General features: G+C 38.9%; 7 protein-coding genes across 11 annotated transcripts in view; 6 read left to right on the top strand and 1 right to left on the bottom strand.

Annotated features, from left to right (window-relative positions):
• LOC120732679 (B-cell receptor CD22-like) overlaps positions 1 to 17,760 on the top strand; it is a 19,139-nt gene extending 1,379 nt beyond the window's left edge. Inside the window, exons 1-10 of one of the 3 annotated variants that reach the window (XM_040030451.1) lie at positions 9,325 to 10,731; positions 11,228 to 11,305; positions 11,602 to 11,943; positions 12,099 to 12,410; positions 13,003 to 13,266; positions 13,895 to 14,158; positions 15,121 to 15,426; positions 15,782 to 15,854; positions 16,291 to 16,384; positions 16,490 to 17,760. In XM_040030451.1, the coding sequence (XP_039886385.1) occupies positions 11,260 to 11,305; positions 11,602 to 11,943; positions 12,099 to 12,410; positions 13,003 to 13,266; positions 13,895 to 14,158; positions 15,121 to 15,426; positions 15,782 to 15,854; positions 16,291 to 16,384; positions 16,490 to 16,921 (2,133 nt within the window). In that variant the 5' untranslated portion in view covers positions 9,325 to 10,731; positions 11,228 to 11,259 and the 3' untranslated portion in view covers positions 16,922 to 17,760. Of the gene's footprint in view, positions 1 to 9,315; positions 10,732 to 11,227; positions 11,306 to 11,601; positions 11,944 to 12,098; positions 12,411 to 13,002; positions 13,267 to 13,894; positions 14,159 to 15,120; positions 15,427 to 15,781; positions 15,855 to 16,290; positions 16,385 to 16,489 lie in introns of those variants that run through there. The other 2 variants (XM_040030453.1, XM_040030452.1) reach the window with 2 other exon arrangements.
• Positions 17,761 to 27,290: 9,530 nt separating this feature from the next.
• On the top strand, positions 27,291 to 30,022 carry LOC120733044 (myelin-associated glycoprotein-like). The gene is made up of 3 exons (XM_040031040.1): positions 27,291 to 28,185; positions 28,804 to 29,160; positions 29,685 to 30,022. The coding sequence occupies exons 1-3, from the start codon at positions 28,143 to 28,145 to the stop codon at positions 30,020 to 30,022; spliced, it is 738 nt and encodes a 245-aa protein (XP_039886974.1). The 5' UTR covers positions 27,291 to 28,142.
• A 34-nt stretch (positions 30,023 to 30,056) lies between these two features.
• On the top strand, positions 30,057 to 36,690 carry LOC120732677. Its single transcript, XM_040030449.1, has 5 exons — positions 30,057 to 30,344; positions 34,926 to 35,207; positions 35,353 to 35,437; positions 35,562 to 35,618; positions 35,892 to 36,690. The coding sequence occupies exons 1-5, from the start codon at positions 30,287 to 30,289 to the stop codon at positions 36,148 to 36,150; spliced, it is 741 nt and encodes a 246-aa protein (XP_039886383.1). The 5' UTR covers positions 30,057 to 30,286; the 3' UTR covers positions 36,151 to 36,690.
• A 669-nt stretch (positions 36,691 to 37,359) lies between these two features.
• LOC120733175 (free fatty acid receptor 3-like) lies at positions 37,360 to 39,387 on the top strand. Its single transcript, XM_040031253.1, has one exon. The coding sequence runs from the start codon at positions 38,361 to 38,363 to the stop codon at positions 39,267 to 39,269; it is 909 nt and encodes a 302-aa protein (XP_039887187.1). The 5' UTR covers positions 37,360 to 38,360; the 3' UTR covers positions 39,270 to 39,387.
• Positions 39,388 to 49,288: 9,901 nt separating this feature from the next.
• Positions 49,289 to 54,072, top strand: LOC120732676 (free fatty acid receptor 2-like). Of its 3 annotated transcripts, none has more exons than XM_040030445.1 (2): positions 49,289 to 49,522; positions 52,895 to 54,072. In XM_040030445.1, coding segments are annotated over exons 1-2 (924 nt in total). In that variant the 5' UTR covers positions 49,289 to 49,520; the 3' UTR covers positions 53,817 to 54,072. The 3 variants fall into 3 exon arrangements, with proteins under 3 accessions (XP_039886379.1, XP_039886380.1, XP_039886381.1); XM_040030446.1 differs by lacking the exon at positions 49,289 to 49,522 and adding an exon at positions 52,358 to 52,460; XM_040030447.1 differs by lacking the exon at positions 49,289 to 49,522 and adding an exon at positions 52,540 to 52,578.
• Positions 54,073 to 58,752: 4,680 nt separating this feature from the next.
• Positions 58,753 to 59,646, top strand: LOC120733043 (free fatty acid receptor 2-like). Its single transcript, XM_040031039.1, has one exon. The coding sequence runs from the start codon at positions 58,753 to 58,755 to the stop codon at positions 59,644 to 59,646; it is 894 nt and encodes a 297-aa protein (XP_039886973.1).
• Positions 59,647 to 59,964: 318 nt separating this feature from the next.
• lim2.5 (lens intrinsic membrane protein 2.5) lies at positions 59,965 to 66,780 on the bottom strand. Its single transcript, XM_040030444.1, has 4 exons — positions 66,199 to 66,780; positions 60,920 to 61,069; positions 60,655 to 60,789; positions 59,965 to 60,100 (listed from the first exon to the last, which is right to left on the bottom strand). Exons 1-4 carry the CDS (start codon positions 66,587 to 66,589, stop codon positions 60,039 to 60,041), a joined length of 738 nt encoding a protein of 245 aa, XP_039886378.1. The 5' UTR covers positions 66,590 to 66,780; the 3' UTR covers positions 59,965 to 60,038.
• Positions 66,781 to 71,181: the final 4,401 nt, after the last annotated feature.

Genomic DNA, 71,181 nt, shown 5'->3' with positions numbered 1-71,181 from the left:
CACAAAATGATTAGTCAGTTACAGTTATTTTATCAGTATGCCATAACAATGTCTGAGTTTTATAAAATATAATGAAAGCTTTTAAAGTTTGAATTTAATGATTATTTAATGATTTATGTCTTTTTTGTTAGCTCTGCTTTTTAGCTTTAGGATGTCTTCAAAACTGACAATAAAACAAAACTACATTTAGTGAGTCATGTTGGACAGTTGTTTTTATTTTAAACAGCAGTTTTTCATTTACATCCTATGATAACATTTTCTCACATTATCATATTTCTAAATTAACACATGAGCTTGTCAGAGCTTTCAGATTCACTCTAAAGGTCGAACAAGAAAGTAGAATTGCAGAAACGTTTTACTTTTGACATTTGGCTTTCTGGTCTGTAATAGGATGATCTATTAATAGTTCCGTTAAAATGCAAAAGGAGTTGTGATGTGTGATTTACATAATATTACATTTAACAAATTATCATTGTACTGATTTTTAGATTCACCCAAAGATGTACAAATTTCAGTCAGTCCCTCTTGTCCAGTACCAGAGAACAGCAATATGACTCTGACCTGCAGCAGTAATGCCAACCCAGCAGTAGAAAACTACACCTGGTACAGAGCTGATGGAGACCAGGAGACTTTTATTAGGACAGGAATCAGCTTAAATATTAAAGTGTCCAGAGACAAAATAAGATTTTTCTGCAAAGCTGAAAATGAGATCGGGGTTGGACGTTCTAACCTGACTCACCTTGATGTTCAGTGTATGTATCACACAATTAAAATATTTTAAGGTTTAAGCATAACTTGAGCAGCTATAATATATGCATGGTATCATTATTCATTGCAGATTGTGAAACACAGTGTGGATTTTACAGTGGAGTCCTTCCTTGGGTCCTTGCTGGTGTGTTTTTCAGTGTCAGCGTGATCTGTGCAGCTTTCCTTTGGTATGTTTTAAAACTGGTTGTTGATTAAAACTAAAAGTCCTGCAGATGTTTCCATAAAATATTTTTCAATAATTGTTTTGTATTCTTCTAGCAAAGTACAAAAGAATGTGAAGCCACAAGAAGAGGACAGAACTTACATGTCACTGAATCGTAGAAATGTCGGCTCTTCAGAGTATGATGTCATTAACACAACTCCAAAGTGACCTTCACTGATCCTTCAGGATATATCTAATTTTGTTTTATTTTGTGTTTCCAGAGAAATAATTCTCAGTCACACTTCTCTTTATTAAATGCATTTAATAGCCACTGAGCGCTTATTCATCAGTTTTTTAAAGGGTGCTGGAGTTGCTCAGTTTAGTGGGATTGAGCAAATCCAGCAGAAAATGCTTCCTAAAGCTTTGATACTGACTATAATCCTGTTTGTTGATAATGTAAATTTATATTAAACTTAACAGCTTATAGTGTTTTTCTTTGGGGTTTTTTTTTTTTTTTGATAATATGTTCATTTTGCTTTTGATGTGAAAAAGCTGGGGCAGGGACATGATTATCAGTAGGTCACATAAGCTTTTAACAGCACTGTTTAGAAAATAGAGACATTAGTGATCTACACGACTGCTCTTTTCTACGTTTACGAGAAAGATCTTGAATAGTTAAGATGCCTTGTCAGACCAGCCACATATTAGTTTCCTGTAAATTTGCCCTGTTATCAGTATTTATGTTTCTCACACATGATTGTTTGATTATTTCCTCCTCAACCAAGTTTATTGCACTAAATGTTTAGAGTAAGATATCCTGTCACCCGAATGCCATTCATGCACAACTGAACCTTGTACCACCAATATTACCACAGCAAATGAATAAATTGAACAGCTCAACAGTTTTTATTTTATACCATGTTAAATGTTTTCCATGGGTAACCAGGAAATACAACTTTTAGCTGGTGTGTGTTTGTGTGTGAATTCTACTGAAAAAGTTCTTATTTCCCCTTCTAGATATTGTAATGCCTGAAATTGTCAGAGTGCATTAAACAGTTTTTAATATGGACACTAGTTGCTGTCACACTGTCTCTTTTGCAACTAAGGTTTCAACTTCCTGCTCTGATATCTGCCCCTCCTCCACCTCCTCCCCTGACAGCTGTAAGACTGACTCTCCTTCCACAGCGTGGAGTAAAATCCTTTCTGCCAAAACCTACCCTCTGCTTCCTGAAGTACGGACACTGGTTGAACATATGAGGTCTCATATTTTCAAATATGAAGTCTCTCAAATTGAAAAAAACTATTGGCTTAACCCTTTGAGGTCCTCACCAAGAAAAAAGCAATGGAAAGTTTTTTTTGTTTACATTTCTTATTGATTTAATACAGTTGAAAAAAATCAAATAAAGGGCCAAATTATAATTAAATTAATAATAAAATCTATCCAGGGCATTGGATACAGTTTATTTCTAGTAGCATGCCAGTGAACATTGCTGTTTTCATTCCATCAAAGGAAAGTATTATATCAAACAACAAAATACATAGTTTTTTCATCTGCAAATGTGAAAAATGTGCTACAGCACAAAGTACTCACATTCAGGCCACTTCTGATTGAAAGCTACTGTGCAACATCAGTTTTGTTTAACTGTTAACTTGGTTCAAACACAGCCAGGTGGAACCCTTTTGAGAGCCATCGGTTTCTGGTCGAGTAGAGCACAGTCCCTCTTGTGGACCAGGTTCAAGTCAAGGATGTATCAGAAAAGTGGAATATGCCATCTCCTTAACTTGTAACTTATAACTTGTCTTATACAGGTGTAATAGCATATCAGAAAGTTTAATTCCTCCCACTTACTAATTATATACAGGGATGAGTGATGGGCATGGAATGGTGATCTTTGCATTGGACACTTTGCTCCACCGTTTGACCGATGAAAGAGGCATGAACCCACAGGCATTGTTTAGGAGGTTGACACATTTCTTGTCAAACCATTTCACTGCAATCTGACCTTCATCAGACCTGTAATAACAGGCTCCTTGGCCCTTCTTCATCAGGTCTTTGTCTGCCATCAGGGGAGCTCCACCAGTGCAGTTTGGTCATACAGTACCAATGCACCTGACACCCAAGGAGGTGTGCAAGTTCTGGACCAAGCTGAAACTTGTGAAGAACTGAGGTTCTTTTATGGGTTTGCAAAGTGTTTTTTACAACTTTGGCCCCTTAGAGGTAGCTTCTGTTCCTTTTCACTCAGGGGAGCATTGAAGAATGTAGACCCCGCCTTGATACAGCAGTCGTGGATGATGCCAGATGAACTTGCTTGGCAGAACAATTTAAAGCCCCACTCATCTGGTTTGTTGGCAATATACTGGTGGAGAGTGCCAACCCTTGTGGCTTCATATGAAACCAAGACCTCAAACACGCTGTGTGTTGAAGGTGGGTGGTATCATGAAATGGTAAATGGCCCGTATTTGTATAGCGCTTTACTTAGTCCCTAAGGACCCCAAAGCGCTTTACACATCCAGTCATCCACCCATTCACACACAGGTGATGGCAAGCTACATTGTAACCACAGCCACCCTGGGGCGCACTGACAGAGGCGAGGCTGCCGGACACTGGCGCCACCGGGCCCTCTGACCACCACCAGGAGGTAACGGGTGAAGTGCCCAAGGAGACAACGACCAAAACTGTCCAAGTCGGGGCTCGAACCGGCAACCTTCAAATTACAAGGCAATCGCCCAACTCTTGAGCCACGATCGCCCACGTGAGTATCATGCCACAGGACCATGTGATTTTTAGCCATATAATTGCCAGCATTCAACACTATAATCCCCCAACAGCTCACTCAAAAACTGGTCCAGCTGGGGCTCAACACCTCACTGTGCAACTGGCTGTTGGATTTCCTCACCGGAAGACCTCAAGCAGTACGGGTCGGCAGTAATACATCCAGCACCATCATTTTAAACACGGGGGCCCCGCAGGGATGTGTGCTGAGCCCCCTCCTCTTCACTCTGCTGACCCATGACTGCACTCCATCATATAGCTCCAACCTCTTCATCAAGTTTGCGGACGACACAACGGTGGTGGGTCTCATTAGCAACAGGGATGAGACCGACTACAGAAGTGAGGTGAGACGCCTGGCCACGTGGTGTGTTGACAACAATCTCTCTCTGAATGTGGAGAAGACGAAGGAGATTGTTGTGGACTTCAGGAGAATGCACACCCAACATGCTCCTCTGACCATTGACGGAGCGTCTGTGGAGAGAGTGAGCAGCACCAAGTTCTTGGGTGTGCACATCACAGAGGATCTCTCCTGGACGTACAACACCACAGCACTGGCCAAGAAATCACAGCAGCGTCTCTTCTTTCTCCGCAAACTAAGAAGAGCAGGAGCACCAGCCCCCATCATGTACACTTTCTACAGAGGCACCATCGAGAGCATCCTGTCGAGCTGCATCACTGTGTGGTTTGGAGCCTGCAATGCGTCCTGTCATAGAACCCTCCAACGCATAGTGAGAGCTGCAGAGAGGATCATTGGTGTCTCTCTCCCCTCCCTCCAGGACATTTACAGCACCCGTCTCACTAAAAAAGCCCTTTGCATAGCGGCTGATCCCACGCACCCAATGCAAAGCTTCTTCAAGCTGCTGCCGTCAGGGAGGAGACTGCGGAGTCTCCAGGCCAGGACCAGCAGACTGAAGGACAGCTTCATCCATCAGGCTGTCAGGAAGCTTAACTCCCTCCCGATTCTGCCCCCTCTCCCCTCTTCTCCTCGATGGTCTCACTGAACTCTGTCACATACACACACACACACACACACTCTCTGACTCACTCACTGGCCTGCACCAGTTACCAGTCACTTTGTGGAGCATTGGACTGCCATTACCTCATAAGACTTTGTTGTTATACTATCTCTTACCGTATATCACTAAATCTCCATTTGCACTATTTGCCTATTTGCACTACTCTGCCTGGTTTACACTCAATGTCATTTACCCTTACCTGAATATTGTATATTGTATATTGTATATTGCATAGCTTTCTTGTTAAATTGTATTGTATTTATTTAAATTTTTACTTTTTAATTATTTTATTTGCATTTTTTAATCACTCTCTTATATTTAAATGTTCATTTGCTATTTCATCTAGGGTTTGAGAGTAACGAAATTTCTATTCTCTGTATGTCCTGTACATGTGGCAGAATTGACAAATAAAGTTGACTTTGACTTTGACTTTGATAATTGTTTAGCGTCCATATAGTACTTGTTCAACATGAAATTATAATTTTGAAAACTTAGTAATATTAATTTACCAGCTACTGTAATTTGGTTAAAAGGTAATCAGTTGTGATATTTGTGATTTCCACATGTTATTCTTGATTTTTACAATATTTACTAATATTAACTCAGAAAGTTACAAAAATGACTTACTGAGGAAATTATTTCAGCATATTCTTGCTGTGCTAACACTTAATGTGATTTATCAATAGCAATGATAAACAAAATGGGTCTAGTGGTCTGATTTTATGGCAAATAATCAATTTTAATAACGTTTAGGTTATGTTAGCATTAGCACTATAAAGGGACAAATCAACCGTTTGGTTGACCACTTTTTAAAAAAATTATTCAACATTCAATTTCACTGTTTTTAATGCTGTCAAGTGATATCCATCTTTTTAGTAAGTCCTCTAACACTATCATACATCAAAAAATTATATCTTCCTACCTAAGTTTCATCAAAAACACTCAAAATATGTTGTTTTTGTTTCTGACTTCCTGGTTGGGAGAGGTATAAGAAGAGCCAACAGTTTTTATTCACAGTGCCTTCTGGTGGATTTTTTTGGCATTACAGATGTAAACTAATTGGTAGAAAAGACTGAACAAGGTAGGTCAATTTCAGTGAAAGCCTCAGTTAGATATAGGGCCTGAAAATGTGCTCTACCAATTGGTTGACCGGAACGCTAAAGGGTTAAAAAATGGCAACTTTGACACTTGCCAAAGAGCTCATCCATTGACATCACTCCCTTGCTGATCAGTGGCATGTAAGCTATTGATGTCACATTTTCTTGATTATTTTCACTTGTATCCCCATCGGAATAGGCAATAAAAAAGGAACTGATACCCAGAGGTGTGGACTCGAGTCACATGACTTGGACTCGAGTCAGACTCGAGTCATTAATTTTATGACTTTAGACTTGACTTGAAAAAATGTTCTAAGACTTGTGACTTGACTTGGACTTTTACACCAATGACCTGGGACTTGAATTGGACTTGAACCGGTTTACTTGAAAAGACTTGATATTTTACCCCAAATATAAAATTTAACATGCATATTATATAGAGATTGAAAATGTGACGTCATTCACGGGTAGAACCGCAAAGGATTCTGGGAACTCGTGGCAAGAGGTACTAGCGCACGCAGGCTTTCAATTGAAATCAGTTATACAGCGATAAAAAGAAACACAAAAATGTCAAGAAGCTGTTGTAGTATTAACTGCAATAGCCGGTCGCATGACAGCCACGGGAAGCCGACGGGTAAAGAGATCGGTTGTTATCGGATTATGTCGTTGAAGAGAAATTGTTCGAGCCATGTTTCCGAAGTAACAAAGAGGCGACTGGATTGCAGCCATTCAAAGACCAAATATAACGTCCCAGAACACTCCAGCTCACAGGTTAGTCTGCTCCAAAGCATTTCCACAATGGTCAGTCTGCTGTTGTAGTTAATGCGTCATTTTCATAACATAATTGGTGATATAGGTTACAAGCAAGTCTGGCGCTGAACAGAAATTGTTGCGCTATGCTCCTTTGTTTATTGTGCATAAATAGTGAATTGTCCTGACACAATATTGTGTTTCGCTTCTGTTATTATGGTACATTGACAAAAACATATACTTTTATTCACAGGATAAAACAGGTTTTTTGTATCACTAATTGCCCAGTACGATTACAGCATACAATATTATTGTCACTGCTACATTTCTGTAATGCTACCAGAAATTATTTCCACTGCTAATTAATTACCATTGAGCTCAAAGGTTAACGAATGTGTATTTATGACAACGATTTGTGAGACTGGTAAACTTATGATACGTACGATGGTCTTTACTTTCTACACGGTGCATTTCAAGGTCCTGTACCCATCCGTCGGTAAACTGTACCTGGGCTTGTTGCAGTGACCAGAAGTTACTAAACTTCATGAGTGTATGCACTCACTCCAAGAACCGTATAATTATAAATATGCATATAAATATGCTACGATGAGATAGCTGACTTCATCTAACTAGCAAATGTTTTCCAGGCTACGTTGGTGATGCAGTTTTTTTTTAATGTGTATTATATTTTTGTCATGCGATTTTAAAGCCGGTCCTACAAGCGCATCCAAGAATAACATGCAGCTTATCTCAGAACTGTTGGTGAAAATTATTCTTGGAGCTAGGTTTAATTGAGCTGCATTTTAAAGAGGTGCAATTTCACAATTTGTGTGTATTTTCTACGTTCACTATTTTGTCATGTGTTGAGAAAAACAGATTTAAAAATTACATGGTCTAATATTTACATTTAGCATATAACTGCAACATGCTTTTTTCGTGTTTTTTTTTAAGACTCGAAAGGACTTGAAATTCAAAATTTCAGACTTGTGACTTTACTTGGACTTTTACACCAGTGACTTGAGACTCGACTCTGACTTGCCTGACATTACTTGAGACTTGACTTGAGACTTGAGGATAAAGACTTGAGACTTACTTGAGACTTGCAAAACAATGACTTGGTCCCACCTCTGCTGATACCAGATACTACCTAATGGAAAACTTTAATACTGAATAGACTATAGTCAAGCCAAGTAGGTGCAAGTGGAAAGAGGCCAAAGTGTCACAAAAAGATGAAGCAGAGACAGGTTGGCATTTTGGATGATACTATATTTGCAGCTGTTGGTGTGTGACTGTTTTTGTGAAAGTGTGAATGACAAAGACATTTAATTATTTTGTATGCATATCAGAGAATTAAAAAAAAGATTTTATGTGAATAACCTTCTGTAACAGATTGATCAACCAGAAAAATCACCAGTGTCCTGTTTGGTGATACTATATGAACACTCTGCCTCCTAGTGTCAGCTTGTGTTGTTACCACCAAAGAATGATACATGAAGGACTGCATAAAATGGAGCTGGAGAAATAAATTGAATTCAGCTTTTGTCAGTGTGGGATGGTGTTGAGGAGCAGGAGCCTGGACCTCAGGGATGAGAGGTGAGGCAGACAGGAAAACCTCATGCCTCAAACCTGAGTATTACCTGTAGGCTGAATCACCTGATGGGCTGGAGCTAGAACACAGGGAATTCCAAGGCATTCTCCTCATTCCCTATGTCCGCCTCTGGGCCCTTGAAGGCCGAGTCCTCATTTGAGGATGCTCCCTCTAAACAGAGGACATCAATCTGATACTACTGCAGGAAAACTTCAGAGTCAGAACAGCAAGCTGCTGAAGTTTTGAGGAATTAAATGATGCCACAAGTGAAACACTCTTTTTGAGTGGAATAAACGCTTTTATGAGCTCTGTCATCCTCTCATCATTGTTTCATTGTTTCAATCCCTGACAGCTGTAAGACTGACTCTCCTTCCACAGTGTGGAGTAAAATCCTTTCTGCCAAAACCTACCCTCTGCTTCCTGAAGTATGGGCACTGGTTGAAAATATGAGGTCTCATATTTTCAAATATGACGTCTCAACAGAGTGAGCAACAGAGTGATAATATCTGAAAAAAAAAGATCAGTTACGTCTCGTGGCCATAAAATGTTGAAGCTGCAATTTCATAATTTTTAAAGAAAGTCCACATCCTCTGTTAGCCCCTGCAAATGTAGTCTCAGCAGAAAGCCCATGATGTCCCTTTGACAGTACAGCAGCAGTCACATAGATTGCATAAACGGTGCTCGGCGTGGAGGCCTCAGGCTCATGTCCCGACAAAGAACAAAAATTAATTGCTGGATCTTACAGATTGAATCTCCACTATGAGACTACATCCACAGATAAAGACAAAACCTTGACTGATGAAGCGTAGCGAGGGAAATATGTACCTAACCAAAGTCTACTTGCACATGAATTGACAACCTGATGAATACTTTCATGAGAAAGTTGCAGTTTCGTTCAGCTTCATCCTTATTCAGATGCTAAAAGCGAAGATCTTGGTTAGGATCAATCTTCATTTGTAAATAAACGTTCTCAGTGTTGATACAGATACAGATCCTCCCTCGGTGACGATCACCTGTCCATCACCCTTTTCATTTCCACCTCAGATACTGAACCTGACTTTAAAGCACTTGTTAAAGCCCAAAAAAGATGACACAAGAAAACAGAGCTGAAAAACTGAAGATGAAGTAATCAAAATACAAGCAAACTACTAGGCTGCAAACATAAAAACAAAATAGATGAAGAAGTGCTATTGCAGCTGTTTCAGACTGAAACAGTCCTGCCGTGGTCATCCTGCATCACAGCATCAGTCAGTAGTTATCACTGCAGGTGATGATCTCCAGAGTGAATAAAAAGTTGTAACTTCTCCATCTGTGGCTGTAGTTCAGGAGGTAGCATAGGTCGTCTAGTAATCGGAAGTTTGTGGTTGCAGACTGGCTGCTCCAGGCCGCATGTAGACTTGGGCAAGATACTAACCCTGAGGTGCTCTCCGATACATTCATCAGGATGTGAATATAAGATAGAAAGCACTTGTGCAAAAAAAGTATATAAAAATCTCTTTGTATAAATGGGTGAATGAGGCCAGCTGTATAAAGCTCTTGGAGTGCTCAGAGTGCAAAAGTGCCGGATAAAAACCAGTCATTTTACCATCTTCTTTGTCTAATCCTCTTGAGTAATGTGGTCTGTGTGTGGATCCTTTTGGAGCAGCCACAGTTGCTACAGGTGTCCTGAATTGATTGGTGGGTTTTCTCTTCTGCTGAGAGCCTTCTGCTGATAACATGTGAGAGAAGAGCAGGTGTGAGAAAACAGAATCCATAAATCATGACAATAGTTTGATTTTTGCTGTGATAATGACATTTAAATGATTACATTATCTGTCATTAAAATTGGGTGTAGCAAGAAGCCTGGATGTCAGATGTCCTGATGGAGACACACTGTCACACCCGACTGGGTAAATGAAAGCTGTAATGCTCAGAGAGTGATCTGCTCAGCTCTTTCATCCATTTATTAATATAATCACTGATGTTGTATTTCATAGACACAAACTCAACAGAAGCAGCTCAGCCTGTCTCAGGCAGTGTTGAAGTTCACCTTTATCACAGACACAGCATCATCTCCATCATCTCCATCATCACCATATATATGATGTAATGACCACTTACTCGCTCAGTGCATGTTATTTGATTCACATTAATAGAGAGGAATAAACGCTTTTATGAGTTGTATCATCCTCTCATCATCTCATACATCGTTTCAATCATTTTCAGGCTCTAAACATATAAACTAACAGTGGGAGAAGTCACCAGAGTCGTTTACACAAACAAACCAGCTGTAAACAGCATTAATGCTACCCGGTTAACACAGCAAACTGACCAACATTGTACATGATGAGTTACAAGCAGTAAAATTAATAACTCCGACGAGAGTTACTCACTTTACTAACCCAAATACAAGTTATTAATGTGGAGTGATTGCAAATGTTTACAGCAGCTTCTATGTTGCAGAGATCGTGGAAAGAAAAAAGGTGACAGTCACTTCTGGTCATGTTCACACTCACTGTGTCTTTTGTGTTAGTTCCTCATTTTACATCTTTTTTGAACACTTCTTTAAAAACCTCACATCCAAAGAGCTGACTGCTCGACAAACATCATGAAATAATGTAAGTTATCACATTTTCACTATGATACGAATATCAAGGTTTTAGGAAAATATGATGTGATTTTCTGTAGTTCTTTGATTCAAAGATATTTAGATGAATTGTCATATTTTTGACGTTTGTAGAAAAATGAATCCAAAGAAAATTAAAAACTTTATGAGACTATTAAGACATGAATTCACAGTCTTTAGTAGAATTTTTCAGAAATCAGAAACATAAATTATGTTTAATTGTTGAAGAATATTTTTAATAAATTGTATAACTGCTTTAGACTTACACCTTCCTCTTTCTTCTCTTTCATCATTTAATGTTTAAACTTTGTGAAATCAACACTGTATGTATATTTAAACTCTAATCTTTGTAAGGCTGAACATTTATGTATCTATATTTTTCAAAGTGACAATAACTAGCAGTAGTAATTTGGACCTTACATGACATTTTAACAGCATTTCCTTGGTTAACAAATAATCATGCAAACTGTTTCCTGTGTAAACTTCAGTTTCCCTTAAACTTCACTCTCTTGCAACAAAGATGGCTGCAACTCTGACTTTTCTTCTTGTTAGTTCTCTGCTGCAGGGTGAGTGAAAGAAACTCAAAATCTACTTTGCTGAAAACATGATTAAAGTTGATAATAATAATACACTATTGTTAATTTAAATCATTTACTTAAATTATCTGACATCAGTATTCAAGATGAATGTGCAGTAAAGTACCAAGGCTTTTTATTGATGAGATATTTAACAGTAAAAGTTTTTTGTATTAGCATCTGAATTCAATACTGAGTCGTTGTAACACGATAAATATGAAGGAAGAGATAAAACTGTTTGGGTTTTTGTTGTTATTGTTGTTGTTTTTTATCGTGTTGTGTTTCAGGTGCGCTGTGCGGAACGTTCAACGTCAATATGCCACAGAAGATAAATGTTTTGAGAGGATCCTGTGTGAACATCCCCTGCTCCTTCGATGTAGACACGAAATTTGAAAATAACTTAGATGATTCATGTAAAGCATATTGGAGTGATTCAACTTCATTTGACAGTGAAAATGCAAAACTAAAGCCAACTAAAGAAATGACAGGAGACTTAACAAAGAAAAACTGCACCACAACTTTCAATAATGCAAGTTATCTTCAAAGTGCTAAATACTATTTCAGACTGCAGTGTAATAATCCACTGAAATTCACTTTTATCCAAGCTGGTGTAGATATTTCACTCATAGGTAAGATTTTTTTTTTTTCATCCATTTACTGACAATTCATGAACAAATTACACTTTTGGAACTGCTTTGAGCTTGCTCTGAATTCACTGGATTTTACTCAGCATATAAAAACTGAAACTGCTGCTCATTGACTGACCAGAATGTCTTCCCACCAGCTGCTCCTCCCTCACCGACTCTGACTCCATCCACACTGAAGGTGAAGGAGGGAGCCTCAGTGAGTCTGACATGCTCTGCTCCAGCTCCATGTTGGTCTCATCCTCCAGCTCTGACATGGAGCCCTAACCTGGGTCAGAGTCAGGAGACACTGCAGGAGAATCAGGACAAAACTAAAGTCAGGACCTCTGTTATGAGTTTCACTGCTTCTCACCTCCATCATGGAAATAAAATCTCCTGCACTGCTGTCTACAAGAAACAAGATGGTAGCCCTGATGTCACTGCTGAAGCAAGTTTAACTCCTGATATTTCATGTGAGTTTATTTTTCTCTTCTAAACTGAAATTACAATAATATACTTTCTTGACTTGGTTTAAATTAGACATAAAATGGTCAGTCAATTACAGTGATGTTATGAGTATGCCATAACAACGTCTTTGGGTTTTATAAAATATAATGAAGACTTTAAAAGTTTGAATTTAATTTCATACTTTAATTTCATACATGCAGACTTTACACTGATGTGTGATCGTCTTAACGATATACGTTTTTATTTTGCTAGCTTTGTATTTTACTTTAGGATGTCTTAAAAACTAACAACACAAAACCACATTTAGTGAGTCATGTTCCACAGTGGTTTTTTATTTAAACAGCAGCTTTTCATTTACATCCTATTATAACGTTTTCTTACATTATCATGTTTCTAATTTAACTCACGAGCTTGTCGGAACTTTCAGATTCACTCTAAAGCTCGAACAAGAAAGTAGAATTGCAGTTTTATTTTAGACATTTGGCTTTGTGGTCTGTAATAAGTTCTATTAATAGTTCAGCTAAAGTGCAAAATGACCTTTGATGTTTGATTTACGTAATATTACATTTAACACATTATCATAATACTCATTTTTAGATTCACCCAAAGATGTACAAATTTCCATCAGTCCTTCTGCTCCAATATTAGAAAACCAAAAAGTGACTCTGACCTGCAGCAGTAATGCCAACCCAGCAGCAGAAAACTACACCTGGTACAGAGCTGATGGAGACCAGGAGACTTTTATTGGGACTGGAAGCTCTTTTAATGTTACCCTTTCAAAAGTCAAAAGTACATTTTTCTGCAAGGCTACAAATGCACTTGGATGTGAACGATCAAGCAACCTACAAATAGATGTTCAATGTATGTATTAATTTAATTAATTTTCCATATTTACTCTTTACATATCACAACTAGAATTCCATTAATAGGATTGAAGGATGTACAATACATGAATTATTGTAATGAAACTAAAGCAGTAACTGATCTTTGGGGTGGAGTTAAATAATGAGACTGACAATAATCACATTACAAGTAGTTAATTTAAGTATTGGTTATTAAAATTAGGGATTTCTGACAGCCACATTATTAGGCACATAGTAAGAAGAACTAAAAAAAATTCAAACTTTCTTCAGATAGCTCTAAATCTTTCATCAATAAATCAGTTAAAGATTAAAGACAGTTAAAGTTAAATACAGAAGAAAAGGTTATTTCATTTGACATGAACAGAGTCTTCAGAAAGAAAAGCCAAGAAAAACAACTTGTCATTTTTACTCTTCAGTTTCTGCTTAAGATGAAACCTTTATATTGGTGTGGTTTGCTCTCTGCTAATATTTAAAGATACAATTTTGTGTTATGCATTCAAGAGTATTTAATATTATTTAAAAAAAACCATTTTGAAGCACTACTGTATTACAAATATTTACACTTATTCTGTAAATAAAACTGTCCTAACATTTCAGTCTGCATGTTTCTGTGCTCATTTTTTCAGATTCACCTAAAAACGTTACTGTTTCAGTCAGTCCTTCTGGTCCAGTACCAGAGAACCGCAACGTGACTCTAACCTGCAGCAGTAATGCCAACCCAGCAGTAGAAAACTACACCTGGTACAGAGCTGATGGAGACCAGGAGACTTTTATTGGGACAGGAATGAATTTATCTTTTAAAGTCTCCAAAGACAGGCGGATATTGTTTTGCAAAGCTGGAAATGAGATTGGAGTTGGACGTTCCAGCAGCATTCAAATTGAAGTTCAATGTAAATATCACATTTTACATCTCGTTAACATTTTCTCTATCCACATCTAATTTGCATGTACATTTGTATAATATTACGATTCAACAACAAAAAAGAAAAGAGAAAGCGGCAGACTAATTCAATGACAAAAATGACCTTTGTTTAGCCAGAGCAGGAGACAATATAAACAGAGTACAATGCCAAGAATCCAGCAAATGAGGAAAAACGGGTATATCTTAAAAACTGGCACAAGCACATCTGGACCAGACAGGACCAGACTGCAGCAAAGGAGAAAGCACTATATGCACAAAGGGTAATCAGTCAATGAAACACAGGAGGGTCACAAGAGGCTCCCACAAAGATTCAAGACAGTTAATGAAGAAGAGACAAGTAAACCTAAGAGCACTACACAATTACTAAGAAAAAGGGAAAATCAGACACAAAACTGAAGAAAGGAAATACAGAGAAGGAAAACAGAAATACTGAGCGAAATAAAAAACTCTAATACAAATAGAAACTGTAACTAAGAGAACTAAATACATGATGATGAAGATGTGATAAAGTAACTACTAGCCAAACAGATGATGTTAACAATATATAAGAATTTAAAGTCCATAAACTCAAAACTGTGTGTGTGAAACCAAAGACCATAGCAGATCTGATACCAACAAGCAGCAATGTCACTCTGACATTCTGCAGTAATGCCAGCTGAGCAGTAAGAAAGTATTTGTGATGCAGCGCTAAAGATAACTGTGAAAACTGATGGGGAACAAACACATTTTATGAATCAAAGATTTAAAGTTAACAGTCTGTTTAGCTCAAGTCTGAAAATTATGTCAAAGTCAGTAAAATTTAAAGCATCCTATGTTCAAAAAGGATTTGGCTTCATATTGATAACTATGATCAGTGCTTGTTTTTGGTAATTTCTGTAAAATGTATTCAACATGATTGTGACTAACTGCTCTCTCTCTCTTCAATGATAGACCCTCCACAGATCCTGTTCTCGTCACACTGCACCTCAACAGAAAGTCAGCTCAACTGTTCCTGTGAGACTCTGGGAAACCCGTCCCCCAATATACAGTGGTATTTGAATGGACTAACTGTCAATCACTCTAAATGCAAAATATTCAATGAGACTCTGAACAGGACAATTCTGAGGAGCTTCTTCACTCTGAATCAGCCTCATAAGAAGAATCATCTCACCTTGATTTGTCGCACCGTCAACTCTCTGGGCTCGGCCAGTCAACAATTTTGTGTCAGCAACCAACAAGTTTCCACAGAACATCAACGTATGTCTTTTGTACACTTGTAAATATTATTGCTTAAGTTGTATGTGTACTAAAGTGGAGACCAAGGATGTTTGAAACCTTAGCCAGTGATACAGTGTACTCTACAGAGCCCACAAACAGATAATGTTAGGATTACATCTATGTTCCTCTACCATTCACTTGCAATCAATTTCTTTGCAAGAAGTTTTAGATACCCTCTAATCCATATAAAGAATGAATCTGTTACTTCAGTCCAGTTATAATAGACACACTAGAAGTTTCATAAAATGTATGTTGTGAGTTCAAACAAACCTTGTTTTTTAAAGACTACACGATTAATATACAGGTCTTTTTCTCTTTCTTTTTTTAAATTCAGTTCTGTATCCAGCGATAATATCCACTCTTGGAGTGCTACTGTTAGCACTGTTACTATGTGTGTTTTTTATCAGGTAAGTAAACAACATGAGACTTTTTCAGAAAACCTTCACACTTTACTGTAACAGTAAACTTTATTTGTCCTGATTCTATTTGACTAAATGCTGATAAGTACTTTGTTTATTTGGGTCTTCGTTTGTTAAAAAAAACACTTTTGCAGCTGATTTAATACTCAACATTGGTAACACTATTGATTAAATGTAATATCAATCAAATCTGTTCATCGACAGTCCATTTGGCATGCTACTGGTGGCTAATATTTGCATGTATTCATTTTCAAGACGTCTGTTTACATTGTCTGTTAACATTCAGTAATGCATGTACAACTGCATTATTGCTTGCTAGCAGACAATTAATCTATTCATGCTGTGAACTAAAATGTAAATAGTGGCAAAACTACGATGTATGAATTGTATGCATATATGCTTGATATTCTACTTCATTTTTTAGGGCTCAGAAGAGTCCCTGTAAAAATAAAGGTCACTTAACAGACGAAAACAACACAGTTGCAACAAGTCAGCCTCTAACTGAAGAAGGAAATGAGGTGCTTAAAGTTCCTTTTAACAGTGTTGACAAATGCTGATGCTTTTGTAACTATACAGCAAGAAGTAGATTATCTTTACCACTGATATTTTCTATGTAATTGTAGGAACCAAACACAGCAGAAGAGTGCATTTATGCAAACGCTGATGGGCTGAGAGGGGCAGAAAATTTTCACCCTGCAAACATCGCTGGACCAAGCAGCACTGACTTTCCAAACTCTGGGCCAAACCATGCAGAAGGAGGACGCAAAAAATCAGACAAGAAAGAGGACGAGTGCGAACTGATTTACTCTAATGTGAACTGGAAAATGAAAAGCAAGAAAAAGAAGGGTGAAAAGTCTTTGGACATGAATCCATCTGCCAGATCTTATTTGGAAGAGGAGAAGTGCACGGTGAGGGGAGTTAACAGAAAGTCTGTGAGCAATGCAGTAGAAATGGGAGGCCTGTATGCTCAAGTGGAGCCTAGAAATATGAGGAAGGAAGTGGGGTGTGAATATGCGCAAGTCAAATTTAAAGAACAAAGCGTTATGCAAAAATAGATAAATAGTGCTGTGAAAAAATATTTACCCCATATTTCCTGATGTCTTGCTTTGTGCAAAATTAAACTAATCTTAATATTTGGAAAAAATAACTCAAGTAAATTCAAAATTCACTTCATAAAAAAAAAAAGTCCAAATGTATTAAAAAATTTTGATTATCTGAAACATTTTAATGTGACAAATATGGAAGGAAATAAGAAATCAGACAAATACTTTTCATAACATATTGCAACCTTTTGCATTGTTGAGCTTGCTACAAAACAAATAAATAGCTGGTCTGTTCTCTGGGTGTGTCCTTGACACATGTAGTCACTATGTGGCAAGGCATTGAGCAATACAATTACAATCCCTTTTTCAGGCTTCTCTGGAAACAGTATCTCAGACACTGCCTGATATTTTCTTAAACTTGGTAACTACCAGGTGGCTACAACTGGTCCAAGGAGACCTGTTAGAGAAGCTAGGAGAAGCTCTGGACATGATTCAGCACACAAATGGCGTGAGGATAAAAACTCCTCTTGAGCCTCTCTGTTTTTGTTCGGAACCTTCTGCCTGATTTCAGAAGCTGGAAGAGTTTGTTGCTGGGATGGGAATGGGTCCTTAAAAATTTGAGTTATTCTAGTCCAGCATCTCCTGATGTAAATGTCCTGTAGAGAAGGGAGAGCAGTCCTGCAGCAGCGTTCTGCCGTACGGATACTCTCTGAAGTGCTTTTTTAGCCTTGACACAGCTGTTTCCATACCAGGATGTGATGTTCTGTGTGAGGATGCTCTCCTCACACAGAACCTGAGTGAGGATTTTCTATACAGTGCCTGTATAGAAAATCCTGAGGATCACTGGAGAGACCCTGAACTTCCTCAGTTGTCGTAGGTGATACAGGCGCTGCCTAGCCTTTTGGTCTGGACCTGAATGTGGGCAGACCATGCCAGGTCTGAGGAGATGTGGACACTAAGGTACTTGAAGAACTGCACCCTCTCCACTAGAGCTCCATTAATGATAATGGGCTTGTAGTCTCTGTGCTGACTCCTTCTGAAGTCCACCACCAGCTCCTTGGTCTTGCCGACGTTCAGCTGGAGGTGGTTGTTCTGGCACCACGATGCCAGATTCTTCACTTCATCAATGTAGGCCGCCTCATCGTTGTTGGAGATGGTGCCCAACACCACGGTGTCGTCAGCAAACTTCACAATGGTATTGGAGCCGTGGGTGGCCACACAGTCTGAAGTGTAGAGGGAGTAGAGCAGTTGCGAGAGGACACATCCCTGTGGCACTCCTGTGCTGATGGTGATGCTGTCGGAGATGCACCTACCCGCCCTCACCATCTGAGTTCTGCCATTGAGGAAGTCCAACACCCATGCACATAGACGGCTGTTGAGTCCCAGATCCCTCAGCTTTGTGAACAATCTACCGGGCAATATTGTGTTGAACGCTGAGCTGTAATAAAAAAAAAGCATTCACACATAGTTAGCCTGTTTCTTGTCCATGTGGCTAAGGGTGGTGTGCAGGACGTCTGCGATGGCGTTTTAAAACATGATTTACAACCTGAATAGGTAATAAAGCGATAGATCTTTCAGCCCAATTCTACTTTTTCTGCATAATCCATTGGTGCTTTCGAGTTCACTCATGGATTTGCTCTTTCATATTCATAGAACGCATTCACTTGCTATGACACACTAGACATGGGGAGGATTGACTGGTAGATATCGAGTAAATTTTGGTTTTTGTACCTTTGTCCTCTAAGCTGTATGACATCATTTCACTGAGTAAATGTTCTGGGTGCATTGCATTGGCTGATAATAATATTTGTTCATCACCTGATCTAACCTGATTTTAAGTCCCTACATTCCTCCTTATTGCATTAAAAAGTGTAGCAAACTAGAAATTTAGTGAAACAAAGACAGCTATTCTTTCAATCTTTCAGGGTTTCTCATGTTCAGACTGACTGCCTTAGTCAGCCTCAAACAGGAAACAGTTTCCTGTTTGAGGCTGAATAGCAGAGAAAGTGGCAGAGCATCTAAGCTTGTCTTTTCTCAAGTCACTTTAGATTTCTCAAGTCATCTAAAGTGACTTGAGAAAAGAATCAGACTGGGACATTACAAACACAGTGAAGCAGCATCTATCTAGCCAGGTACGGTTCTTGTAAGATTTAAAGATTGAACTTCCTTTCTGAAGATCTAAAGCTGTATTACAAATGTGAAGCTAAGTTTTGTGCTTTGTTCAACCTGGAAGAACTTGAGGATTCTAGTGTAAAAAAATCAACTGTAGTACTATACACTTCCTCAGTATCTGATTTTGTGTCACAGTGTATCATGACCTGTATTATAAATACAATGTTACAGCTGCTGTGTTTCAAAGATGACTTATCGGATGCTGTAAAGTGACTGCTGTCTTCATGGCGGCCGCTCATCTGCTGAGTTTGATGACTGGTAATAAAGACCCACTTTTGTCTTTAGTTCTGTTGCTGATAATGCTTTTAAACAGTTAATGCAATGTAAAAACACAGACAACAAGTGTCAACTTGGAATGACTAAGAGAGGGAGGGAGAAAACAGGAGAGAGAAAACATGGGGAAAAAAGATAAAAGCTGCATGGGTTTCACAAAAAATACAATAACATATAAAAATTCAGGCAATGTTCATTTCATACTATTGGCATTATTGGTTTATTTTCCTGTAGCAATACATTTGGCTACTTTGACAATGTGAAAAAGTCATAATCGTGTAACTTTATCAAATTAATCTTTAGTAATTTTGCAGTAAAGGTAGGATATATTCCTTAGAATTGGAAGACAGAAAGCAGAATACAGGAAGACAGAACATCCACTCATTTCATTTTTAATGAGTTGACAGCAATATTAGGTTGATTTCTGAGAAGTCACTGGTGGTTTTTTGTTATTTATATATGGTTGATGTCTCTTAGCCAGCTTTCATAATAGCATCTCTCTGTGCATCAGCATTTCCATTTGTGGGTCATCAGCAAAGATATTATTACAACATTTTGTGGTTTTGTGATGTTTTTGACCTTCCCTTCTGCTCTCCTCTTCCTCTCACCCTTTTGAGGTACCTCAAAAGGGTGAAATAGTAAAAATAGTACAATTTAAATTTTAGTGATCTAATCATGATTTTCTCAGTAATAGAAAGTTAAACATTCCTATCAGGAACTTTGTATGCACACATTCATCAGCATGGTTAAAACTGATTTAGATTTTAAAAAGTTAACCATCAATTTCACAGGCACTTCTTGACAGAAACAAAGGCTAAAGATACATTTTATTTATTTATTTGCTACTTCTGATTCTGTCACATTTTATTCTTAAAATATACCATGGTTCACAGATGATGCATCTCTTCTCTGTACAGGAAGTTTGCAAGTTTAATGCCACAAACTTGCTCATGTTATACTTCTCAACAGTGTATCTTTAGTTCACAGTGATATTAAATGCTAATCTAAATAGAGGTTAGTTCCTGTTAAAAAAAAACTTTTTTCTTTTCCACTGTCACCAAGTCCTTGCTCAAATGGAATAATTTGATTGTTGTGGTTTTCCCTGTATTATCGTAGGGTCTTTACCTTACAATATGAAGTACCTTGTGGCAACTTTTATTGTGATTTGGTGCTATATAAATAATATTCAACTGAACTCAATTAGTTATTAACTTGTAAAAAGCAACATAATAAAAATAGGCTATTCATCCTAGAAAATATATCAATATTTGTCATCTTAGTAGGAGTGTGGGAAAGGAATATTATATTTTGAATTGTATCAATACAAGGACACCAAATATCAATATTTTTATTTAATCAATTAAAATAATCTGGGAAGAATTAGAACAAGAAGTTTCAGCTCACACACCACCATCCAGAAATAACTTTAGACAAGCGAGGGTATGTTAAATCAGCTCAACCGAAATAAGTGCCCAACACTGGACACACATAATTTGACGAAGATACTTCATATTTAAGAGCAAGTCAGTTGCTCAGTCATATGAGTAAAAGTAAAATAGCAACCTCCTTGCATTCGTCAAAAACACCAGTCCCTGTCTGGTAAATTGACCTTTTTCAGCAACTCACTGCAACTTGTGGTGACTAAACCCATTTGTAGGCATTTTGTGGTCATGAGTGTGCACGATACGATAGATTGACAGCATGTAGCCATCAGTCTCAATGAGTCTTTGAGACTTTACTCAACTGGCTGCCTGCTGGTTGTGGTCTGGTTATATTCCTATAGAAGGTGGCTGAACACAAATGTAATAGTTAAACATGAATATCTGTTAAATGGGAATTTCAGTCTAGACAGTAACATGTGTGATTTCAGTGACTTATTACTGTTAACTGTTGTATCATCAGAAGATGATTGCTTTAGATTGCATGTAATTGCCCATTTGGGCCAAGGGGGGGAGCCCACAGTGAGCTCCGCCCAGGCAGAGCGGTGAAGAAGATAGAAACAGAGAGAGACAGAGAATACAAAACACATGCAGCCTTGCGGGGCCGGCTGGGTAGACACGGGGACCATAACACAGAGACTGATAGCAAACTGACTCCAGGTGTTAGTGACAGCATTGGTATGCTTGGCAATCTCATTTTGCATTAAAAAAAATATGGTGAAAAAGCTATCTTATTGGATAGAATAGATAGTGACAAGGTTTAACTATGAGGAAAATTTAAAAGGTGATAAATGTATATGAAAAATAAGTCACAGATATACAAATATGTTTGTCACCTGTTTCTCTCTCTCTTCCTCTCTCTCTCCTCTTCTCTCTTGCCGGGGCGGAACTCACTGTGGGTTCACGCCCTCGGCCCAGGCCCTCGGGAGATGAGACACCTGGGTCTCATTAAGATGATCAGCATCTAAGCCAGGAGGTGACTGCTGTTCGTTGCTGGATCGTTGTCTACCACGCATTAGTGAAGCCAAGCTACAGCAAGTCAAGTTAAGTGTGTTTCCTTTGTGCGTTGTATTTAATCCCGTCTCCCTGTCCACAGAGGTCCCTGGATTTCCCCCCCGTGTGATTCCCGAGTGGCAAGTGTTGGAGTGAGAACCTGTGATCGTGTGTGTGGATGATTTGAAGAATGCGTGCTTTTCCCCTGGACTTCCCTGGAGCCCCTTCTCCCTCACGCAGCTGTACATAGCACTCCCCTGCCCCGCTTCTTGTATATACACCTGGTGAATTGTAAATAAATCTTTCTTCTGTGCATCTGAGCCCGGAGTCCTGCGCTTGAGTCCTCCTCCAAACCGTAACAATGTTATTGCAGTAGTCAGCATATTGCAAAATGGTAAAAATCCCGATAATATTGTACTGAGCATACAGCCTCTACTCAGCCTCTACTTTTTATTGTCTTTTTTCAAAACTGTTTGCTAAACAAGCCCTATTGACAACAACCTACTCAATACATCAGCCTAGAATGAATTTAAAGGTTATTTAAAGAAAAATATTGTTTATTTGTCCCATAAATAATAATAAGTTTCTAATTTAACACATGAGCTTGTGGAAGCTTCAAATTCACTCTAACACTTGAACAAGAAAGAATTGCAGAAAAAGTTTTACTTTTGACATTTGGCGTTGTGGTCTGTAATATGATGATCTATTAATAGTTCAGTTAACGTGCAAAAGGAGCTGTGATGTGTGATTTACAGAATATTACATTTAGCAAATTATCATATACCTCTGGTACAGAGGGTACAAACACAGTTGGATTTAAAGCATCCATCAACCTCCAAATAGACATCAGGTGTATGTATTAATTTTACAAAATTACTATTTATGTACCCTGACTAGTACCCAACTAGAATTTCACTAATAGAATTGAATGGTAGGAAAATATGTGTTTTTGTATTCAAAATATTAGAGACCAAGAAAAATACCTTGTGCTTTTTACTTCTCAGTTTTTACTTAAGACAAAACTAAACTTGTTGTTTGTCTCGACCCAAGCTTAGTAAGACCCAAGTAGGATTTCATATTATTTGTTCAAGAGGAAGTAATTACACAAAGTAAACTAAATAATAATAATAATACCAGCAATTTTCAGGTGTAAGATGTCCAAATAATACCAGCTCAGATATTCATGCTTTTTCAATAATAAAACTGTCTTACATTTCATTGTGCATGTTTTGGGGCTCATTTTGCAGATTCACCTAAAAACGTCACTGTTTCAATCAGTCCCTCTGGTCCAGTACCAGAGAACAGCAATGCGACTCTGACCTGCAGCAGTAATGCCAACCCAGCAGTAGAAAACTACACCTGGTACAGAGCTGATGGAGACCAGGAGACTTTTATTGGGACTGGAAGCTCTTTTAATGTTACTGTTTCAAAAGTCAAAAGTACATTTTTCTGCAAGGCTACAAATGCACTTGGATGTGAACGATCAAGCAACCTACAAATAGATGTTCAATATATGTATTGATTTTCCATATTTACTCTTTACATATCACAACTAGAATTCCATTAATAGGATTGAAGGATGTACAATACATGAATTACTGCAATGAAACTAAAGCAGTAACTGCTCTTTGGGGTGGAGTTAAATAATGAGACTGACAATAATCATATTACAAGTAGTTAATTTAAGTATTGGTTATTAAAATTAGGGATTTCTGACAGGCACAATATTAGGCACATAGTAAGAAGAACTAAAAAAAATTTAACTTTCATCAAATGGCTCTAGAACTTGCATCAATAAATTAGTTAAAGATTTAAAGTTAAAGACAGAAGAAAAAATATTTTATTGGACATGAACAAAGTGTTCAGAAAGATACAAGCCAAGAAAAACAACTTGTCACTTTTTACTCTTCAGTTTCTGCTCAAGATTTAACCTTTATATTGGTGTGGTTTGCTCTCTGCTTTTACTTAGAGGTACAATATTGTGTTTTGCATTCAAGAGTATTTAATATTATTTTTTAAAATATCTTTCAGGGCACTACAGTATTACAGATATTCACACTTATTCTGTAAATAAAAGTGTCCTAACATTTCAGTGTGCATGTTCCTATGCTCATTTTTTCAGATTCACCTAAAAACATCACAGTTTCAATCAGACCCTGGTACAGTGCAGATGGAAACCAGGAGACTTTTATTGGGACAGGAATGAGTTTATCTATTAGAGTCTCCAAAGACAGACGGATATTGTTTTGCAAAGCTGGAAATGAGATTGGAGTTGGACGTTCCAGCAGCATTCAAATTGAAGTTCAGTGTAAATATCACATTTTACATCTCTTTAACATTTTCTCTATCCACATCTAATTTGCATGTACATTTGTATAATATTACGATTCAACAAAAAAAAGAAGAGAGAAAGCGGCAGACTAATTCAATGACAAAAATGACCTTTGTTTAGCCAGAGCAGAAGACAATATAAACAGAGTACAATGCCAAGAATCCAGCAAATGAGGAAAAACGGGTAATCTTAAAAACTGGCACAAGCACATCTGGACCAGACAGGACCAGACTGCAGCAAAGGAGAAAGCACTATATGCACAAAGGGTAATCAGTTAATGAAACACAGGAGGGTCACAAGAGGCTCCCACAAAGATTCAAGACAATTAATGAAGAAGAGACAAGTAAACTTAAGAGCACTACACAATTACTAAGAAAAGGTTAGGAACCATAAAATACAAAAAGGGAAAATCAGACACAAAACTAAAGGAAGGAAATACAGAGAAGGAAAACACAGAGAAATACTGAGCGAAATAAAAAACTCTAATACAAATGAAAACTGTAACTAAGAGAACTAAATACATGATGATGAAGATGTGATAAAGTAACTACTAGCCAAACAGATGATGTTAACAATATATAAGAATTTAAAGTCCATAAACTCAAAACTGTGTGTGTGAAACCAAAGACCATAGCAGATCTGATACCAACAAACAGCAATGTCACTCTGACATGCTGGAGTAATGCTGAGCAGTAAGAAAGTATTTGTGATGCAGCGCTAAAGATAACTGTGAAAACTGATGGGGAACAAACACATTTTATGAATCAAAGATTTAAAGTTAATGTTTAGATGTTTGAAACCTTAGCCAGTGATACAGTGTACTCTACAGAGCCCACAAACAGATAATGTTAGGATTACATCTATGCTCCTCTGGGATTCACTTGCAATCAATTTCTTTGCAAGAAGTTTTAGATACCCTCTAATCCATATGAAGAAGGAATCTGTTACTTCAGTCCAGTTATAATAGACACACTAGGAGTTTCATAAAATGTATGTTGTGAGTTCAAACAAACCTTATTTTTTAAAGACTACACGATTAATATACAGGTCTTTTTCTTTTTTCTTTTTTTAAATTCAGTTCTGTATCCAGCAATAATATCCACTCTTGCACTGTTACTACATGTGTTTTTTATCAGGTAAGTAAACACAACCCGTTCTCAACATGAGACTTTTTCAGAAAACCTTCACACTTTACTGTAACAGTAAACTCTATTTGTCCTGATTCTATTTGACTAAATGCTGATAATTACTTACTATTTTATTTTTTAGGGTTCAGAAGAGTCCCTGTAAAAATAAAGGTCACTTAACAGATGAAAACAATGCAGATGTAATGAATCAGCCTGTAACAGAAGAAGGAAATGAGGTGCCTTAAGTTCCTTTTAACAGTGTTATCTTTACCACTGATATTTTCTATGTAATTGTAGGGACCAAACACAACAGAAGGTGTGCATTTATGCAAACGCTGATGGACTGAGAGGGGCAGAAAATCTTTAACCTGAATCATAATCAGAATCAGAAAGGGGTTTATTGCCAAATGTTGAGCAGGTTTACAACATTAGGAAATTGCTGCGGTGCTTCAGTGCAAACATAGTGTCATAAATAGCACTTAAATAGACATGAAAAAAATAAAAGTAGGAATAAGAATTAAAAGTGCTACGTAGAAAGATATGTGCATGAGATATACATGAGATATATACATGAGAATAAGAATTAAGAGTGCTACGTAGAAAGATATATACATGAGTGCAGGTGGTGATCAGTGCCAAACATGGAATGATGCAGTGACACAGCGTAGGGTCATGTGTTAGTGGCGGGGACAGTCATACGGTTATTGTTCATGTGTCCAACAGCAGAGGAGAAGAAACTGTTCTTATGGCGAGAGGTTCTGGTGCGAATGGACCGGAGCCTCCTGCCTGAGGGTAGCAGGTCAAACAGACTGACCTGCAAACCTGCAAACATCGCTGGACCAAGCAGCACTAACTTTCCAATCTCTGGGCCAAACCATGCAGAAGGAGGATGCAAAAAATCAGACAAGGGGACGAGTGCGAACTGATTTACTCTAATGTGAATTGGAAGATAAAGAGCCAGAAAAAGAAGGGTGAAAAGTCTTTGGACATGAATCCATCTGGCAGATCTTATTTGAAAGAGAAGTGCACGGTGAGGGGAGTTAACAGAAAGTTTGTGAGCAATGCAGTAGAAATGGGAGGCCTGTATGCTCAAGTGGAGCCTAGAAATATGAGGAAGGAAGTGGGGTGTGAATATGCGCAAGTCAAATTTAAAGAACAAAGCGCTATGCAAAAATAGATATATAGTGCCGTGAAAAAATATTTACCCCATATTTCCTGATGTCTTGCTTTGTGCATATTGGTCACAGTTTGGAGTTTCAGAACATTAAACTAATCTTAATATTAGGAAAAAATAACTCAAGTAAATTCAAAAGGCACTTTTTATTAAAAAAAAAAAAAAAGTCCAAATCTATTAAAATGTTTTGATTATCTGAAACATTTTAATGTGACAAATCTGGAGGGAAAAAAGAAATCAGGAAGCAGACAAATACTTTTCATAGCATAATGCAACCTTTTGCATTGTTGAGCTTACTACAAAATAAATAAATAGCTGGTCTGTTCTCTGGGTGTGTCCTTGACATGTAGTCACACTGTGGCAACGACATTGAGCAATACAGTTACAATCCCTTTGTTCAGGCTTCTCTGGCACAGTATCTCAGACACTCCCTGAAATAGTCAAAGACTGGCTCACTACCAGGTGGCTACAACTGGTCCAAGGAGACCTGTTAGAGAAGCTGGGAGAAGATCTGGACATGCAGTTTGCATGCTTGAAATTTGGTGGTAATTCATTTTAGTCTGGTTAGCCTGCAACAAACACATGGCTCAGAGCATGACCCAGTTATAGTCTAGCTTCATCTGGGATGTGATAATGCCTTCCTATGTTTGAATGCTCCAAATTCCAAGTAATAAAATGCAAAAATGTTTTGGTGGCCAGCTATAAATAGTCTGTGCTCAAACCATTTCCAGGTTTCATCAAAGGATTGGTGTTAAATTTGGAGAACATGATGAAATCATTTTTGGAAAAATCTTCTAAAATAATTAAATAAAAAAGATTAAAATATAAAATAATTTAAATAATTTAAAATATAGAATATAACTGCACAAACATCTCAAACTTATCATTGTTTAGCTGTTTTATTTGTTTGTTTTATTAACATGCAATTGCAGGAAAAGTGTTGTTAACTGTTCTGATAATTAGTTATTGTATTGTGTACCCAATCACACACTGTCTATAGAGGTGATATCAATATATTTATAGTATCATGATATGCAGACATGATAATTATGAAAAATACTAGGACCATTCACACTCAGTTGTGCTTGATTTAATTTTTTGTCTTGCTGTAGGCTATAAATATAATGAATGATACTTAAACATAAATACAAGTGATTCATTTTCTTGTTTTGTTTTTTCAATATATTATTTTGTCAAGTTTTTTGTCTTTTGTTATGTTGTGATGAAGTGTTTAGCAAACTGTAAATTCGGTGAAACAAACAGAGCCCTTCTTTTCGAGTTTCTCACTTTCAGACTGACTGCCTTAAATGAGCACTGCAAGTTTCCTGTTTGAGGCTGAATAGCAGAGAGCGGCAGAGCAATTTAGGTTGTGGTCAAAAGGTGGACTTGAGAAAAGAAACAGACTGGGACATCACAAACACAGTGAAGCAGCATCTCTCTTGCCAGGTACGTTTCTCATAAGATATAAAGATTGAACTTCCTTTCTGAAGATCTAAAGCTGTATTACTAATGTAAAGCTAAGTTTTATGCTTTGTTCAACCTGGAAGAACTTGAGGATTCTAGTGTAGAAAAATCAACTGTAGTACTATACACTTCCTCAGTAACTGATTTTGTGTCAGTGTATTATGACCTGTATTATAAATACAATGTTACAGCTGCTGCGTTTCAGAGGTTGAAAGGCCAAAGGTGACTTATCGGATGCTGTAAAGTGACTGCTGTCTTCATGGCCTCTGTTCATCTGCTTAGACTGCTGAGCTTGATGACTGGTAATAACGACCCTTTTTCTGTCTTTAGTTCTGTTGCTGATAATGCTTTTAAACAGTTCATGCAATGTAAAAACAAGTGTCAATGTAGAATGACTGTACCATATGAGTGAGAGAAAAACAATGGGAAAAAAACAACATAAAAGCTGCACAGGTTTTACGAAAATCTTATTTCCATACTATTGGTATTACTGTATTATTTTCCTGTAGTAATACTTTTGGCTACTTTGATAATGTGAAAAAGTCATAATCGTGTAACCTCATCAAATTAATCTTTAGTAATTTTGCAGTAAAGGTAGGATATGTTCCTTAGAATTTGAAGACAGAAAGCAGAATACAGGAAGACAGAACATCCACTCATTTCATTTTTAATGAGTTGACAGCAATATTAGGTTGATTTCTGAGAAGTCACTGGTGGTTTTTTGTTATTTTTATAGGGTTGATGTCTCTTAGTGGTTAGCCAGCTTTCATAATAGCATCTCTCTGTGCATCAGAGTTTCTATTTGTGGGTCACCTATTTTATTTTATTATTCGTCAGCAAAGATATTATTACAACATTTTGTGGTTTTGTGATGTTTTTGACCTTCCCTTCTGCTCTCCTCTTCCTCTCACCCTTTTGAGGTACCTCAGTTCTCCAGCAGGTGAAAGGCTTCAGCGTTAGAGTACCCAAAACAGTTGTTGCTGATGAAGGAACCTGTGTTGTGGTGCCATGTCAGACAGAACCTTACAATCGAGTTATCTGGTACCAGTATCATAATCTAAAGTATCCTGTTGTTTATGATGGATATTATTCTTATAAAGTGGAACAGCAGTTCAGAGGACGCACCAAAGTATCTGGCAAAGCTGCAGAGGGAAACTGCACCCTGATGATTGACAATGTGAGCACAGCTGACCATAACCTACGTGTTTATGTGTGGATCAATCCAGACTCTCAGACAACTCAGACATTCCATGATCAAACTGTAACTATCAGTGTTGGTAAGTGAATATTGGCAAACTTCCATTTAAGTCAGACTGACCAAGGTTACGTGCCAGTTTAGCTCAGTGGATGAGTGGGTGACTGGGCAATTACATGTGTTATAGAGCAGCACCCGGGTATGGGTATGAGGCCCTTTGCTGCGTTTCTTCCCCTCTCACTCTCTCCTCCCTGCCTCCCTGTTCATCTCACTGCAATATCACCATAAAATCAAAAAGCCAAAAAGTATTATTTAGAAAATGACCATGGTTGCAGGAGCTTAATTGAAAAATATATATATAAAAAATTCTGTGAAAATGTAAATAAAAACAACTAAAAACTAGTTCTGACAGAATTTGGAAAACTCAAAATCTGTTACAGCATCCAAGAAACCCAGCACATAACACGGCTACTTGGTTTAAGTGTACAATAGCGATTTGCCATAAAGTACATGTCATTTAGAAAATTCTAAATCTCAAGATATACAAGACATTTTTTTGTCTTTATTACGTTTTGTTTTTTGTTTTTTTGTTTTTTTAACTTCTAGAAAGAAAAGCTCCCATAATCTACATACAGAAGCAAATGGTGGAAGGGGAGAATTTCCAGGCCAACTGCAGCATAATCTACTCTTGCCCTTTCTTACCTCCATCCCTTCAATGGAATGCAAACACACTTCTGGAAAACTACACTTTTGTGGATTTCCACATGGAAGTGCATGGCCAGTGGTTCTACCAAAAGACACTGCGAGGAGTAGCAACATATCTGATGCATAACAGGAGGATTCGCTGTTCAGCTAAGTTTAAAACCTTTACCATGGGAAGTGAAATGACACTCAACATTTTATGTAAGAAAAGCAATATGTGCTCCAAATACAGTAAATCGTAGACCTACATTTATTTATCTTAACAAACTGTCTTGTTGTTATGATTTCCTATATCCACAGATAAGCCTGTCACTGTTAAAGTGAAAAAGGAAAAGAAAGTTGTGGTGGAAGGTAACAGCATCAACATTGAGTGTGTTGCTAATAGTAACCCCCCACCACACAAATACTTATGGTTTATAAGACAATTAGACCAGCACAAGATAGAAAATTCTACTCAGAGTACAAAGCATTTCAACAACATTGCACGAGATACATCTCTGTCCTGCATGGCTCAAAATGCTTTTGGAGTGCAACAGTCCGTCTGGGTGGATCTGGATGTTCAGTGTAAGAAAAAAAGAAACACACACACACACACACACAACAAATCACAATAACATAATAAAAATAGGCTATTCATCCTAGAAAATATATCAATATTTGTCATCTTAGCAGGGGTGTGGGAAAGGAATATTATATTTTGAATTGCATCGCTACAAGGAAACCAAATATCAATATTTTATTTAATCAATTAAAATAATCTGGGAAGAATTACAACAAGAAGTTTCAGCTCACACACCACCATCCAGAGATAACTTTAGACAAACAAGGGTATGTTAAATCAGCTCAACCGAAATAAGTGCCCAACACTGGACACACAATTTGACGAAGCTACTTCATATTTAAGAGCAAGTCAGTTGCTCAGTCATATGAGTAAAAATAGAATAGCAACCTCCTTGCATCAGTCAAAAACACCAGTCCCTGTAAATTGAACTCTTTCGCGATGAGAGGAGGTGGAGAAAAGATAAACTCCAGTTATCTTATGAAATCCTACGTGCCAGCCGCTCGAAATTCCAAACTGCTGCAAAAATGGCCAAAGCGAATTTCCTATCAAAAATTATCCTGGCTAATGGTCACAATCCCTGAACGCTATTTAAAATTTTTAATTTAGTGGTCAATCCCTGCCCTGTTATGCCGCTGGCGTGCTCTCTGGCTCTTTGTGAACAATTTTTAAATCACTTCTTAGATAAAGTTTCATCTCTTAAGTCTTCACTTCCTTTAATGTCTAGCCCTGTTTGTAGCCCTGGTTGTTCGTCTACTTTCAGTTTGAGCCCGTGTCACTCCTTACTCTTAAGCATTTAGTTGAACAACTGAACAATACTAATCCTATACATGATACCCTCCCATCTCGCATAGTTAAGGACTGTTTCGATGTAATTGGACCCAGTATTTTATCGCTATTGAATTCTTCCTTACTCTCTGGCTGCGTCCCGTCAGCTTTTAAACATGCTATAGTTCAGCCTGTTCTTAAAAAAAGGAACCTTGATTATAATGATTATGTGAATTACAGGCCGATCTCTAAGCTCCCGTTCCTGTCCAAAATCCTCGAGAAGCTAGTTCTTCTACAACTCCAGGCGTACCTGGATGAGAATCACATTAATGATAAATTCCAGTCTGCCTTCAAACCACATCATAGCACTGAAACAGCGTTGCTTAGAGTCCTCAACGATCTTCTTCTAATTGCTAATACTGGACGCTCTGCAGCCCTAGTTTTATTGGATTTATCCTCGGGCCTTCAATATGGTAGATCACAACATCTTATTAGCGAGGCTTGAGCATACTGTAGGCATTAAAGATGTTGCCCTTGATTGGTTTAAATCATACCTCTCCAATAGGTCCTTCTCTGTCAACCTGGGCACTTGCTCTTCCTCCGCTGCACCTGTCTGCTGTGGCGTGCCTCAAGGATCTGTGTTGGGCCCTACTCTTTTCTCACTGTATATGCTCCCTCTAAGTGCAATCTTTGACAAATACCGCACCGCCTTTCACTGCTATGCTGATGATATACAGATCTACTTTGAACTAAATGATGATCTTGCTTTGTCCTTGCACTGCTTTCAAGAGTGCATGCGTGAGGTCAAAGATTGGCTCTTAGCAAACTCTCTTATCCTAAATGATAAGAAAACTGAAATCGCGGTATTTGGCAGCAACGTTCCTCGTGGCCAACTTTGTGATGCCTTTGGTTCCCTTACCAGCTCCCTTTCTGACACTGTTAGCAATTCGGGCGTGTTGCTTGACAGCTCGTTCAAATTCGATAAACAAGTGTCTGCTGTAGTTAGATCTAGTTTCTACCAACTGCGTCTCATCTCTAAGGCTAGGCACTATGTTCCACATAAGGACCTGGAAAAGCTCATCCACACCTTTGTGACTTCTAGGCTGGATTACTGCAATTCACTGTATTTTGGTCTTCATTCTGCCCTCCTTCATAGACTGCAGACAGTCCAAAATGCTGCGGCACGCATTCTGACCAGAGCTGGGAAGTTTGCCTGTATCACCCCTGTTCTAGCTGACCTGCATTGGCTACCCATTAAATACCGCATCCAATTTAAAATACTGCTGCTTACGTTTAAAGTTACCAACAACACAGCATCGAGCTACTTTAGCAAACTCCTTAAATCGTATGTTCCTGCCAGAGCATTAAGATCATCTACTCAGTTACTCTTGGTGCAGCCTAGATCTCGGCTGAAGTCTAGAGGAGACTGGGCGTTTGCCCTGGCTGCACCAGAGTTGTGGAATAACCTTCCGATTGCGATCCAGGCGTCTGATTCTATCCAATCTTTTAAATCACGGTTAAAAACCTATTTGTTTAATCTCGCTTTTTCTGCTTGTTAATGCTCGTACCTGATTCTTAGACTTACTTTATTTTTCTTTATACGTATTTTTTATGGCTTGTGCTTTTACTATGTTTTTACTTGATATGCATTTTATGTGTATTAATAAAATGCCACTGTGTATTAGTGGCAATGACCTGTGAGTATATTTGATACTTTGTTGAGGCCTTATAATACTCATGTTACTTTTCTGTCTTTTATGTCAAGCACTTTGGTATACCGCTGGTTTTTAAATGTGCTCTATAAATAAAGTTTGTTGTTGTTGTTGTTGTTCTGCAACTGACTGCAGCTTGTAGTGACTAAACCCATTTGTAGGCATTTTTTGGTCATGAGTGTGCATGATACGATTTTAAAGCTTTGTTGGAGATGTTAGCGTATGCCCCGTGAAATCGTCTGCATGCATGTAGACAAGCATGAACAATTTAAACTATGTTTTACTCACTTACTGTTGTTAAGCAGTTGTAGGATATTTATATTTATCATATCTCTTTGTCATTCCACTTGTCTTCTCTTTGCCATAAATAATTTTAAGCTTCAAAAACCTTAAAACTTACAGTGGCTAAAACGCATGTAAATAATCTCAATTTCTGCCAGAAACTAATTTTTAGCAGAAAGACATCATGGTTTCCTTAGACTTCCACCACTCTTCATTCTAGGGAGTTTTGTCAAAAGGGGCCTTATAAATTGTAAGTTTAGGCCAAGATGATAAATAATTTTCATGTTCACTGAAAGTCATAAACCACACATATCTAAGAGGTTTGCATAAATGTGATGTAGTAATATTTGCCTACCGGCAAATATACTATTTGCCTACTAATATACCTAATATACTGTTTGCCTACCGGGCAAACAGGTCGGTAGGGATGATGCAGTAAACATGGGGCTGCATTACATCCTGCAACACCTCGACCGCCCGGGAACTTATGCCAGGGTCCTGTTTGTGGACTTTAGTTCGGCTTTTAACACCATTGTGCCTGAACTTCTCTCCTCCAAACTCTCCCAGCTCAGCGTGTCACCAGCTACCTGTCAGTGGATCACCAGCTTCCTGACAGATAGAAAGCAACAAGTGAGGCTGGGGGAGATCACCTCTGAAACTCGGTCCCTCAGTATTGGTGCCCCTCAAGGATGTGTCCTCTCACCACTACTGTTCTCCCTCTACACTAACGACTGCACCTCCAAGAACTCGGCTGTTAAGCTCCTAAAGTTTGCAGATGACACCGCTGTCATTGGCCTCATTCAGGATGGTGATGAGTCTGCATACCGGCAGGAAGTTGAGCGGCTGGTACTCTGGTGCAGTCAGCACAATCTGGAGCTGAACACTCTTAAAACTGTAGAGATGACAGTGGACTTCAGGAGACATCCCTCAACTCTGCCCCCCCTCACCATATCAGACACCCCTGTGTCGACTGTGAAGACCTTCAAGTTCCTGGGTACCACCATCTCCCAGGACCTGAAGTGGGAGACCAACATCAACTCCATCCTCAAAAAGACCCAGTAGAGGATGTACTTCCTGAGACAACTGGGGAAGTACAGTCTCCCACAGGGGCTGCTGATCCAGTTCTACACTGCGGTCATTGAGTCTGTCCTGTGCTCCTCCATCACAGTCTGGTATGGAGCAGCCACTAAACAGGACAGGAGCAGACTGCAGCGGACTGTACGGGCAGCAGAAAGGATCATCAGCGCCCCCCTGCCCTCCATCCAGGATCTGTACCTCTCAAGAACCAGGAAACGGGCAGGGAAAATCATCGCAGACCCCTCACACCCTGGTCACAGACTTTTTGATCTGCTGCCCTCTGGCAGACGGTACAGAAGCCTGCAGACCAGGACCACCCGACATAGGAACAGTTTCTTTCCCCTCGCCATCTCCCTCCTAAACAGTTGACCTGTCACACTGCTCCCACTGCCAGACTGCAACTGCACCTTATGTACATTCTGTAGTATTCATTCCACCTCATTTCATTTCTTTATTTTATGTATATAAGTTTAGATTAGTTATTTATAGTTGGTTTACACAGCGTTGTGTATGTATGTGTAATGTGTATATATAGACACGTGTGTGTGTGTGTGTGTGTGTGTGTGTGTGTGTGTGTGTGTGTGTGTGTGTGTGTGTGTGTGTGTGTGTGTGTGTGTGTGTGATTTACATTGCTGTGCTTGAGAGGCACCATCTACCGGAACCAAATTCCTTGTATGTGTCTGCACATATACTTGGCCAATAAACACGATTCTGATTCTGATTCTGATTTATATTTGGTCTTTTTAGATCGCCCTGTAATCCTACCTGAGACCTCGTGCCACCTTACAGGAGACCTTCTGAGGTGTATCTGTTTGGTTGATGCATCCCCTAATGCTTCTATATACTGGATTATAAATGGAAATTACACCCATTTGTCCTCATTCGCCTCTGCTTTGACAAATAAAAAACATGTAGTCTTTGGGGAAATAAAGATTAAAGTTAAAACCCAGACCAATGTATCGTGCACAGGCAGAAACCCACATGGAAGTGACACCAAAAAGATACCTGCAGTCAGTTTGTCAGAATCATGTAAGTAGCACTTAAGACTAACAGTGTGTATATGTTTGTGTATTCAGGCATGAATGGTGTTTACCCAATTCAACCTTCAGGATCAATAAAGTTGTATTGAATTGAATTGAATGTGTGTCTGTAAAAATGTTTCTTTGTTTTTCAGCCCTTTTGCTGTGGCTCATGCTTCCAGGAATGATTTTCCTCTTTGGATGTGCTGTTCTCATTTACAGAAAATATCCTGTAAAGAGGTTAGTAAACTGTGTTTCTTGTTATTGAGTTTGGTGTTTAAGATGTAAAAGTATTAACACAGATTTCTTTTTAAATACTTGACAAACATATATTTCAAATTTACTAAATTCAAACATCTTTTAGATTATTTTTTGGAGGAGGTCATGTCCAGCAACAACAGATAAACAACATTTTTCAGCGGTGAGGAAAATCATTTCAAATGAAGTAGCTAACTCAGTTTTGATGATGTGTTGTAAAGATATGATAATTAGTATGCAATAAGTAAAGTAGTTTTATTTATCTGAGTAATCTCTTCTGTAAGAGCTCAAATATATATATGAAAGGCAGCAAAAACCTTTACACAATGATCGGGGGTCAGTTGCTGCAGAATATAACATGGTATGTCTCTAAATGAGCAAAAATATTTAAAGTTTCTGGGTGGCTTTGTAATATTTTTCTTCTAACTTTTGCTAGCTCACAAAATGAAGACACACAAATACACCTACAGAGACCTGACAGAGACCTGGAGATGGAAAGACTTTCCTGTGTTTATGACAATGATTTCCTGGAAGAAATGCAAAGATTGGCGAGATCTCAACACTACCAAAACAGTGAAACGCTTCTCCAAAGCAAAAATGAAACAGAGCCACTTGACAAGGTTTTACCACAGAAAATACTCATTTCAAGTGTAAAGCATATGAAATCACACTACATGTATCAGATTGGAAGTTGATTTAGATCTTGACACATATAATCAAATTGCTTAAATCAGACTGTACAGTTATGTTATGCTATTGTGTTTTTTTTAACTATTGTAATTTCTCAAACATCTAAAAGTAGTAAAATTATATATTTTACTTCCCACAAAATTTGTATTGCAACATGAGGGTTTATCTGGAGTAATGACCAGAGGGAATTTGCTGCTGTCTCACACAGTAGGTTCCATTGATTGTTGGAGCAATATAGTCTACTTGCAATGCATATTAGAGTGACATACTTTTGTACTCTCAGTTTTCTCTTAAGCAATTCTGTTAGACTTGTCACTGTTAGACTAGATAGTTTTGCCAAAGCATCAGTTATATTTTTGAACATATAAATGTCTATCTTTATTTCCTGTTGCAATCTTAACGTGTTAGTGTTCTTAATGCTAACAAACAAGGAAATCAATATTTAAACAACAGAAAACTGAATTGCAAGCAGAAGAATACTTGTTCTTTACTCCACTGCAAAACTGACAAACATCTATAATCATGCCAATTTGGGAATATATTCAAATAAGGATAATTAAAATATTGTGAAAAACAATTTCTTACACAATGCCCTCTTCTATGAAAGGTCTAAGTTTGAATATAAAATATACTGAATATATATATATATATATATATATATATATATATATATATATATATATATATATATATATATATACATATATTTGAATATATAAAAGTTTATGATTATAGAATTTCAGACAAAGAAGAGCCAACATCAATTGCAGTTTTGCATTTGAGTTAATATTAACTCACTGGTGGCTGCTATAGCTTTTTGTAGTCCCCTGTGTGTTTGATGGAGCTTGACTCAGTGTTTCCAGTTTCTCACATTTTATATCAGCTTATCTTTGAACCCACGAGTTAACCTGTAAGTCTTTCATGAAATACAGCCGGAGTCAGACTAGTTGTAGTTTTAGTCACAGCATTTTGGAATCTTCTGCTGCTGCGTAAGTAAATTTATTTACCTAATGAAATGAAACATAGCAGAGCCTGCTTGCAGTTAAGAAATTGAGCAATTAAAATCATATCCAAAAGTTATTTTAATCATATTTTTAGAAAACGGAAACAGGATCACAATTACAACTGAGGTTACAACTGCATCTATTGCTCAAACGTCATCATGCTGATCTGACTTCTTTAAAATCAAATGTCTGTGACAGAGAACACAAATTATATGCTGATGATATTGCAGTAATAAGCAAATATGCTATTCATTCTGTGTCAGTGTTATTAGAGGCTGTTGAAACATAGTTATCCAGTTACAAAATCATCTGGTATAAATCAGAAGACATACCAGTATCTTCAGCTTGCTGTCCTATTCAAAAGAATGAACCCACTGTGCAGAGTGATGTCTTTTAAAAATGTCACTTTTAGACGTACAGTTTTAGTCCAATTGATGGGGTTGTTTTGTAAACCCAAGCAACATCTTTTGCTAACGTCTAGTGTTGACATTGGTAGGACCGCCGTGTACGGGCTATTTATAGTCCACAACGACCACATTTGGATTTGTGGACGTCTTGTTAACATTATTATTACTTGACATTTTAAGATGAATTTCACCATTTTTAATATTTCAACACATTTTAATAAATGACCAATTCAACCTGGTTACAAACAAATAAGTTCATTAATTGAAATAAGTACACCAATTAAAAATAAACAGGAAAATGTAAAATGCAAATCAGACATTATTATGAAAAGAAAACCAGAATCATCATAGCACTAACCCCATACTATATAAATTATTTAGTTATTTGGATCCCTGTTGTATGAAATGTGCCTCTAACAAAATAGAAACAACAGAAGATCTTAGCTGCCAAAAAGACTGTGATGTGTGATGTGTCATTATTTTCAAAAATGGAAAATTTGTCTGGGAAGCCAGAGGAAAATTTATCCAGTATAAAATAATTGTTCGGTATTACCACACTCTTTCTAGACAATGTAAGTTTATTCAAGGATGCTTTGTGAGGGATTTTTAGGACAGAAACAGGTATAAAGAAATGGTATAAAGAAAAAAGCTAAGCTACTTCTTTTTTGGACAACAACATGCTTACACACAAAGTTGTTCCAAGTGTAAAAATAGAAAGTAATTTTAAAATGTCATTTGTCTTTCTAACCAAAAACATTTCAGTTGATATGTGTTTTTTTTTCTAAATGTTGATTTAGGTCCATAATGGTGTCTACAGTGAGGAGTGAGATCATTCTCTCAGTTTACATCATTTCATTCCTGATCGGCTTCCCCTGCAATCTCTTGGCTCTCTATGCGTTTAGTACCAAGATCTGTTCCAAGCTACGTCCAACAGACATCCTGCTGCTTAATTTGACCATCTCTGACCTGCTGTTTTTGGTCATCCTTCCTTTCAAGATGCACGAGGCAGCATCTGGTATGAAGTGGGATCTGCCCAACTTCATGTGCTCCATCACTTCCTTCACCTTTTTCTCCACAATCTACACCAGCTCCTTGCTGCTGATGGCAGTCAGTGTGATCCGCTACATAGGAGTAGCATTTCCTATCACCTATCATCTACTGCAGAAACCTGTGTATGCAATTGTTATCAGTGTTGCTGTTTGGCTCATCTCATCAGCACACTGCAGTATCATTTTCATCATCCAGCATCACCCATCTCTGGCCAGTAATAACTCCAATGCATGTTATGAACAGTTTTCAGAGAAGCAGTTGAAGATCCTCCTCCCAGTACGTCTGGAGATTTTCTTTGTACTCTGCCTCATACCTCTTCTTATTTGTGTTTACTGCTCCTTGCGCTGCATCTCGGTTCTGTACAGCCTATCCGGGATATCCCAGATGCAGAAACAGAAGGCCATTGGCATGGCCTCGGGGACTCTTGCTGTGTTCCTTATTTGTGTTCTGCCATTCAGTTTATCTCATTTAGTGGGTTACATCCAGGGACTAAGTCCAGAGTGGAGGTACTACATGTTGCTTCTGAGCTGTTTCAACACCTGTATCGATCCCATCATCTTCTACTTTTCCTCGTCCACCTTTCGCTTCTCAAGTGAAACATTCATTTTTAGGAAGTGGTTCACTTTTTTAGGACTGAAAAGGAACAACAGCACCACTAACTAAGAAAAGGAAAAATACATTTTCAAAATTAAATGTACCATTAACACATTTAAGTTCACTGCTGATGATGATCTAATATTTTTCGAGAGGACTGTATTTTCCTTTTGAAACCATTTTTCCTGTTTTCCCTTCGTGTTTTATTCTGTTATGTTTTCCACGTTTCCCCAGCGCGTCATGTCTGTGCTCTCCCTCGTGTTCCCTCGCTCCCTCGTCTGCCTCTCCTCCACTCCCACGTCATGTCTCCTGTTTTATTGCGAAGGTCCCACGTTTTCATGTTCATTCTGTTCAGTCCCGCCTCCCCTGTCTCGTTATGGTTATCCATGTCAGCTGTGTTCCTCATGTTTTGTCACTTCCTTGTTATCCCTCTGTGTATTTAAGTCAGCATCTCCCTCAGTCCTCTCTCTTCCTTCATGCTGTGTGTTCCCATGTGTGCATCTCTGTAAAGTTTAGCTTATATTTTCCCAGTCTAGTTTAGTTTTGTATCATTTCCTTGAGTCAGCAAATAAAGCTGCATTTTGAGTTCATTCCCGTGTGTTGCGAGTCTTGCATTTTGGGTCCAATCTCCTGCGTGCCACACAGCCATATCATGACAAGCTCCTTTTAGTCAGGTGCAATCTTTAATTTGAAGTTATGGTGGATCCCATATGATAGAGCATGCCTCAAAACAAGTTATGGTGGTCTACAAGATTCCAAAGTTTTACCACCAATAAAATAAAAATTTTAACATTTTTGTATTTTTTTCTTTACCTGGAGCTGGATTTTCTCATGTTGAGGAAGAGCTTTCCAGATGTTCAGTGTTATGGTCCCATCTTTGCTCAGGACCTACCATTTTTCTGTGCTCGACCCATTTCATTTCATTTTGTGGTTTCTCCAGTGCGTGCATTTGTGTAATAACTTTGAAGATCTAAAAAAAGACTATTTACAGCAGGTAAACAGTATCTGAAAGTCGTTTAATTAAGAAACAGGAAAAAACTGACTTAACGTCCTGGTAAATGCTCTTCTGGCTCTTCTGTTGATCCATCTGTTGTTTGCTAAAGACTTATCAGAAATGTAGTCATTGGAAGGGTGTCAAAAAACATTTTTAAGGATGGAAAATAAGAAGAAAAGGATGAGGCAGTGGTGGTCCTAGCCTGTTTGGCGCCCCAGGCGAACACTCCCTCTGGAATTTCGAAAAAACATCGATGCAAATTATAAGTCTGTATCATAATGTCTGGTGTTTTCATGTTTGTTGTTTTGCTTTTATTTTGTTTTATTTTGCGAGTTGGTTATTAGATGCTGCTCCAGCCAGCCAGAGAATCCCCTGCCGCCACCGTCACTGACACAAGACAGACGCCAATTATCAGCACCAGAGAAGCGCCCGATAAGACATCGTGAACGCTTCCTGGCCGTCCAGTGAAACTGTTGGGAAGACAACGTGAACATTTTCTTTGTACTGTATAATCTGCAGATTCTGACAGAAATCTGCAACTATCCTTTGAAGCACCGCTCCTCTCTAAAACAGCAATAAGGATCATTATTAGGTTATTTACATTATTATGTAAATAACAAAATAACTTAAAGCAAAAATTGGGAAAAAACGTAAAGTCCGAAGGCTTTATATTAAGGGCCATCAGTCAAACAATACTCTTTGCTCTGGGTCTAAACAGAGCGCGTTGTGTGTGAAGTCTTCTTTTGCGCATGCGGGCCGCTTTGAGCGTTCACACTAGAGCACGTTTGCTGTTGCATTTTAGTTGTAGTGAGAACAAGCAGACAACCCTGGGCACATGTGCCACAGCTGGCACGCAAAGGGTAAACTGATGGCCCAACCATAGGACTGGCCATCGGGCATTTTCATTTTTATGGGCCGATAATCTTATTTTTTTGTAACGGTATGAACAATGAAAGGTGTTGGATTGGCCAGATGCTGGCCGATGTGTAAATAACTCAGTTGTTTGGTGGTAGCTATGCCGGAGCTGCCACAGAGGCCTGCAGGTGGATGAGGGAAAGCGGAGGTAGGAGGAGGAGAGACCCAAGGCGGCCGCCGGTCCGAGTATCAGGTGAACTGAACTTCAGGTAAGAAGTTATGACCTGCAGTCTATCTGGGTGTCATGAATCGCTGTGTGCAGGCAGGAGGTGAGGACTCAAAATGCAGGACTCGCAACACTGGAATGAACTCAAAAGGGCAGTTTATTGTAGATGCAGGAAAAAGATACAATTAATGAAGAACTAACGTAGACTGGCAGAATATAACCAAACGTTTCACCGAGAGGCACACAAAGGATCACACAGCATGAAGGACAACACAACACTGACTCAGAGAAACAGGGTTTAAATACACTGGGAAGTAACGAGGGGAATGAGACACAGAAGGAGGGCACAGCTGGGAGAAATCAGAACTGACGAGACAAGGAAGCAAAGCAGAACACATTCACATAAGACACAGACCTTCAAAGTAAAACAGGAAGTCTAACAAAGAGACGCGAACTTGACTAGGGGAGACAGTGCAACTAAGAAACAGAGAACAACAACAAATACTGAGAAAACTAAACAGAATAAAAGAAAGCCAAACTAACACACTAGACTATACAATAAACGGGGGCAACAAAGAGAACTAAGATAAAAGTACAAAAACTCAGAGACACAAGAAACTCAAAACACTGGGTCACCGACCCAGGACCGTGACACTGGGTCAGATATAAACCAAGTTTAGGTGTAGTTTATTCTCGTTGTCCTGACTTTTTACCATCAGTTACAATAACTTGTACTGCGTACTAGCTAGCATGATGGAGTTTCTACAGTAGAATGAAAAAAACACAAAGCTGGAGTTATTCTGCGTCTTTACGCTGTCAGCTGCATCTTCTTCTCTCATTCTCTCCTCCTCCCTCTCCTGTTGCTACTTCAATCATGAAACTGATCAATGATCAGCTAATAAGCTTTTTCTCTCTTGTTTGTTTATCGTCCACTTTGCGCCAGAAAGCAATAATACCTGGTGGGCCGGTCTCTAGTCAAAATGCCCGGGCCCATTTTTTGTTCCAGTCCAGCCCTGGGCACGACACGCAATCAATTAATCTGAGAAGGCGCATTTAAAAATAAATGGCCGGGCCAGCGGTGCACATCGCAAATTAGCTCGCATAGACACATTAGTTGTGCCGCTTCTTAATGATGGTATTTTAGCTAACAACCCCAACTACCAGATTCAACTTGTAATTGGATAAAAATAACTTTAGCCTACCAGTGAGAGGGACATTGCCAGCTTGCAGTTTTTTCAAGTGATGTTGAAATTTCCAACACTTCAACTGCTTCAGGAGCTTTCCACTCAGCGCAACATCAGCACCACGGAAATACATCCGTAGACTCGAGACAGAATTCACAATGGGTTTTTGGGACTTTCAGGTGTATGGACCAATGTTTTCTTTTCTGATCAAACCAGAAAGCTTCAATCAGCAGCTGGATTTGTCTTGCATTAACTGGCAGAGTTAATGCCAGAGGAGACCATAAATAGCATTTGCATTTTCTGTTGTACAGTTCAATTGCTGTTATGGAGTTCTTGTTATGGATAAAAAGTGTCCTTTTTTGTTTTGTTTCAAAATAGCTGATAACTAAGCTGCCAACATATGCGAACAAATATAATTCTGTAAAGTTGTTCTATATAGTGTGTTATTATAGAGTGTTATTAAATTTATTGCTAATGCAGTCATATGGCACATTGACTTCTGAGGAAATTTTAGATGGCACTCGTCATCAGAAAGGTTGCCGACCCCTGCTTTAGTCAATATACTTCATTTGGTGTTACGATTTCCATTTTATACTGGTGTGAATAAAGTTCTTAGGAAAATGTTCTTTTATGGCTTTGACTGCTGATCAGTCCCAAACAAATGAGGCAGGCAGCTCTCAGAACCAGCTACAGAATTTCAATAGTAAATAGGATCTGCTATATTTAGTTTTGCAAGGTAAATGTGTGTACTTAACAACCAAAAAAAAAAAATTCTGTCTGTATCTTTCATCAAAGACTTTCATATTGTAACTTGTGAGTTCAAAGGTGAACTGATATAAAATGTCACACACAAGTCACATTTGACAAACCTCTTTACTCATCCTATAGTAGCCATCAGTAGGTAAATTATGACTAAAATGCAAACTTTTCATCATGCTGTCTTTGGTATGCTAGTAAAGGACTTCTTCCCACTGTGTCTGCTGGAATAACTTTTGAACTTGATAATCAGGTATGGATTTAATCATGCCATGTGCCTGCTTGTAGTCAAAGTTACACTGTACACTGTGTTAAAGTCCAAGACACCAAACCATCACTGAAACACAGTTGCAATTTACAATGGATTTAATAATTATCTGACAGATTTAATTGGCAGTTAGTGTTGGTTTTCTCCTGTTTTATCTTCAGACTGTCTATCTATCAGACCGTCTATCAGACGGCGTGTCTCCTGCCACCCTCAGACACTGTGCAAACGAGCTGGCCCCAGTGTTTTCTGGCATTTTCAACTCCTCACTGCAGGCATGTCATGTGCCTGCCTGCTTCAAGTCCTCTACCATAATCCCTGTCCCCAAGAAACCTAGGATCACTGGACTAAATGACTACAGACCCGTGGCTCTGACATCTGTGGTCATGAAGTCATTTGAGCGCCTAGTTCTCTCCCATCTCAAGACCCTCACGGCCCCCCTCCTGGACCCCCTGCAGTTTGCATACAGAGCCAACAGGTCTGTAGACGACGCCATCAACATGGCCCTACACTTCATCCTTCAGCATCTGGACTCCCCAGGAACCTACGCCAGGATCCTGTTTGTGGACTTCAGCTCTGCCTTCAACACCATCCTTCCTAGACCATCTCCGAGGCAAGCTTTCCCAGATGAATGTGCCTGATCCCATCTGCCGGTGGATCACTGACTTCCTGACGGACAGGAAGCAGCATGTGAGGCTGGGAAAGAATGTCTCGGACTCCCGGACCATCAGCACCGGCTCCCCTCAGGGCTGTGTTCTTTCTCCTCTGCTCTTCTCCCTGTACACCAACTGCTGCACCTCCACCCACCAGTCTGTCAAGCTAATCAAGTTTGCAGATGACACCACCGTTATTGGACTCATCTCGGACGGGGATGAGTCTGCCTACAGGAGGGAGGTTGAACGTCTGGTGTCCTGGTGCAGCCACAACAACCTGGTGCTGAATGCCCAGAAGACAGTGGAGATTATTGTGGACTTCAGGAAGCACACAGCCCCACTCCCCCCCATCATCCTGACTGACACCCCCATCACCTCTGTGGACTCATTCCGCTTCCTGGGTACCACCATCACCCAGGACCTGAAGTGGGAGCCCACCATCACCTCCGTCATCAAGAAAGCCCAGCAGAGGATGTACTTCCTGAGGCAGCTGAAGAAATTCAACCTGCCAACACGGACGATGATGCAGTTCTACACTGCAATCATCGAGTCCATCCTCACCTCCTACATCACTGTGTGGTACGCTGGAGCCACTATCAGGGACAAACAGAGACTGCAGCATGTTGTGCGCTCTGCTGAGAAGGTGATTGGCTGCAGACTCCCATCTTTGCAGGACCTGTACACCTCCAGGACACTGGCAGCGTGCAGCTCGGATCTCAGCTGACCCTTCTCACCCTGGACACAGTCTGTTTGACCTGCTACCCTCAGGCAGGAGGCTCCGGTCCATTCGCACCAGAACCTCTCGCCATAAGAACAGTTTCTTCCCCTCTGCTGTTGGACACATGAACAATAACCATATGACTGTCCCCGCCACTAACACATGACCCTACGCTGTGTCACTGCATCATTCCATGTTTGGCACTGATCACCACCTGCACTCATGTATATATCTATCTACGTAGCACTCTTAATTCTTATTCTCATGTATATATCTCATGTATATCTCATGCACATATCTTTCTACGTAGCACTTTTAATTCTTATTCTTACTTTTATTTTTTCATGTCTATTTAAGTGCTATTTATGACACTATGTTTGCACTGAAGCACCGCAGCAATTTCCTAATGTTGTAAACCTGCTCAACATTTGGCAATAAACCCCTTTCTGATTCTGATTCTGATTCTGATTCTAACTAATTAAATACATTTGATGGAACAAAAGGCATCCCATAACAGTTTATTTTTAACACACTGAATACTTTACCATATTCTTGCTCTTCTGTTTTGATTTGCAAAATTAAAATGTAAAACAACCCCTGCAGCCTTCTTAAACTTCTTTAACTCTAAACTCATCTAAACTCTTATTATTCTTATTAAAATCTTATCTATAAAAAGGGATGCCCTGATTGACCAAAAACCACCCTTTTTTGTACACACATCAAATTTGAGGCAATGGCACTGCAACCTACTCGAGTTATCAGGTTTAGATTTTATTTGAGCAATATGATAAGCTACGTTTTTAGTGAATGGCATTTGTGGGTTTTAAGTATTAGTAGAGTTCTATATTTCTTTGTTTTTTGATGAAAATCTTAAAACTGTCACTGAAGCTTCACCTTCCACTGAATTAAAGTGAACATTTTTTGGGGGGAGGCAGTGAAAAAAAAAATGTTATATCTATTTGATTAATAAATATTTTTGGTGAATAAACGCATGCTGGTTAATGAATGGTTGGCTGATAGCTGGTTGATGAATTTTCGATGAATTCCAGGTGAGTGTTACAGTATGGATCAAAGTGACAGTCTGGTTCCCAGTGCATCTATGTGTCTATTATGTCTAATATCTTTGCTCATATTGTTAAATAGTCTGCAGTCTACAAGATTTATGAAGGGGTTATATATATTAAAGAAATTGCCTGTTTTGCGAGTATCTTTATTACTGCGTTATTGTACATACTCTAAAATACAATGTAATACATTATAGACCAACAAGTCTTTTACATCCTTCTCAATACAAACAATAATATCTTGGCAAATACTGCAAATCATTTTTTTGGCAGAAGATAACTTTTTTTCAGCAGCTTTTCTTTTAACTTCTTGAAAGTAGTAACGTCTCTTTCAAAGGTTCAGCTCAGTCACATCTATGTGTAGGAAATCCCTCACCTTACACTGCTACCAGGCACAGACAAAGTACATGTATTTTCAACCTGGATGTGTGATTAGAAGAACCAAAAAATAGTTCATCATTAACAGAAATGTAAGTGCTACATAGCTGGCTTAAACAAACTATCACCTGTAAATCTTGTATTTTGTTGTTTGAGTGCAGGGCAGAAAAGTTCCCTTAGTATTAATTTGACACATCAATGTTGTGTCATAACAAACAGAGGGAGCTGTTGCAACTGTTAAGAAACTCGAGGGAGACAACTTCGCAAAAAACCCCTCAAAACACTCAACAGTCTTGGCTTCAGATTTTGACTTCTTTTCCACCTTGTCAGCGCTTATGATGTAATATGAGCAGGTTGCAAGGGGATGTGGAGGTGGTATAGTTTGGTGTCTGGGATTATGGTGTTGAATGCTGAGCTGTAGTCCATGAAGAACATCCTCACATAACTCTTCCTGTTCTCCATTTGGTTCAACACTTTGTGAAGGGTGACAGTATCCTCTGTGGACAGGTTTGCTCTGTAAGCAAAATGGTAGGGGTCGAGAGAGGGATGTAAGCAGTCTCTGATGTGCTGTGATACCATCTGTTTAAAACACTTCAGGATTACAGACGTGAGGCCTATGGGTATGTAGTCATTGAGGCTGTCTATATCAGTCTTTTTGAGGATGGGAATGATGGTGGAGACCTTCAGACAGTTGGGAACGGTGGCATTAGTCAGGCAGAGGTTGAACAGCCTGGTGAGGATCCCTGGCAGTTGATGCGCGCAGGGTTGACCACAGACCCTTGGACCCAAACCAAGCAAAGAAGGTGTTGAGCGCTTCTCCTAGTTTGTAACAGTATCAATAGCTCATCAGACACAGGTGGGTGGCAATTCTCAGGGGTGCCGGGCACGGACTCGGAATGAGTGCCACCCATGACATGAACACAGAGTGAGCAAGTGAGAGACCCTGGCAGCACTCAGGGAAGGCTGGGGGACAGTTTGTGTCTTTGTGTCTGTCTGCTTCCCGTTTTATTTTGGTGGTCTCTCGTCTTGTGTGCTTGTGCTTGTGCACTTGTGTCTGGGTCAACTTTGCTAGCAAGAGATAGAGAAGCGTTGAAAGGCTGCTCCAACGGAACTAATTCTTTCGGAGAAAAACACGAACACAGTGTACAGTCGAGTCTTATTTCTTCACATCATTAGGCCACAAATAGAGGTGACATGAGCCACATGATTGAGACACAGGCATTAGAGCCTCTTATTGCATGTTTCGTTTGGGTTTCCAGCAATGCGTGAAATTACCAAAGATAGAGAGGGCATAGCCTAACATATGAAACAGGAAAACACCGCTGTGTAATCCATTTATTGCAAGAAAGTAACCATATTCTGAATACCACCTTTTTTAAATAGTAACTGTAACGGAATATAGTTACTCATGTTTTGTATTTTAAATACGTAACACCGTTACATGTATTCTGTCACTCCCCAACACTGGTTACCTCACCCTTCTGTACTCCTGTTTCCAAGAGTTATTTCTCCAGTACAAGTTTCAGTTATGATTTTTTTCATCTGTTATCTTCTGCATTTTCAGCGAGTTGGGAATAAGGCAACCATCCATCAGAGCCGTGCCAGGGACCAAGTGGCTCCTCCATAGTTAGAAAGGCTCATGTCCTGGGCACTTCAAACCCGCCAGTTATTGGCCCTGAAGAAACAGAGGGTCACAGACCGATTCCACTTCAAGCTAGGAAAACAGATTACATCTGTTTTAGAAAAACAACAAAACAAAACAAAACAAAGAGCTTTAGTAAGGTCTTCAGATGCAGTTTAAAGGACAGATTTTATCATGGCAACCAGCATCAAACTCAAGGGGTGGATGAAGGTGATAGACAGGTCTGGTCTCCCTGGGCAGTTCAAGCCATGGGTTTAGCAGCAGATTCTCTCATGAATTATCTGGCCCTCGCTCGTATATGAGGTGCCCATGACTATAGTCCCATTTCCTCCCAGTCTTGCTGTCCAAGCAAGACTGAGAGGAGATGGAAGAAAGAAGAGGCAGTGCTGGGATTGGGAGCATTCCTTCAGTCCTGGTCAACAAGAAGGAAAGATGTTAACTAGTTCTTGAGGAGGTGCACTTATTCTGATAAAGTGGGAGCAGGCAATGAAGCAAAATGTCAGCTGGCAAGATATCTGCTCATGTAACCCCCAGAGGAATAAATTCCTCACCCAGGAAGTTTGACTTGCTTCCCAGATGTTCTCATGGTACAAGGTTGAGTAGCCAGCCTGTCGCCTTTGTTCAGGGACAGGGACCCTCGAGCACATCTTGAACACTTGCTGTATGGGACCGAGCTAAGGACCAGATCCTAGAGTCTATTGCAGCGGCAATCAGCAAGGGGATTAAAGATAACAGGTGCAGCACTGTCGTAACCAGAACCATCAGGATAGTCACTGCTGGATAGCAACCAGAGAACCAACCCAAAAACTCAAAGGGGGGCTTGATTGCAACCACACAAGACTGGCAGTTCAACAGGTATATTTTAATTTGGCCTTTTTAGGTCCCACAGTAACTCTATCCTCCTGCCTTCTGAAGGGAAATATTCTGAGCTGTGGCTGCTTGACTGACACCTATATATCTACTTATATGGACTGCATTATTTCAAAGAATTCTACTGTGCATATTCATCTCTGTCTCAATAAATGAAAGAAATGTGGTCACTGGTAAAATAAGGATACCAGCCAAACTATCTATTTCACAACTTGGAGTCATGGAGACCGACAGAAGCCCACATGCTGAGCACTGGAAAGAATTCAAAAGGTTTATTTACAGGTTTGTTTGAGGAAAAAAATAATGTAATCAGTGAGGCATTTTAAGGTCCCTAAGTGGCAGCGAAGGTATTATGGGTTTCCAAGGCACACACACACTCTGAAGTATAAAGCTCACAGGCCTCAGGCAAACATGGAAAGGTCTGCACAGAGACACAGAAAGAGTTATGTACCCACCTGACGCAAAGATCTGGCAATGACTGAGTGTCTGCTCCAACATTAAGTAGCCGGCCTGATTGTTCAACTAGCTGCAGGTGATTCAGATCAGCTGAGCAACCACTGAGGAAAGGTAAACACTATACCCACAAAACACATGCACAGACTGACAGGGGAGAAAGAAAGAGAGAGGAAAAAGAGTGACGGAAAGCCAGCATGATGCCGAGAACCCACTGCGAAGTAACACAGAACAGGAAGTTAAAGGCAACGGTTATGTGTGTATGTAAGTAACACTTCTGATTACATTTTTGTGTGTATGTCATATTGTTATTCAAAAAGGTTTATGCTCAATTTCTTCTTTGCTGATGTGATTCTTGCTCATGGGAACTGTTTTCCTGATTGAATGTGAAATGTTCTGTTACAAAAATATATTCCAGCATCAGGTTGTTTGTATTGTTGTTTAATCTCTGGAGCTATGGAAGTGTATGTTTTTGTTAAATACATTTGCACAAATTTGTTTCTAATGCTCTGAATTCAAAAAAGTTCTTTAATTGCTATAGCAGGTATTACCAAGCATTTCACTACATATCCAAGCATTTCACTACATATCGTACTATGTATGACTGTGTACGTGACAAATAAAATTTGAATTTGAATTTTGAATTTATTATCTAACAAGAATAAAGATAAAACTCTCAAATGTGAAGGAAGCTATAACCAGAAGTGGCTGTTAGCAGGGCTAAATTATTTTTAAAAAAATATAAGCTCTCATTGCTTCCAGCTGAGGGCATGGAGATATTTGCTCAATAATAATAAAAAAAATAGTCGCATCCCACACGATCCGCTTACATCTTCAGCATATCCTGTTTTCCACCTCTATCACTGTAAAGTGGATGTGGTGTAGATAAGATAAGAGTTGGATCTCAATATATTATTTAATAATATTTGGGTATTGTTATAAGATATGTAAGATATTTAGCAGATGCTATGTAGATCACCATCTAATATCTCTGAAATATCTCTTAATGCTTTATGTTTCTACTCTAGAAACATGAGTTTTTGTTTTACAGAAAACTGTTGTGTAGAAAATGTGTTTGCTGATGGCAACAAATGATGTTAGTATTTGAAATGTTTGAGATTTGTTTGGTACACAATTAATTAGTTCTACTTAGGGTTGGGCGATATGTAAAAATTTATGTATGTATGATGTAAAAACAATCGTAAGCCCAATAATCGACGATGGGCAATATATTGGCACATACGCAGAATTTTAAAGGGCGGAGCAATGTAATCATGCAAAGACTGATTTGCGCGTTTACAAAACAGAACAACTCCACACATGGACGAACTAAATGCCAAAACATATAAAGTCGCCAATTTGGGATTTCTTTGGCTTTAAACCGGATGAAAGAGGTAAATCTAAGGATGTAACCAAAGCGGTGTGCCACTTCCGCGAGAATTTGCTCGCGGATGAAAGACAGTGCTGTTAAAACATCGCAAATATTATTTTTTCTTTTGACTACTTCTATTAGCTCCATCATTATGAGCAGATTTACACATGGACAAATAAATAAATCAATCGCCCTTGTAAAAACGATAGTCCACATATTTGTCCAATCGCCCAACCCTAGTTCTGTTGCAATTTTGAAATATTTGACTACAGGTTTTCCTTATTATTGATACAGTCCAGTCACTTGGCAGTGTTCATTCTCATAAAGAAACCTAAAACTGCCATAAAAATGAATGTAGTACATTTAACCAAAAGAAACAATAGGCAACCAAAACAGCAAGTGAAAATGAAGCAAGCTCCTTAACTTTGGGATCTACTGTTTTGTTATAAATTTTGACATGTACATACAAGCGTCTTAATGTTTCTGTGAAACTGGAAAAGGAAGTTGTGGTGGAGGGTTGCAGCATTGGTGTGTCACTAACAGTAACCTCCTACACTGATTCAGAAAGCCATTGAACCAGAGAAGAATCAATTCAGCTGAGAGTAAAAGATTTCCTTCCGCAACACCACATACTTCTCTTAGGTTGAAATACAGCCAGCGATAAGTGTACAGTCATTTTCATAACTGGCCATTACTGTTTCAAGTATAAAACGCATGAAGAGCATGATTCAGACTGAAAGTCAATAGACTCTTACAAACAGAACTACATTTCCTGAATTACACTAACTGTATCTTTTTTTTTTTTCTATTGCTGATGCACTGGACTTTTACCCCCTACAGGGTGTGCATTGCAACATTTTTTAAACTACTGACATGAGGACATTTGTTTTGAGTGGTAAATGGACTGGTTCTTTTATATCACTTTTTTACTCTACCTGAGAACTTAAAGCGCTTTATACAACATGCCCCATTGCCCCATCCACACACACATTCATACTCCAGTGGATGCCACAAAGAGCAACTTGGAGTTTGAGTCTAGCCCAGGGATATTTGTCATGCAGACTAGAGATGCCGGGGACAAAAGCACCAACTTTGCAATTAATAGATGGCCTGCTCTACCTTCCGCACTATGGCCAGCCCTTTACATTGTAGGTTCCACACAGTTGTTCCCATTTCAGTTACATATACTGCTGAAGTTATTCTACTTAAGCATGAGCACCGATACATTTTTAAAAATTAGCATAGATTGCAAAAGGACCAGTGATATTTTTAAGATACTTGATTAACATAGTTATTTCCTGTTGCAATGCAAGATGTCAATTTCGGGAAAAGGAAATCATTGACAAACTGTTCCTAAGCAACAGATAACAGAACTATAGAGGTTAAAGCCTACATGTTATTTTCCCCTGCGCTGCTGGAATCACAAATATCTTAAAACACTATGAATTAATTGTCTACTTGGGGAAAAAAAATGTATGTATAAAATGATTATTTCTTCCCTGAGTTTTGTTGTAGGTGTAACTATATCATTTTTAATTCTAATTATAAGTTCATAAATGATTACAGGAGAGTAAAACATAAAAAAAGAGGTCCTTTATTAACCCATCTAAGACAAACTTTTAACATGCTGCAGTTTTGCATCGTAGTTAATCTTAACCACTGGTTTTAGTCACGCTGAAGTCACATGTGACTTCAGCATGACTGTTTCCGGCTTCTAACATTTTATATCAGTTCATCTTTGAACTCAAGAGTTACAACCTGAAAGTCTTTGATGAAAGTTGCAGAATGGAATTTTAGTTGTTGTTAAGTCTGGAAACTTTCTTCTGCTTGGTGAGTAAATACATTTACCTTATCACACCAAATACAGAAGATTCTACAATTGGTGAAGTTCTACGGCTGATGCAGAAAGTCGACTGCCTCATTTCTTTGGCACTGATCAGTGATCAAAGTGAATAAAAGACATTTTATTCACCACAATGTAAAATGCAAATATCAAAAGTATCAACTGAGCAATATTTAAGGTGCTTATTTTACTTCTTTATTTATGCATTTAACTATTTACATAGACAGGTTGGAAATAAAACTGTTCAATATTGTTCAATACTGTTCAATGTGATTGATCAGTGAACGTTTGAACAGGCAGCTATCTTTTACTCTGTGTTTAAATTGTCAGAAAAAAGCTAAATATTTTATTATTATGGGGTATATTTTTTCTAAACTGTGATTGGTATCTGTTCTTTTTTCTTTTTCTTTTTTTGGTTTAGGTCCATAATGGAATCTACCGTGAACAGTGGAGTGATTCTTTCAGTTTACATCATTTCATTCCTGATTGGCTTCCCCTGTAATCTCTTGGCTCTCTATGCATTTAGTACTAAGATTCACTCCAAACCACTTCCAACAGACATCCTGCTGCTCAACCTGACTGTCTCTGACCTGATGTTTTTGATCATTCTGCCTCTCAAGATGCACGAGGCAGCATCTGGTATGAAATGGAATCTGCCCAACTTCATGTGCTCCATTACCTCCTTCACATTTTTCTCCACAATCTACACCAGCTCCTTGCTGCTGATGGCAGTCAGCGTGGTTCGCTACATAGGAGCAGCATTTCCTATCACCTATCAGAAGCTGCACAAACCCGTGTATGCAATTGTTATCAGTGCTGTTATTTGGCTGATCTCGACAGCACACTGCAGCATTGTTTTCGTCATCCAGCATCACCCATCTTTGGCCAGCAATAATTCCAGTACTTGGTGCTATGAGCATTTTACAGACGAGCAGAAGCAGATCCTCCTCCCAGTACGTCTGGAGTTTTTCTTTGTACTCTGCCTCATACCTCTTCTTATTTGTGTTTACTGCTACTTGCGCTGCATCTTGATTCTGTACAGCCGGCCCAGGATATCCCAGATGCAGAAACAGAAGGCCATTGGCATGGCCTCAGGGACTCTTGCTGTGTTCCTTATTTGTGTTCTGCCATACAATCTATCTCATTTAGTGGGTTACATCCAGGGACAAAGCCCAGAGTGGAGGTACTACAGCTTGCTGCTTAGTTGTTTCAACACCTGTATTGATCCAATCATTTTCTACTTTTCCTCCTCCATCTTCCGCTTGTCAAGTGAAAAGTTCATTTTCAGGAATTGTATGCTCAGTCCTTCACGGTTCCAAGGACACGTCAACAGCTCTAGCTAGACTAACATTTCCTTTCATTAGTAATTGTTCATATTTAGTTTGATTATATTTGTTTGAGTGCACATTACAGAGATAAAATAATATGCAGTATGTAATCTCGTTACAGTCTATTTAACTCTTATGTCTGGCACATTTTATCTTAATCTGAAATATATCCAAGTTTTCTGCTCCCCACTCACACAAACTATTTTTGGTGATTAAAAAGACAAAAAAACATTGTTGCGTAACACTGGTGCCGCATAGTGGAAAAGTGAGGTCATTTTGATATAAACTGATGCATTATTACCTGATCTAGTCACTTTGCATGTGTTTAGAAAATGTGTTTACTGATAGCGAGACATAAGAATTTTTTTTTTTTGAAATAGCTGCACAGGGTTTATCTGAACTTCCTCATAACTGCTGCATTTTCAATGACTCAAAATAAAATGTTAATGAAAATAGAAGTGTTTATAAAACTGAAATGTATTTTTGATTTTATTTTTTTAAAGCAAAGATGGCATTTTTCTTATTCTGTAATGCTATCTATTGATTTGTTTTACTATTAGCAGAATACCTTAATATTACATATCTTGAAAACACTCATTTACATTAACAATCCTGCGCAGAAGGTCATAAACAGGGCCAATCAGCCTCAAACGCTTGCCTGGAAACTTGCCTTTCACAGCACTGTAAATGGCCACTGCACGCAGTTCAAAGAGAATTGGTCTGGTATGCAGAGAGGTGCACATAATATAATTTATCATTCTATAGGTAATGCTCAATTCAGTTGCTGTGAACTTTTTGAGAACTTTATTTTTGCATCATATGGAAATTCACTAGATTAATTATTAATTTGGTTTGTGTAGCCATGACTTGCTGAAAACAAAGAACATGGACACAAAAACAAACAAAAAAACAATAATGATAATAATAATAATAATAATGATGATGATGATGATGATGATGATAATGATAATAATAATAATAATAATGATGATGATGATTGTACGGTTTTTACTAAGCTAACTACCCTTAATTTAGTAAACTCCCACCGTAAGGGTGTGTTTTAACTGATGAAACTGTGTCGTACTCAGGCTCGGACATCTGATTGCTGCCTTTTATAAGTTTTATTGCACAAGCATAAGCTAACACCAGTACAGTAACCGTGCCTTTACAGAAGCCAGGTAATCAACTGAAAGACACAAAATAAAACAACCATACAACATTAACAAAGCAACACTATTAATGACAGTACAGTTTAGTAATAGTCATATTTATAGCTTTAACACGTTACTTAGTTAACACAGAAACTCACCAGCTCGGCTTCATCAGTCATAACAGCAATATCAATGAAAAGAAGATCCGGCAGGTAGGATCTATGAGCGGCCGTTAACACGTACCATCCCAGACTTACATAAATCACTCCGTCTTAAATAAATTTGTCATTTAAAGCAAATATGAGTCTGGCTGAAACACACAATGATGATGATGATGATAATGATAATAATAATAATAATAAAGGACAGAAGAACATCATATTAAGTCAAACCGACAGTCTTCTTCTATAATTTACTTCTTATTGAAGATACTTGAAAGGTGAAATTAGTAATAAGCAGATGTTCAATAGGTTTGATTAAATTTGGTCTATTCAGATCCCCCAGTTATCCTTTCCCAGTCTACCTGTCTCTTGAAACAAGATGTTCTGAGAGCTGTCAGCCAAGTAGACACAATACGTTTGACACCCATTCATCCATTCTCTTCCAATTCAGGGCCCCAGCTGTCAGAGGGCAAGAGGTAGGGTACACCGTGGACAGTGTTGGGAAGGTTACTTTTGAAATGTATTCCATTACAGAATACAGAATACATGCCCTAAAATGTATTCTGTAACGTATTCCGTTACGTTACTCAATGAGAGTAACGTATTCTGAATACTTTGGATTACTTAACATATTATCATGCATTTTACAACTACGTGAATGTACTATTGCTGTCTGATTTATTACTATTACTGAAGGTCCGCGGCTCCAAACCGTAGTAAAGGGACCTCTGACTAATACGGGTTCCTTGTCGGGCTTGTAGCCGAAAAATGGCTTTACTTTGTTGTCTGGGTCAACTCTGCTTGCGAGAGACAGAGAGAAACATTGAAAGGTTGCTCCAACGTACAGTCGAGTCTTAATAGCTTACTTACAACTGGGCTCGTCAGGCACTCTTCTTGGCTGCAGTGGTTATTATTATATTTACATGCTTCCAGCTCCCGTTTTTGCTCGATGACAACTCGTACTTTTCGACTCTCCTTTTTCTTCCACACATAACGAGTATGGCAGTCCATTCTCCCTGCAGCACGGACTACACTGCCCATGAGGCTACATTCTTTAGGGCTATGCCTGTAGCATTCTGTCTGTTAGCTTAGCACAACAACAACAACAAAAAGGCGCTCTCTCACCCAGGAAACACGCAGAGCGTCCCCCTGTAACCATGGCAACTGCAACGCTGCCGCCTGGAACTACAGAACATAGCTGTCAAACAAAACCGAAACAGTCCTCACCTGCGACAATATGAAACAGGAAAGTACCGCCGTGTAATCCATTTATTTCAACAAAGTAACTGTATTCTAAATACCACCTTTTTAAACTGTAACTGTAACGGTATACAGTTACTCATATTTTGTATTTTAAATGCGTAACGGTGGTACATGTATTCCGTTACTCCCCAACACTGACCGTGGACAGGTCGCAAGTCTCTAACAGGGCTAACACAAAGACATAGACAGACAACCATTCACACTCACATTCACACCTATGGGCAATTTAGAATCACCAGTTAACCTAACCCCACTAACTGCATGTCTTTGGTTTGCGGGAGGAAGCCAGAGTACCCAGAGAGAACCCACAGAAAAATGGGGAGACCACGCAGAGACTCCACACAGAGAGACCCTGGCCTGACAGTGGAATTGAACTCAGGACCTTCGTGCTGTGTGACAACATGATACCTCTATATTATTTCAAGCGATTCTTTAGTGCTCATTCAACTCTGTCTCGACAAATGAGTACAAAAATTCGGTCTCTGGTAAAATAAGGATCCCAGCTAAACTATGAACAGTGCAACCTGGATAACACTCAGAAATAACACCCGACAGCTGTCTGAAGGCAATGTGTGTATGTCAGTAATATTTCTGATTAAAAGTTATTGAGTGTGTGTCATATTGTTACTCAAAAAGCTTTATTCTCAGTGGCCTCTTTGCTAATGTGGTCGTGCTTGGACCGCATTAGTATTAGAAGTTGGAACTGTTATCCTGATTGACTGTGAAATGTTCTATAATAAAAATATATTCCACCATCAGATTGTTTTGTATTGTTTAATCTTTGAAACTATAAAACTGGATATTTTGTTGAATAATTTACACAAATGTATTTCTAATGTTCTAAATTTAAAAGAGACCTTTAATTGCTTGGTTAAGGTCACATATTATTCTTGACTAACAAGAATAAAGATACAAGTCTGAAAGGTAAAGAAAGTCAGCAGATGTACTTTGGCTTTGAGCAAAGGGTTAAACTGGGCAAGAAGGATCTGGTAAGGCATTCAGTATTTTCGGTAAATGAGAAATTAAATCTGAGGTGCTGATTAATGCATAATATCAAGTGCATGGTGATATTTCCTAAAAAACTAAGAAAAAATCACTTCCCACAGTCCTCCTTGCATCCTTAACACATCCTGTTGTCCTGCTCATCACTGTGATGTGGGCACAGTGCAGATAAGATAAATTTACAGCCTGTACATAACAAAAAATCTAGTAGAGCTAGCAGTAGAAACTACAGTAACTTGTTTTTAAATTACTTGTTTTCCACACATTAAACCACTATGTTATGTATCTTTTTCTTGTCTGTCAAACCCCACTTTAACCCCTGGTGGTCAGTGTTAGTGTTTTGATATAACAAGGAGTATATGGGATAAACTCAGGATATAGAGCAGACCGTCAATCTTCAGCTCTTTCAGTCTATGTGCTGTAAAGTCCTTAGGCATGACATCCAGTGACTTTGACTTAAGGAGAGTATAAACTCTCCTTAAGTCAAGGAAAACTGTTTTTATACTGAAGGCTACATGTATAGGTAATCTCCACAGTGCTCCTAAAATCACAAATTTCTCATGGAGCAATGGAAAATATCTTGAATTCTAATAAATGCAGGCTTCTGGCCTTATGAAATCCAAATCAGAATCAATAAGAATCAGAATACTTTATTAATCCCGAAGGAAATTACTATGATAATAATTTATTTTGGTGACAGGAGGTCCTTTGTTAACATATCTAAGATGAAAGTCAACATGAGCTGCGGTTATTTATTTTAGTTAATATTAACCTACTGGTGTCTGCTGTTAGTCATTATAGTGTGCCCCAGTGTGTCGCATGGAGTTTTAAGCTTCTAACATTTTATATCAACTCATCTTTAAACCTGGATTAGAAACTGGAGGTCTTTGATGAAAAGAACAGAACGGAGTGTTAATTGTGAAGTTTTGACATCGGAGAAATATTATACCGCTTGGTAAGTAAAAATATACCAAGATCCTATTTGCTACTGAAAATCATCTACTGATGACAGCTGACTGCCTCGTTTGTTTTAGCACCTCTAAGTGATTGAAGTAATGAAACACATTTTCCTAAATAACTGTATCTATACTAATGTAAAATGTTAATTGTTTAGCAAGCAACACTGATGCTTTAGTATTATCTATTGATCATAACTGCAAGACATTGATTTTCCTTTATTGTTTAACTAGAGACATTCACTTTCTGAAGTTTGAAAATTCCTACATTACTTGCCAATTAACATCTGTAAATTTATTGTATTCATTACTGTTTGGTTTGATATATTAGATTTAATAATACTGTATATGTATAAGATGTATGAGAAGCATAGAAGAAGAAGTTAATCTGTGTTGTTTATTTTGGTTTAGGTCCATAATGGAGTCCACTGTGAGCAGTGAGATCATTCTCTTCATTTACATCATTTCATTCCTGATTGGCTTCCCTTGCAATCTCTTGGCTCTCTATGCGTTTAGTGTCAAGATCCACTCCAAGCCACTTCCAACAGACATCCTGCTACTCAATCTGACTGTCTCTGACCTGCTGTTTTTGATCATTCTGCCTCTCAAGATGCACGAGGCAGCATCTGGTATGAAATGGAATTTATCTCATTTCATGTGCTCCATCACATCCTTTGCTTTTTTCTCCACAATCTACACCAGCTCCTTGCTGCTGATGGCAGTCAGCGTGGTTCGCTACATAGGAGCAGCATTTCCTATCACTTATCATAAACTGCACAAACCCGTGTATGCAGTTGCTATTAGTGCTGTTATTTGGCTGATTTCAACAGCACACTGCAGTATCGCTTTCATCATCCAGCATCACCCATCTCTGTCTAGCAATAACTCCAGTGTGTGCTATGAACACATCACAAAAAAGCAGCTGGACATCCTCCTCCCAGTACGTCTGGAGTTTTTCTTTGTACTCTGCCTCATACCTCTTCTTATTTGTGTTTACTGCTACTTGCGCTGCATCTCGATTCTGTACAGCCTGTCCAGGATATCCCAGATGCAGAAACAGAAGGCCATTGGCATGGCCTCAGGGACTCTTGCTGTGTTCCTCATTTGTGTTCTGCCATACAATTTATCTCATTTAGTGGGTTACATCCAGGGACAAAGCCCAGAGTGGAGGTACTACACCTTTCTGCTTAGCTGTTTCAACACTTGCATTGATCCCATTATCTTCTACTTTTCCTCCTCCAACTTCTACTTCTACAGAGAAAAGATTATTTTTAGGAAGTGTAGGTGCACTGATTCAAGGCTGCAAGCGTAGACCAACAACTCTAGCTAAGATTGAAAATGTAAAAATTAAATCATATTTAATATCACATGTACATATTCATTTTATTCTATTAATTTACTATAAATTACAGAAATTATATCAGGATTTGAGCCTTATATTTAACAATTCATACATACAGACCTGTATCTGAAATCTTTTAAAATATTCAAGCTTAAATTTGGATATCTTACTATTGCTTATGATCCTAAGCTGTTTAATGGGATTGTGTTATCCTTGACCATTTTCTTAAAAATAAAAAAATAAAAAAATACACATTTGGTACATATGCAGTTTTCCAAATTTTATTGTTTTCCATCACGGTGCCAATCTTTAAATGTAAACTAATGTCTTCCGCAGCCCTGACACACTTTTTCCTCTTTCCATTAACGTGGGCCAGCCACTCTTCTGCACTCATGCATTCTGTAGGCACACATGTAGAATATACCTGCAAAACATCAACAAAAGTCATCTTTAAAGAGACATAGAGACAATTTCTATAATATAACATGCCAAACAGACTTTGATTTCTGATAGTAAGACATATATTTCGTGTATGGAGTAGAAGATTTAGAAAATATATACATGGCCTGTATTTGGCCTGTATTTGTATAGTGCTTTACTAGTCCCTAAGGACCCCAAAGTGCTTTACACATCCAGTCATCCACCCATTCACACACACATTCATACACTGGTGATAGCAAGCTACATTGTAGCCACAGCCACCCTGGGGCGCACTGACAGAGGCGAGGCTATGATGGATAGTTTGACAAGTAAAGACTGTACTAACTCAGAAATCCAGCAGCTCTAACATATATAAGTATGGATAACATTTTCAGAAAATGAAAGTGTTCATAAAACTCAAATGTATTTGTGTTATTATAATTAAGAAATTAAGAAATGAGACCTGCTGTAATTTTGGTTTATTCAATGTTTTTCTGCATTTCCAAAAACTGTTAAATATCACTGTACTGATACTAAGATTCATCTAGATAAACAAACCTGCAAAGAAGGTCATTAGCAGGGCCACCCAGCCTAGTATGTAGGACCAAGAGAAGCGCCAGTCACCAAAGCGCTTGCCCAGGAAGTTCACAGTCACCCCAGTGTAAATGGCCATTGCAAGCAGAACAAAGAGAGCTGGTATAGTGGACACACAGTTAGACATAATATGATACTAATATGATAAAAAATAATGATACTATCAGTTTCCAAATAATCACTTTAATAAATGTTAAAATGTTAATTGTTTTCTGCATCAATGACTTACTTGAAACAAAGAACATGATTCCAGCGGCAAATGATCGGTTGAACCGCTCAAAGGCAGAAAAGTGGGCAAAGGAGAGGATTCCTGCGATGATGCCAGCAAAGCATGACATGGCCGACAGGATCATAAAAGCACGAGTGGCATTCCAGTATGCTGAGGAGGAGTAAAACAAGAAAATACTATGAAGATGTATGCTAGAAGAACTACAACATACTAGCACTACCCAGGAAATTACAGATGTATTTATTATATATTTTAAATGTTAAAAAAAAAAAGAAGATAAATTTGAGTTCAGAATAAGATTCTCTCCAAATATAACTCATAAACTTGTAACTTTCTCTATTGTAATGCATAATATAAATTTAAAAAAAACAAAAGACAACTTTAATCAACTTGAACTTGCATTGGAATATATTAATAATTTAATATATTTACTAAAAATATTTGAGATCTATTTTGGTGTACTGACTCTTTGATTCCTTGTGCGGTGTATGGTTGTAATTGCAATTAATACAATTTATTCCAATTTCATTTATGACATCAGCAGCAGCTGTTAGGGTAGCCAAACATTAGTATGATGTAATGCTGAAACCAAGGGGCATCATGGGTTATTGCCCCCAATACAGGGATCCAAAGTTATTCTTTTTGTCCTCAGAGTGACATAGATTAGTTGGATGAGGCGGAAAGTTCAAGTAGTGGACATAATGATCATTTTAAATTATTATATATTTGAAAAACTGATTTTTCATTGTCTGCAGTTGTCATGTCCAAAACTGCCCACTCTCATTGGTTATCAGACTGTCACCAGATAACCAATGAGAATGGGCCTCAGCAGTCCTTTGTATTATAAACATCGATGGGCCAATTTTAGCATGCAAATAAGTTTATTAAGAATAAAAGGTAAACCATTATATGTGCTAAGCATCAGCAGTGTAACTGTGATCATACTGGCATGCTAACATTAGAGCAAATACCACAGAGGTTGGCTATAAACTTGGTCTTGGACTTTCATTCTTTTTTTTTTTTTTTTTTTTTTTTTTTTCTTTTTCTTCTTCTTCTTCTTTTTTTTTCTCTCTTTTTTGTATTTTTTTTCTTTTTTTTTTTCTTTTTTCTTTTCTTCCTTCCTACGGAATTATATCCGCACACGTCTGCCGCAGTTTGAAAGCATGTCGTCCGACACCTTGGATAGATGCCTTAGTGATAGCCGGGGTCCGAACAGAGAATCTCATTATTCTATGACGCACTACAGGAGATGAGTACACCTTCAACTCATTCATCCAAAAGTAATGTGGGATTTCCCTATCGGAAGATTTTTGGCTTTTTATTAATTCTCGTCACTGCCTAATTCAGTATAACATTGTACACAGATTACATTACTCAAGGGAAAGACTTCACAAAATGTACCCAGACTCCCCTCTGTGAAAAACGTATGACACATTATGGAAATGCACTTTGTCCGAGGCTTCAGGGTTTTTGGTGTGACATCTTCACCTGTCTGTCTAATATTCTTAACACCAAGATTGATCCAAATCCACCAGTAATTATCTTTGGGATCTCCAAAGAAACACAACGTTTACAACATGCTCAAAAAAGTCTTGTGGGAGTCATGGAAAGGTCGCTAGAAAAACCGCAGCCACCAAGTACCTGCAGAGGGTCAGGCAAGTCCTGAGGAGTCAGCTGAACGATAAGAACAAGACCTGGACCATCAACACCTGCCCTGATGTGATCAGGTACCTGGCTGGGGTAATAAGCTGCCCAAAGAAGGAGATAGAAGCCACTGACATCAAGACCAGGAAGCTCTTGACCATGCATGGAGGGTTTCACCCCAAGTCCAGCACCCTGAGGCTGGTTGGTTAGTTGTTGGTGGTACTAATGTTCACGATGCAGCAGCTGCATCTATTTTTAGTTTCTGTTCATGCTTTCCTCTCTCTCAGCTTTTCAGCTCCACCTTTTCGACACTTCTTCCACGAGGGCTGAGTGGGGATGTGTGACTCAGACAGGTGTTGATGATGCCGTGCTTCCTTTTCACATTCAGCTACACCGTCTGGACCGGCAGCCTTGTAATTTGGACTTCATCACTATGACCAAATTAATTATCACAATTATTTTCATCAATACTTGATTCCAATTATTTGTTACAATAATTATTGATTTTAGTGGCAAAATATTATGGTGCTGTCTCATAGACGTAACCCTGCTTTCACAGCCATGCTGTGCTGCTTTCCTGCTGTTAGACAAATTCTATTCAATTTCGTTGTAGCAACAAATCACAAGAGCAGGCACCTCAGCATGCTCTGTATGGTAAGATAAAGACTACACTAATACAGAGAAACCATCTGAGGCCGAGAGGAGGAAGACAGGACAAAGACATGCTGTGAAGACTGCCACAGATTAAAAATAACTAACGCAGAGAGGTCTATAAATACATAGTGACTGAACAAAAAACTCCCAGTGCATCATGGGAATCCCCCAGCAGCCTACAGCTATATGTTTTGAGAGCAAAGTGCTGATATGGTACTACAAGGCCATTAAGATAAGATGGGCCTGAATATTCAATATCTTGTATGTGAGGAGCAGGTTTCAGTGCACCTGCATGATCGATGTACCACACAGCTGTGGAGTCCTCTCTTTGCCTTCTGCTGTTGCAGACATTTGAATTCTGTTGTATTCTTTACTTGCGCAGACTAGACGGAGGAAACTTCACACTCCATGTGTCTGATGGCTGTTCACACATCATCTGTATGCGTTTACTCTAAAAAGACACTGTGGTGTGCTGAGGACGTGCAAACACGACCGCTCAGTTCCTGTTTTCAGCTTAAAGTAAAAATAACACATGAGTCAGTTTGAGTTAGCAGAGCTGCTCTTTGAGATATTAAATAAGAAACAAAACCATCCACGAACTTTAGTTTAGCTGAGTTGTGGATGGACAGGTTTTTTTTTTACCTTGAATATAAAGCACCTTTTTCTCTGTGGTTATGTGTGGGCAAACCCACACATAACCACAGAGTTCCTGCTCTCAGCCCAAAGTATTAGCTCAGATGCTAATCTGAGTACAGAATGATGGTGACAGTGAACATCTACTGCTGTGTTGTTATTTTTTTTTTTTTTTTTTTTTTGTGTCCCGTTTGGATCTTTAGCCATCAGAATTGTTGTCTTAAGGCCAAGAAAGATGCCAAGCGGATTTATTTTACCAAGTGGATCATCATGGCCTTGCCATATTGGTCCATTTGATTGACCTTTATTATAATTATGAATTTATCTTATTTTCAGTTGCTACAAACGGGACAGACATGACTGGGGGATAGGACAGGGAGAAAGAATGAAAGAAAGAGAGGGAGAGAAAGAAAACCAAAGGGGAGAAGAGACGGTGAGAAGGGGGGGAAGAAAGAAAAAAAAAAAAAAACACCTGGGTCACCTGTATGGGGAAAAAAAACAGAAGAGAAAGCAAACAACAAAGAGCAACATAATAAAAAAAACGGCACCATCACAATAAACTAGCTAGCAGTAGATATCAGTAGATACTAAATAACAAACGATATTGTGCAGCACGCAAGATAGACAGCGCACAATGTGCTTTGAGGCAGCAGCCAAGAAAGCTGTAGTCCGCGTCTGTGAATACCCATGTGTACACCTGTGTGCATACCTGTGTGGATCAGCATCCTTGCATTCCAAAGGTTTCTCCATGTAACGATCTGCTAGGGAGTGTGGGGAGCCACAGCCCCGTCCTCCAGGGTATGAAGCAGGTATGGAGGAGATCAAAACTCCAGACATCCAGAGGCCCCCAGAACACAAGAGACCAAGGAAGACCAACAGAGGGGCAGCCGCGCCACTGTCCCAGTAAGAGCTGAGGAGAGTCCCAGATGAGGGCTCACTCAGCAGCCGCGGAGCAGAAGCCAGGGGGAGTTGCAGTGACGCGCCCATGAGCTCCGCCGGCAGCCAGCCGTGCCTGAGTGACCGAGCCCCAGGCCGAGAGGCCGGGGGCACCCCACCTCCGAAGTGGCCCGAGCAAGCCCCAGGCTCCAGGCCCCGATAAGCGGCGCCAAGGAGTGAGCCGGTGTGTACCCGGACGCCCACCCCCAGACACAAAGAACCACCAACGCACCGACACCTGAGGGAGTCCGCCACTGGCAGGGGAAGTGGTGGTGGGTGGAGATAGGCCTCCAAACCTTGGAGGGCCTGAGATGTCCCCAGAGAGGTGGCGTCTGATACCCAACCTGACATATAGACACAGACATACAGGCACACACAGACACAAACATCCATTCCCACCCTCATGCTCTCATATGCACTTACTCCACACTCAACCAATGTGGAGACAGACATAAAGAGACGCTGTACACACGATCACACTCCCCAAGCGTACTCTACGAACCGGGTTTAGGTACCCTTGCCCCTGGAGGGGGGAACTGCACCCAGACCCAGGTGGTGTTACCCTTTTCCCTGCGGTGGGGAGAGGCAGACCGCCCCGACTCCGCAGCAGCAGGGAGGCCCCACACTCCAGACCGCAGTCGGACGGCCAACTCCTCCTAGCCCCCCCGCTCCAGCAGGCCGCAGAGAATGGGGGTGAGAGAAGACTCCAAACCTCCCTCCACCCACTCATTGTAGTGTTGATGCATGTGTGTTCTAAGGTGCAATTAAAACCCAGGAGGGCATGGAGCTACCTGCCAGAGAGCAGCAGGTAAGCGCATAGCCCCTCCTGCTAGCCCTCAATGTCTACGTGTATTCAAAATTGAGAGGTGGGCAACAACGCCAGGGGTGAGGTGTACACCCTGATGGTAATTTGGACTCCATGTATCGTGCCCACCCCCAAGATCCTATATGTATGTGTAATGAGAGTGTGAGTAATGTGAATGTCTAAGTTGTGGGATAAAATTGAGGCAGAGGCAGCCAGAAGGGGACAGAGGGGGGAGGTAGCCTCCTCTGCACCCTGGTGACATACCCCTACTCCAAGGCCCTGCATGTGTGGGTGGTTGTGGTGGAGCGGGAAGAGGGAGGCAGCTGGAGATGGGGAGGGAAGGAAGGGAGGGGCAGGTGACCCCTCCCTGGGGCCAGCTCCCCCGCTGACCCCAGTAGGCACTCCCATACTCCGCGACCCGTTTGGACTTTCATTCTAATAGTATAAACGTAATGTCTAATGAAAGTCAAAAAATTCCTGTTGATGCACCTTAAAAGTAAGAAAAGTTGGCTTCTGACCAGATAAACAACTGTCTCCGGGGAGGATCACTGTTCCTTACAAAGTTTTAAATGTAATGAATTTGGGTGGAGGACGATTCCCTACTTACCAATGCTGTCAGTTTGCATGTAGCACTTTCCAGACATGCAGTATCTCCACAAGCCCTGATGGGCGAAGCTGCCAGACAGACGGTACTGCATCCAGTAGTCTGTGGCTGTGGAGACCACCAACAGGATGTTCCCCACAATGGCACAAAAAAGGCCCCCTCCCATGAAGCTGTACATCATGAGTGATCCTATGACTGTGGTTAAGGCTTTATGCACTGTCAAAAGAAAAAAGAAGATAGGAATCAGTGGTGCAAGAGTAAAGCTGCAGGAAAGAAAATAGTAATTTTCTTTACAGCTTGGTGCTATAATGTTTATTAAGTAGGGAATGGTTTTAAGAGACAGTAACACCCTGAAGAAGTAGATGGAAAGAGTAAAAACAAAAACTGCCCACATCTAGTTGCTACCACATGTCTGTCACTATGGCGTTGCATTCATTCAGACTTCATTTATATTAAATCAGAAAGGCTAAATGCATTCTTCTAAAACCACTTCACTTCCAGGAATTAGTGAATATATACCATTGCACTCCCTGAATCCTACCGTGACACATAGTCAGTTTGTGAGTCAATCCAAAACAAAGCGATTGCATTATTAATAAAGATATTTTTATCATGTTTTATAAAACATGAAGTTTTATGTGGGTCTAATAGTTAATTGATCTAAATTTATTCATATAATTTGTTTTATCGACGCAGTTATCTCTCACAACAAAGCAAAGGAGAGCTGCAGACCTGGATAAACAAATCATGCCACCTGCAATGCAATCAGCTCATAGCAACACGTACTCTCTCGCTCACTCTTTGAATGTGTTTTATGTGCTTGCAACTGCAGCAAATAAACTGCCACAAAAAAACAAATAAGGAAATAGACTGGCAATATAATCAGCAAATAACTTCCAATGATGTGAAAGGCAGTGACAGCTGACACAAATAAAATGTAAGGTCATTTTAGGGTAAGGGTATAGTTGCATAAGTAATCAGCACCCATGGATCAGACTAAACCCATCATCATACTCATCCTTTACTTTAATTTCAGCAAAACATTTGTGGAGTTTCACGACTATATCTTGTGTTAACAAACTCTGTCCACGTACAGACAGATATAAACACTCAAAACAGCCTTTGTGGAAATTCCAGTAACAGTTTCCATTTTGCTATTATGGCACACACACATACACATTGAAAACAGTATCAGCTACAATACCAACTATGCACTTGCACTATCAGCCTTGGTAAATATTGAACAACTTTAAAAACATATCAAGCATCTGTTTCAAGACATGTGGGTTCAGTTTTTCTCTGAGCTGTAAGAGCAAAATTCAGACGGCATACATCTGCAACGCTGGTGTGTAACATCTGAACGTCATATTCCTGTCAGGATATATAAAACAAACAGACAAATCTCAAATCTCAATCTTTATGGGATGAAATCTTTAGAATCATTAGAAATGCTTGATGTATTATTTAAAATTATCTATGAATATACTGAAAATAAAGACCCTGAAACATGAAATATACACACATTATTACGAAATAGTCACAGTGCATGAAAACTGGTTAGCAGCCAGTGTTATCCATTCTAGTTTATAAATTCTACTGCCATTAACAAATCCTCCCCCACCATCATCTCACCTGAATTCCTCAGGATAAATCAACCCTCTTAAGTATCAGGCTTTCCTTAGGGAAAGAGTGAGAGAGAGTGCAAGCCAGGAGTGAGCGAATGTCAAAGAGGATGGCCTAGGCTGAATTCCAAAAGGTTAACCCCCCACTTTTCTGTTGATGGAGGCAAAATCCTTTAAAACAATCAGCACAGTACAAATGGATATGAGTTGGTGTGCAAAAAGCCATGTGACACGTTCCTGCTGAACTACATGGGAGCATTTTGGGGGGGGGGGGGGGGGGGGGGGGGTCAGGGGATGCTATTGGGGTAAGGGGGAGGGTCTGTGATGCGAGGCCGCTGCAGCACAGTCCTTGTCTGTTGTTCTGTTTGGTGTTCTGGAACTGTGGATGTGCAAAGGCTTGCAGTACTGCTGCGGTCAATGGAACGTGCTGAAGTGCACACTTTCTTTCAGTGTAACTGGGGCGTGGTCATGGGGACACGTTGATGCTTAAAACAGATACGTAAACTTACACCGTTCATGTAGAGTGTGCTCTGCATGTTCACAGTGAATATGTGATGATGTTGACAAGGCAGTTGCCTAACAGTTATAACAGTTAAAGGTTGCCGTTTATTGCATAGTTAAAGAAATATCAGCTAAACCTACCCTACTGGATTTATTCTACTAACACTAGCACACGTAATCTCAACGGCCTTGTCGTTTACACCGTCACTGTTCTATTGCAATCCATTACAACAATTATGATAAATTGTCAGGGGCTGATGTGATGTGGTTGGTGTTTGTTGGATAGAAATGGTTTAAATTGAACTGTGTTACACTGAGGAGTTTGTTTGACAGAATCATTTCATAATCTTTTCTGGAAAAATGACAGTGTATAAACAATCTAATATTTGCCAAATATTAGGCAACAGTAACCAGTCACAGATGATATATGATACATCTATATCTCTAAAACTCTTGTTTCCTGAAATTTGTTCTTGCCCTATGACAGTAAGGGGAGACCATCCACTCATTGTTACCCTGAATGAATGTATCATTAGTAGGAAAAAGATTTCAGCATCTTACTTGCACACTGCACAACACAACACACCCCTCAGTGAAACCTTGTCTCCTAGTTCCTCATTTCTGCAATCATTTTAATGAATGTTACGCCATGGCTGTACTTGGCTAGTTGTAGTCTAGTCTGTAAGCTGTCTATCTGTATCCTCACATATAACTGTAGAGTTTTTTCTTATTTACTAAGCAGAAATTAATAGTATTTCACGATGCCACTTTTTTCAGTTTGTATTTCTAAGTACGTGCTGGTTTCCAGATAATGCTGCTGGCCACACGTCATATAACCTCATTTACTCCTGAACATGTCAACAGACAGAGCTAAAGAGATAATAGGATTGATAAATGCAAAAATCCCCAAAAGGGGGAATAACATAATGTGTTGTGACCTTTACTGATCTCTTGTCACATTGTGTTTTTATGTTTTTATTCACTGTTTATGCATTTAACACATTTTTACTATGAATGCACTGAGGGTCAAGAAGCCAAACAACCCACAAATTCTCTGTAATTTTCACAAGAAGAACTCTGATGATGCAATTGTAGTTCTTCCTCATTTTGATCATGAATGCTGTCAGTCAAACAGATTAAAAAGAAGTTTTAAGTCAGACCCACAGCTGCTGTGGTGTCATGTTTGCTTAAAGACGGTGTTGACAGGTTTGTTCATTTAACCACCATATAAATCTTTCACAAGATCAACTGCACATTTGCAAAACATATGATCAATATGATTGAAAGAAATAGACTGTTGTTAGTTAGGACTGAAGTGATATTACACTGACTAAATTATAACTATTTTGTTTAGTATTTAAGACTGAGATAAGCAATAAGCACTAAATAAACATCTTTAGGGAGTAATCGCACGCTGTACTAATGGTCCTCACTCTGTGAAAATTAGAAGCTTTTGCCAAGTTTTTCCCCAAAAGTCAATATTGCACCATGTGGCTGAAAACTGTGAGAAATCATGAGAAAGAAGAAGAAAGAAGATAAAATGAAACACCAGACCAGAAAATACAAAAACAGAGGATTGTCAAGTTAAAGCAAAACAGCGTTGACCAAACACTAATGAAGCAATTTCAACACAAGTGTGACTGTCGTAATTTTTTGCCACTTATGTTCTCTACTTGGGAAAGCTAAAACCTCAAGAGCACTTCCTCAAAGTGTATAATCGTGTTGAATACTAGCAGCTTAATTTGAAAATCTGAAATGACCAGATTTGTGTGCATCGTTCATTATTTTCATGGATGATGCACATAAAGATTTAACTGAGAGAAAACTGTAACTTTTTCACTATTGTTATAGGGTTAATTAAATCCTTTTACTAAAATATTTAATATAGCAATGAATAAGAGTGGCAATGAGTTTGTGATCTTATTGCAGATTGGCTTACTTTGACTGTAGTAAACTACAAAATTTTAGGGGACAGAGGAAGCCAAATATTATAAATACAGACTTGTCAAACCATGTTTAACCATATTCTTTCCTCTACTTTCTTCTTTCAAGTTCATGTTACGGCACTAGAGCACCATCTACTGCACAGTTGTATAATATCAGCTCACCACAATGAAAAAAGCATTGCTGAGAGAAGCTGGCACTAACCACCACCCTCACCACTAGCCATGGAAAGTTATTTTTTCTCACAGTGTACCTAATGTGCATGCAATTTACATAGGCATTTAAATTTAATGTTACTCCTTGAGATTGTACTTATCTCACCTTGAGGCGTGTTATTGGTACTTTTACTTAAGTAAAATGTTTTCTTCTTCTACCACACTTCACCACTTCCACATTTATGTGCCTCCCAAAGACAAGATCACCTTATTCCGAAGTAAAATCTGCTACCGGTACATAATTATGTACCACAAAAGAAATTGACTGTCATAAGGGATGTTGAAGGGTCTATAAATGAGCCCCACATGATTTCAAGTAAACATTAGAAATGAGAATTGATTTTTATACCTTTAAATTTAGTTGCTTATGTTAATCCTTGTCCATTTGTGTTCATCAATTCTTTCCATTATGCTGCAGCGTCTTGTGTGGATGATGCTCAAGATCTGACATTAATGTTTATCGAAACATTAGCACTTCTAGCATTGGGCTAGAAAAGGATAGTTCCCACTAGGTCAATTGACCTTTTGAACAAAAACACTGAGTTGCATCATGAGATTTTTGCATTTAGATGATTTTAAAACAGGGGCTGATCCAAAAGGACCATGTCAAGTCATATTCTTGTCTCAACAGGGGAACTCTTGACTCCACCACAATGAAAAAATAAAAAGTTAATCGGTCCATAAATATTATGGTGACGATGGGA

This window comes from Simochromis diagramma, unplaced genomic scaffold (genome assembly GCF_900408965.1).
Source record: "Simochromis diagramma unplaced genomic scaffold, fSimDia1.1 OVJJ01000361.1, whole genome shotgun sequence".
NCBI classification, from domain to species: domain Eukaryota; kingdom Metazoa; phylum Chordata; class Actinopteri; order Cichliformes; family Cichlidae; genus Simochromis; species Simochromis diagramma.
The sequence above is the reverse complement of the archived record's forward strand: the minus strand, read 5'-3'. Positions and strand labels throughout refer to the sequence as shown.

Coding starts and splice junctions, on each gene's coding strand:
- LOC120733044 (XM_040031040.1), top strand. CDS start 28,143: ATGGCCTCTGTTCATCTGCTTAGACTGCTGAGCTTGATGACTG. Junction 28,186..28,803: donor ACTGCTGAGCTTGATGACTG/GTAATAACGACC, acceptor CACCCTTTTGAG/GTACCTCAGTTCTCCAGCAG. Junction 29,161..29,684: donor AACTGTAACTATCAGTGTTG/GTAAGTGAATAT, acceptor TTTAACTTCTAG/AAAGAAAAGCTCCCATAATC.
- LOC120732677 (XM_040030449.1), top strand. CDS start 30,287: ATGGCTCAAAATGCTTTTGGAGTGCAACAGTCCGTCTGGGTGGATCTG. Junction 35,208..35,352: donor AGTCAGTTTGTCAGAATCAT/GTAAGTAGCACT, acceptor TTTGTTTTTCAG/CCCTTTTGCTGTGGCTCATG. Junction 35,619..35,891: donor ATAAACAACATTTTTCAGCG/GTGAGGAAAATC, acceptor AACTTTTGCTAG/CTCACAAAATGAAGACACAC.
- LOC120733175 (XM_040031253.1), top strand. CDS start 38,361: ATGGTGTCTACAGTGAGGAGTGAGATCATTCTCTCAGTTTACATCATT.
- LOC120733043 (XM_040031039.1), top strand. CDS start 58,753: ATGGAGTCCACTGTGAGCAGTGAGATCATTCTCTTCATTTACATCATT.
- lim2.5 (XM_040030444.1), bottom strand. CDS start 66,589: ATGTGGGCAGTTTTTGTTTTTACTCTTTCCATCTACTTCTTCAGGGTG. Junction 60,790..60,919: donor AATCATGTTCTTTGTTTCAA/GTAAGTCATTGA, acceptor CCACTATACCAG/CTCTCTTTGTTCTGCTTGCA. Junction 60,101..60,654: donor GCTAATGACCTTCTTTGCAG/GTTTGTTTATCT, acceptor GATGTTTTGCAG/GTATATTCTACATGTGTGCC.